Source organism: Pelobates fuscus, chromosome 11, assembly GCF_036172605.1.
Source record: "Pelobates fuscus isolate aPelFus1 chromosome 11, aPelFus1.pri, whole genome shotgun sequence".
NCBI classification, from domain to species: Eukaryota; Metazoa; Chordata; class Amphibia; order Anura; family Pelobatidae; genus Pelobates; species Pelobates fuscus.
In genome coordinates this window covers 84,420,002-84,492,090 of record NC_086327.1, presented here as the reverse complement: position 1 = coordinate 84,492,090, position 72,089 = coordinate 84,420,002, and the positions used below count along the sequence as shown (strand labels likewise).

Below are 72,089 nucleotides of genomic sequence, written 5' to 3'. Positions count from 1 at the left end.
AGTCTAAGAAATCCACACTGGTAGCACTATATTTAGAAGTGAAAACTAAGTTGGATCCATTTTTGTTCATGTGGTCCAAAAACGCGGAGAGTTCAAGTTCCTCCCCTTCCCAAATAAAAAAGCAGTCGTCGATATACCTCCTATAGAGGACCAGGTTCGTCACCCATGAATGGCCGCCCCATACGTTCATGTCCTCCCAGTCTGCCATGAACATATTGGACAGTTTCAAAGAATAAAGAAAAATTGCACGGATCCTGTAACATGTGAACAACAGTTAGAACAAGTTAAACAACAATTTATAGAGAAAGCCTATGAACCCGAACTTCTAGAGCTAGCACTTAATAGAGTGAAGGATCTGGAGAGAACCACTCTTATAAACCCATCTAAGAAAGACAAGGAGAATCTACAGAATTTTAAGTGTCCCATTATTTTTAACTACAGCAGTCACGCACACCTTCTAAGGAGAACAATCAACAAGCACTGGCACTTTTTACATAAAGACCCTATTCTAGCCCCACTTCTACCTCAGAAACCAACAATTATTTTTAGGGGGGCACCCACGATTAGAAATCAGCTGGTGCATAGTTATAGACAGACAAAACCCACAACACATTTTTTGAATACGGAGAAAGGTTTTTTTAAGTGTGGGATCTGCAATGTATGCAAAACCACAGGTCCCCCATATAGAGGAATTTCTGCTTTTGAGTCTTCAGTTACCAAGAAAGCGTATAGCATTAAAGAGTGTATTACGTGTCATTCCAAACAAGTGATATACCTTTTAAGTTGCCCGTGCGGACTACAATACGTAGGACAAACTAAAAGAATGTTAAAGACGAGAATCAATGAGCATATATACAATATAAAAAGGAAATTCGATAAACATTCTGTATCTAGACACTTCATGGAACACCATGGGGGTGACCCAGGCGGTCTTACTTTCTGTGGAATACAAAAGGTTAATGTTCCATGGAGAGGGGGAGAACTGGCCAAGAGATTGATATATCAAGAAATGCTGTGGATTTTTAATCTAAAATCTCTGGCCCCTCTAGGCTTAAATGTGGACCTAGAACTTGTAAATATTTTGTAACCAACTTCTATATAAGGCACATAGACTTGGAATCTTTTAACTTAAGGCGAGTCATATTTGAATAATTGTCCATAAGGGGGATCCACTGTATTCTGAGAAATTATTTTTGGTTTCCTTTTTCTCATTTTCAAGACCCCTTCATTTTTTGGATAGAATTAGTAGCGATTTATCACTATACGGAATGTTGTGTTCCCTTCATTTGCATATAGGGAATATTATTATAATAGATATATTTTTTCCTGATCATTATTGTTTTTTAGGGTACAGATATACTGTTTCATTAGATGTACACCTCCAGAATAGTAATATAGACATTAGATGTCACTATTTTATTTTATTAGATTCAATACACCTTTACTAACAGTATTTCCGGAATTGATACTTTATTAGGTTGTTGTTTTCTTCCCTTTATTTTATTTGTGTATGCGCCCCTTTGCTTTCCATTAATGGATATGTAAGAAGGAAGCCCAATAATTACTATAAGTGTATAAATGTCTAAAAGACTTATATCATCTACCTCATGTTTTATAATATACTTTTTTGTTTTTGACATTAGTACAATTCTTTGCACTATAATGTTTCCTCCACAGTGATTTTAGATGTGGTTTAATATTTTTAATTAATATGAAGTACGTGTATGTTACATACATTTCTAAATTGTTAAGTAATGACAGGATCCTGTTTATCCTCCACCTTGAATATGTTTTAGACTATTAGTTGATCAGCAGTTGATTATTAGCTGATCAAAAGAAAATGTATTTAAAGATGCTGTTCTTATCCGATACACTATCTTGAAAAAGCCCGGTGTAGAGGGCGAAACGCGTTGATGTGATATCGGATGCAGAGGTCTGATGCTCATAGCCGGCTTACAATCGTCCACACACTGATGCTCCCATGCTGCAGGAGAGAACCCACCGTATCAGCGCTGAGATCGGGCGGGAATTTTGAAACTACTGAGAGCAGCGGACGGTAAACGGCTACACAGCCTCTGATTTTACAAATGTGTATTTCGTGATATATTGGAAACAAATATCACAACTTGCTCAAGTAAGGGTTCCTATTTGGGGGGAAGGGTATCTTGTGATTTAATAAAACGGTTTTACACTATGAAAGTTTTCTTTTGTATCTTTTAAAGGTAAAAGCTACAGTGTATCTCCCATCTCAACACAGGATTAACCCCTTCAAGACTCCCTTATAAGACTATATGGACTCTTAAGCAAGTTTTTACATATTTTTTGTGCATAAATCTAAACTACTGTGGGATTTAAGTGCTTCTATCCATTTACTACTAAACTCACAGAGTTATTGTTTGATGATTTTTTTGCACATTTTTATAGGTTGCCTCACTGTATAGGCTACCATATATAGCGCTGACATTTTTTATTTTTCATAAACATTTATGTAATAAACTCATATCCAAAAAATATAAAAGAAGTGTATTAGACAAGGAAATTAAGGAGACAGGAAGACTAGACAGAAAGGATCTAATTAAAAAGAAGAAAAGAGTAAAAAACAAGGGAGAAAATTTCAAATATGCATTTATCACCCAGTATAATACCCAACATCGAAAAATTAAAAATATTCTAAATAAGCACTGGGGAATCTTGCTTAAAGATCCAATTTTAGGAGAGACATTACCCAAACAGCCACCTATGATTTTTAGGAAAGCTAAAAATTTGAAAAGCTTATTGGCTCCTAGCTATGCGTTAAAAAATAAACATGAAAATAAGAAAGGTGAAATAAAGGGTTTTAGCTCATGCAATCATTGTAAAGCCTGTTTGACACAGAGGCTTCTGAAAGCAACAAATTTTAGAAGTTCGGTTACAGGTAGGGAATTTAACATCAAAACCAACAAACTGTGACAGTAAAAATGTAATATATTTGCTATACTGCCCCTGTGGAAAGCAATACGTGGGACACACGTGTAGAAAACTTAAAGAACGAATCCTGGAACAGAAAAATTAGAAAAAAAATATGATAAACACTCCGTTCCCATGCATTGTAACTCATGTCCTAATTTTAGTTGGAAACATTTCCACTATATAGGTTTAGAAAGAATTAATAATCATTGGAGGGGTGGCAATCTCATTAAAAGATTGGCACAGCGAGAAACGTATTTGATCAATATATTAAAAACCCTTCAACCAGGAGGACTAAATGCAGATATAGATCTGTGGTGCGTCTTAGAGTAATTCTTTTTTCCTCCGCTCTTTTTTTTTCTCTCTATAGGTGGTGTATATTGTCATATATCCCTTTATATGTTTTTTGGTATTGAACAAGCCAAGAATCTATTCTATTTTTCATACCATCGAATATAGAGGAAAGTTTCCTCTCAAAATTATAAATACTTGGTCTTCTAGTGGCATTAGATATGCCTTATTTTTAAAATTACAGATTTTCTGTTGAAGGTAGACAAACTACCATGTTTAATTATTATATTTTTTTAATATATTTATTTTTTGCAGAATTTTTTTTAATGCATTTATGGCATTTGGAATATCTTGGCTTGTGCATATTACATTATGCAGTGTGCATGCTGCCTTATGCAGTATGGAGTTAGGCATTCATGCACACTGACAAATATATCAATGTAAGAAACACAGGTTACTGGTGTGTTTGTTTTGTCTTTTATAAATAAAGATTATTCAAAAAAAATCTTTAAATTAGTAATATCTTTTTAACCTCTTTGCCATTCTTTTTTGTACACTCCCCCCATTTGTATTTCTATTCAGAAAGTCTTTTTTGGAATTTTTTTTTCAACATCTCAACCTGTCATGAGTGACAGCCGAAACGAAGGTGGAACGCATGACTTCATCACGCAACCGCACAGGACACACGAAACCCGTAAGTAACCCAAATTTGAATTGAAAACAGCTGAAGAGAAATGTAATCATCTGCAGAACCATTATTGGGACTGATTGGGGGTGGTATAGTTACATAGTTACATAGTTAGATAGCTGAAAAGAGACTTGCGTCCATCAAGTTCAGCCTTCCTCACACCTGTTTTTTGCTGTTGATCCAAAAGAGAAAAAAAAAAAACAAAAAAAAACCCCAGTTTGAAGCACAATTTTGCAACAAGCTAGGACAAAAAATTCCTTATTGACCCCAGAATGGCAGTCAGATTTATCCTTGAATCAAGCAGTTATTACCCTACATTGAAAGATTATATCCTTGAATATTCTGTCTTTGCAAGTATGCATCTAGTAGCTGTTTGAACATCTGTATGGACTCTGATAAAACCACTTCTTCAGGCAGAGAATTCCACATCCTGATTGTTCTTACAGTAAAAAAACCTTTCCTTTGCCTTAGACGAAATCTTCTTTCTTCCAGTCTAAACGCATGGCCTCGTGTCCTATGTAAAGTCCGGTTTGTGAATAGATTTCCACACAATGGTTTGTATTGGCCCCGAATATATTTGTATAATGTTATCATATCCCCTCTCAGGCGACGTTTTTCTAAACTAAATAGGTTTAAATTTGTTAACCTTTCTTCATAGCTGATATGTTCCATTCCTTTTATTAATTTTGTAGCCCGCCTCTGCACTTTTTCTAGTGCCATGATATCCTTCTTTAGAACAGGTGCCCAAAATTGCACAGCATATTCAATATGTGGTCTTACCAGTGATTTATAGAGAGGCAAAATGATATTCTCGTCCCGAGAATGAATGCCCTTTTTCATGCATGACAATACCTTACTGGCCTTGGCCACTGCTGATTGACATTGCACATTGTTGCATAGTTTGTTGTCTATAACAATTCCCAAGTCCTTTTCGTGTGTTGTTATCCCTAATTCGCTTCCATTAAGGGTATACGTTGCTTGTGTATTCTTTACGCCGAAGTGCATAACTTTGCATTTTTCAACATTAAATTTCATCTGCCATTTGAGTGCCCAGTCCTCCAGTCTATCTAAATCCTTCTGCAGCAAAGTAATATCTTGCTCACATTGTATTATTTTACAAAGTTTTGTGTCATCTGCAAACACTGAAACATGACTTTCAATGCTGTCTTCAAGATCATTTATAAAAATGTAAATAGAAGGGGTCCCAGAACAGACCCCTGAGGACACACTTGCCACCTCTGTCCAGCTTGAAAATTTACCATTAACGACAACTCTTTGTATTCTGTTTTTAAGCCAATGTTCTACCCAAGAACAAGCATTTTCATCGAGACCGATTTCCTTGAGTTTGAACACTAATCTTTTGTGTGGAACTGTATCAAATGCCTTGGCAAAATCCAAATAGATCACATCCACTGCAACACCCTGATCTATACTTCTACTTACTTCTTCGTAGAACGCAATCAAGTTAGTTTGTTTATATTAAGAGATGTTTGTAACTAGGTTTGTATGTATTTTTATTCATCATCTTTGTTAAAGATTGTCCCTGAGGAAGTCCCTAACAGGGAAACAACGCGTTGGACTGATTTACCTGCCTTTATTTACTTTGATGTAAGTAATAAATGCTTTTATTACTCTTTACTCATACAGTCATCCAATCTATTTTTTTGCACTTTGTCTTTTTATGTGAGATTCACATTTACGAAGTATTTGAAGCAAAGAAGACACACCAAGTATATTTCTGAAGGCACTGCTTGGGATGTTAAAGTGTGAGTGAGCATTTGTCACTTGCCTATATATCCAATTCTACTATATACAGTATTGCACTATGCCATATATTTCTTATTTCCCTAGCTTGGAATAGCCCTATACCATACACATTTATAGAGAAGTTGGCTTAGGCTATTTCACTATACTGATCGGTATAAACAGATCTTAATATATTGTGTAATTTGAGCCTCAAGTAAAACCTAGTGAGAAAGGATGATTTATTATGTGTAAATTGAATACATACAGACCCCTCAAAATCATTCTTTTTTTTTTCAACTCTTTATTTAAATGTCGACTGGCACATTGCATCATATTTCTTTTGGCCTACGCAGAGGCCCAATCAATAGGATCATCTTAAAAGTTGCAATACAGAAAGGAAGGGTGTGTTAGTGCATAGAAAATACTTCTCAATTGGCTTGCGCAGAAGCCTTTCAGCCATATCTTTGTGTTGTGCCGAGTCCACATGTATTTAAATTTAAATTTCGTCTCAATTCGTAGGTGTATACATTCATTGAAGACTATTGTGCAGTGAGACCAGGGCCGGTGCAAGGATTTTTGGCTACACAGGCGAAGAGGAATTTTGCCGCCCCCCCCCCCCCCCCCCCCCCACGAATAAGATGTATCTTTAGCAATGTCTCATATCCAGCCTTTTGAAATCCCCATGTAGTGTATTGTACCCCCCTTTAGTGTGTCTTACACCCCCTTGTATGTCTCTTACAACCCCCATGTGTATATCCTTTCCCCCCCAGCCCCTTTGTGTGTCTTTCTTTCCCACAGCCCTTTTCTGTGGGTCTCTCCCCTCAGCCTGTTTTTTGTGTGTCCCTCTTCCCCTCAGGCTCCTTTGTGTAACTTTTCCCTCCCAAGCCATATAGACATAGATATATAGCTACACACACATACAGGCACATAGTCACAGAAATATGCAGGCACACAATCAAACAAACACAGCCATACAGGCACACAGTCATACAATCAACACATACAGGTACACAGACATACAGTCATACAGACACACACACAGAGACATGCAGACACTGGCATATAGATAAATAAAGACACAGTTATACAAACACAGACATACAGAGACATGAAGATGCAGGCATACAGAGACATACAGAACAAGGCATACAGGCATGCAGAGACATACTTACACAGGCATGCAGGGACATATATACACAGACAGTCACACAAAGATATACAGAACAAGGCATACAGAGACATATGGATACAGTCATACAGAGACATACAGAGACAGGCATACAGTGACATTCAGAAACACACGGACACAGTCATATAGAGACATACAGACACAGACATACATACACTTTCATACACACAGTCATACAGAGCAGGGGCAGATCCAGAACCTAATCTTGGGTGGGGGATGGGGGTGGTAGTGAGTTTTAGTGGGGTAATAGGGGCTCTAATTAAGGAGTTAAGGGCTGTAGTAGGGGGACAGGGGCTGTAGTTGAGAGTTAGGGGCTGTAATTGGGGGCTTAGGAAATGTAGTGGGGAATTGGGGCTGTAGTAGGGGGTTAGGGACTGAAGTAGGTTGATGGCTGCAAGTGGGAACAGGGGCTGTAGTTTGGGGGATATGGGCAGCAATTGGGGGAGAGGGGCTGTCGTGGGGGTAAGGGCTGTAGTAAGGGAATAGGGGCTGTACTGGAGTTATGGGGTAAAAGGGAGTGGAAGGGATGTGAAGTAAGGGAGTTAGAGGCTGTAGAAGGGAGTATAGGGGCTGTGGTGGGAGCAAAGGGGCAATATGGTTGGAAACGGGCAGTATGGTGGGAAACAGGGGCAGTAGAGGGGGACACAGGGGCAGTATGGTGTGGGCACAGGCTGTAAGAGGGACACTGAGGCAATAAAGTGGTGTCACAGGGACAGTATGGTAGGGGATAAATGGGAAGTAGAGGGGGGACAGGGGCTGTTGAGGCGGGTAGAGGAAGTAGAGGGGGGAGACAGGGGCAGTAGAGGCGTGTGAAAGGGGGGCAGAGGCAGGGGGCAGGGGCTGTAGAGGGAAATAGAGGAGGCACAGGGGATAAAGAGGGGGGCACAAAAGCAATAGGGGGGGCATGGGCAGTATAGTGGGGACAGGGGCTGTAGAGGGGGGCATGGGCTGTATAGGGGGCACATAGGCAGTATGGTGGGGCAGAGGCTTTAGAGGGAAAGAGGGGCTGTAGACAGGGCAGGGGCTGTAGAGGGAAATAGAGGAGCTGTAGAGGGGCAGTATGGTGGGGCAGGGGTTATGGAGGGAAATAGAGGTGCTGTAGAGTGGCACAGGGGGCAGTAGAGTAGACAGTATGGTAGGGGATAAATGGGAAGTAGAGGGGGGACAGGGGCTGTTGAGGCGGGTAGAGGAAGTAGAGGGGGGAGACAGGGGCAGTAGAGGCGTGTGAAAGGGGGGCAGAGGCAGGGGGCAGGGGCTGTAGAGGGAAATAGAGGAGGCACAGGGGATAAAGAGGGGGGCACAAAAGCAATAGGGGGGGCATGGGCAGTATAGTGGGGACAGGGCTGTAGAGGGGGGCATGGGCTGTATAGGGGCACATAGGCAGTATGGTGGGGGCAGAGGCTTTAGAGGGAAAGAGGGGCTGTAGACAGGGCAGGGGCTGTAGAGGGAAATAGAGGAGCTGTAGAGGGTCAGTATGGTGGGGGCAGGGGCTATAGAGGTGCTGTAGAGGGGCACATGGGGCAGTATGGTGGGGCAGGGGCTATAGAGGGACGTAGAGGGGACATGGGCAGTATGGTGGGGGCAGGGTCTACAGAGGGAAATAGAAGTGCTGGAGAGGGGCACATGGGGCACTAGAGTGGTGACAGGGGCTATATAGGGGCTGTTAAGGGGCAGGGGCTATGGAGGGGTTGTTAAGGGGCAGGGGTAGTATGGTGGGGCAGTTTGGTGGGGAAGGGGCTGTAGAGGGGGCAGGAGCATAGAGGTGCTGTAGAGGGGGTAGGGGCAGTATGGTGGGGCAGGGGCTATAGAGGGACATAGAGGGGCGGGGGCTATAGAGGGGGCAGTATGGTGGGGGCAGGGGCTATAGAGGGAAATAGAAGTGCTGTAGAGGGGCACATGGGGCAGTAGAGGGGGCATGGGCACTATGGTGGGGCAGGGGCTATTGAGGGGCTGTAAAGGGGGCAGGGGTAGTATGGTGGGGCAGTTTGGAGGGGCAGGGGCTATAGAGGTGGCAGGGGCTATAGAGGTGGCAGGGGGAGTATGGTGGGGGCAGGGGCCGTATGGTGGGGGCAGGGGCCGTATGGTGGGGGCAGGGGGAGTATGGTGGGGGCAGGGGGAGTATGGTGGGGGCAGGGGGAGTATGGTGGGGGCAGGAGGAGTATGGTGGGGGCAGGGGGAGTATGGTGGGGGCAGGGGGAGTATGGTGGGGGCAGGGGGAGTATGGTGGGGGCAGGAGGAGTATGGTGGGGCAGGGGGAGTATGGTGGGGGCAGGGGGAGTATGGTGGGGGCAGTGGCTGTAGAAAGGGGCTGAAAAAAAAAAACCGTTTTGATTTAAAAAGAAAAAAAAAAGCTAAAAGTTATTCCCCCACCCCCTTCCCCTCCCAGAGACTTACCTTGGGCCGGGGAGGGAGAGCCTTACCCCTGCTGGTCGGCTGGGACAGCTACACTGGAGGCTGGAGCTGCAGTCAGGACCGCTGGGGAGTCTGGGAGCAGTAGAAGTCCCGCCCCCTTCTGACATCATCAGGGGAGGACGGCTGACTTCACTGCCCTGCTCCTGCTGTGTGCTGGCTGCAAGGAGAGAGGTGAGATTAAAAATCCGAGTCTCCAGCCAGAGGCAGGGGATTCGGATTTTTGCGCCCCCCTCCTCTGGCGCCCTAAGGCGGCCGCCTGTGCCGCCTTATGGACGCGCCGGCCCTGAGTGAGACACATACAAGTAAAAAATATCTATCAAAATAACATATAATAAAATAGGGTAATTTATGTACAGTATATGACAGGAATTGTAAAACCAGTAACGTTGGGTATGTCATGCTATAAGTTGTATCTTCACGACTGTCGGTTATGGGGTTATGCTGGTTTGTTATATGTCATATTGTTCCCAGAGCGCCCAAGTTTTTTGGAAGGAGACATTGGAATCGCGAACCTGTGCAGTTAGCTTGTCCATCAGGTAATTATCCCTGATTTTGGAGAGGACTAGGGAGATCGGGGGTACTTCTTGTTTTATCCAATATTGTGCTAATGCTCTACGAGCTGCCAGGTTAAGCATATTTAACAGCTTTTGGTCGTGTTTATTTAGCCCCTCCGTTGGCCGTGATAGTAGGCAAGCCCACGGGTCAAGTGTTATCCTGCGTTGCATAATGCTCGAGGTTAGGTCTGTAACTTTTCCCCAGTACTCTTTAACCTTGACACAGTGCCACCACATGTGGATGTATGTGCCCTTCTCTCCACAGAGCCTCCAGCAGGTGTCTGTGGGACTTAGTTGCATATGGCATTGTTTAACAGGGGTCGTATACCACCGGAGTAGTATTTTGTAAGATTGCTCCTGGAGGGCCGTGCATACGGAAACTTTTGCATTGGCCTCCCAGATATCCTTCCAGTCCGTCCCGTCTAATGTCTCCCCTAAGTCTGTCTCCCATTTGTCTGTGTATGTCTGGTTGCCCCAGGTCCCTGATTCTAGGCATATATGATTGTATAATAGCGAGATTAGTTTGGTTGGCATACGCTCTTGTAAGCAAAATTTCTCATAGAAGGTGAGCGGCTTGGCTATTGCCGTTCTGACTTCTCTGGTCTGTGCGAAGTCCCGTACCTGGAGATATCTGAAGAAGTCACTTGTTTTTAGTGGGGCCAGGGATTGCAGATGTTGGTAAGTAACTAATTGGTTGTTTGAATACAGGTGTGTGTAGCGTTGTAGACCTGTGGCCTCTATGCCCTGAAACTCTCGTGCCCTCAGTCCGGGTGGGAACGCTCTGTTGCGCAAGACCGGAGTCATTGGTGACGGTAAGTCTGTGAGTTTAAGTTTCTTTGCGACTCTGTCCCATAAGCTTAGGGAGTTAAGTCCGTAGGATTACTCTATGTTCTCTGGGCACCCATATTAGGAATTGCGGTAGGTCAGCTCCTGTCATGAGGGATTCTATGTCCACCCACCTACGTTGATTAGTCGGGCAGTGCCAGTGAGCTATTTGAGCCAATTGTGCGGCCTTGTAGTAATGGTGCAGGTGTGGCATACCTAAACCTCCCCTCCATTTAGGGTTATACAGAGTTGCCTTGGCTATCCTGGGTCTTTTTCTTTGCCATATGAAGGCGTCTATTGCCTTTTGTGTGTCTGCTAGGTCATTTTTGGTGACCCGGATTGGGAGTGCTTGGAAGAGGAATAGTAGTCTTGGCAGTATATTCATTTTTACTGAGTGTAACCGGCCAAGCCATGTAATCGGTTTGTCTGTCCAGTTGTCTAGGTCTGTCTTAAGTCTGTTGAGCAGCGGTGTATAGTTGTGTTGGTAAAGTGCTTTGTGGTCTGCGGTTAGCCTGACGCCTAGGTATGTGAGTGTGGTCGTAGACGTTTTGATGTGGTGCGTACGTCTAATGTATTGTAACTCTTGTTCGGGAATGTGAAATGGTAGTGCTATTGATTTGGTGAGATTGACTTTGTACCCGGATAACTCCCCGTAAATTTGAAGTAGTTTTTCCAGATTCGCCATTGAGGGAATCGGATCTGTCAGTGTGAGGAGGATATCGTCCGCATATGCTGCTGTTTTAAATTGCTCCCCCCCAATTTGCACCCCTTTAATATTTGGATCTGTTCTGATGAGATGCAGGAGTGGCTCAAGTACTATCGCGAATAACAGTGGCGACAAGGGACAACCCTGTCTCGTACCATTGCTCACTCGAAATGGTGTCCTCGGGGCGCCCGTTATTATGGTTTGTGCCTGTAGGTCTGTGTATAGGGCTTGTATGGCAGTGATGTATGTGTCCGGGAAGCCTTGTAATTGCAATAATTGGAACAGGAAAGACCATTGGACCCTGTCAAAGGCCTTCTCTGCGTCAAGGGACAATGCCAGGGCTGGTGACTTAGAGTTAGACATGAGCCACATCAGATCAGCTCCTCTGCGTGTGTTCTCGTATAATTGGCGCCCTGGCATGAAGCCTACTTGGTCTGGGTGTATTAATTTTGGGAGCAGTGGGGTTAGTCTCCTCGCCAGTATCTTTGCGAATATTTTTAAGTCCGCGTTTATAAGTGATATAGGTCTGTAATTAGTGGCTAGTGTTCCGTCTTTGTCCGGTTTGGGGATTAAAATTATGTTGGCCGTGGCCATGTCGCGGTCTGGGGTGCCGCCTTGGAGGAAGTGGTTGTATAATTTGGTGAGGTAGGGGGCTAGTTCCGGTTTATACCTTTTGTAATAGCTCATGTCGTACCCGTCCGGGCCCGGTGCCTTGCGACCTTGAAGGGTTGCTATCACCGATTCTACCTCCTCCTGTGTGATGGGGCTCTCTAGGATGTTGGCCTCCACTGTGGACACCTGGGGGAGGTTTAATTGGGTCAGGAATTCTGTTATGCGTGTGGTATATTGTGTCTGCGCTTCCCCTTCTCTTGGTGTGTGGTTGTATAGGTTCTGGAAATATTCGGTGAACGTGCTATTGATATCTTTCGGGGTGTGTACCAGGTCATTGGCAGCTGTTCGCAGCGTGGTTATGGGTTTACGCCCTGGTCTGGGTCGGAGGGTCCTTGCAAGTAGTGTGTCCATTTTGTTGGCTTTTTCATAGAAAAAGCGCTTGGACCAGACTAAGGAGCGTGCTATGTCTGCTATGGTGAGTTCTTTTATAGCGTGACGTGTGGTTTGTAGTTTTGTGTATATGGTGGTTGTGGGCGCCTGTTTATGTCGTTGCTCTAGTTTCCTCATTGTGGTTTGTAGTTCTAGGAGGCGTTTCGTTTTGGTTCGCTTTTTATGTGTGGCTGCCTGTATGAGGTGTCCCCGTAACACCGCTTTGTGGGCTGCCCACAATGCGGTCGGGTTGTTGTCTTCCGTGTCGTTAGTGGTGAAGTAGTCTAATATTTTCAGTCGGGTAGTGGCAGATATGTCGTTGTCAGAGAGTAGGTCCGTGTTGAGTCTCCATGTCCATGTGTTGCGATGTTGACCTATGCCTAAGGTTATAGTCACATCTGCATGGTCCGACCATGTGATATTGTTAATTTCTGAGTGTATTAGTTTTGCCATGCCCGCTCCGTTGAGGAGAAGGTTGTCTATTCTGGAGTATGTAGTGTGGGGTGCGGAGTAGTATGTATAGTCTAAGGTGTCTGGGTGTTGAAGTCTCCACGCATCCATTAGTCCAGTGCGTTGTAGAAAGGTATGGAGGAGTTTGTCTTGACCCCCTCTCCCCTGTGAACGCTGAGTCCCTGTTTTAGAGCTACGGTCGGTCGCCGGGCTGGGTACGGCATTTAGGTCTCCTCCCACCACCATTATGCCTCCCTGTAGGGAGGTGAGTAGGGATAGGGATGTTATTGCATTCCAGTATTCACTGTCTGGCTTGTTGGGTGCGTACAGATTCACTATGTGCAGTTTGGTATTGTAGTAGTTGCCGGTGATAGCCAGGTATCTGCCTTCAGAGTCATTCTGTGTGTGTGTGACCGTATAAGGGCATCTCTTGTGTATGAGTACGGCCACGCCTGCGTGTTTACGTAGCGCCCTGGCTTCGTGGACAGTGTTGTATGTTATCCCCTATTTTGGTTGGCGAGGCCTTCGGTATGTGGGTCTCCTGTACCAACGCTATGTCTGCTTTTTTTGCCTTGAGGTCTCGTAGGAGTAATCTGCGTTTGGTAGGTATGTTTAGGCCTTTGGCGTTAATGGATAAAATTTTTAGCGTCATGTGCCCGTTACTCTCATGTGGCGTGTGATTGCTGAGTGTGCGTCTTCCCTACCTGTCCGTTGGTCTCCCTCTCTTTGACATACTGTATGTCTTGGCTCTGTAACCATGTCTGTTTCCTACTTCCAGTCGTGTTAGTCATACCCAAAACCATAAATAAAAACATGAACAAAAACATAAAATAACAGTAAACATTTGGTACATAGTAATGTAACAATTTGCGCACACTGGTCTTACAACTCGCCAGTGTCGGGTGGGGGAGCCCCTCTCCTTCGCAGGTCCGAATTTTCTCCTGCGAGGGGGGGGGAGTCTCCATTCCACTGTGCCTCTGTATGAGGCCCCTCAAACTGTAACAGGGTCGTGGAGCCTAGCTCCATATCTTGAAGCCCTCTGAGCTTAATGGGGTAAAGGCGGGGGGGGGGGGGGGGGGAGCATACAGGGGCATGTGGCTTATCAGGTCTACCCATTAAATATGAACCTGTTACCCCTTGCTACTAACGGCGCTCTGGGTCTCTAATTGATCCAGGGACCTGTTTGATCTGCCGTATTTATGTCGGGGATGTTATAAGGGTGGTACAACACACGTTATTGTAATAACCCCATTCGTAACATTTATACACGTAACAAGACCTTATTTTTTTTTTTTCCCTCAAAATAACAGTTTTTTCAACATTTTGGTGTTGCCCTTTACCTAACACATGTCACTATGTTTATCAGGTTGCTGATATGGATAGGGTGTCGCTATCTTGGGGGGAGGGGGAGGGAGGGGGTGCCCCAATGAGCTGGCAGTGTGCCGCATGTTGGGGTACTCCGTGTGGGGGTCATCATATCCCAACATACAGCACACAAGCACATCCCACCTCCACGGATCACTCCTTCAGAGCTGGGTGCAAAAAATTAAGTCCCATATAGAAGACATTAACTAGGCAAAGGCAGCATACGATACCAATCAGCTGAGAGCGGTGAGGTGTACGGCAGTTCAGGTGAGTCTTTCTCTCCTTAGGGACCGGGTCCCATCAGGTTGGGAGAGTGAACCTTAGGTGGTTGTAATGTGACCGCTGAGAGTCTCATGTGTGGCAGTCCGTCGAGGCTTTAGCTGCTTTGATGATTGTCCAGTTTGCGGGTGGGTCTTGGGGGGAGGGGTGCCCCAATGAACTGGTAGTGCCCTCAAAATCATTCTAAACACCTTCATAGGGTCCGTATTTGAGACCTCTGCTTTAACCCCTTAAGGACCAAACTTCTGGAATAAAAGGGAATCATGACATGTCACATACGTCGTGTCCTTAAGGGGTTAAAAGATAAGATGCTGTAGTAATATGGTCTTTAAAATTTTCAGATTTTCATTTATATATGCATTGTTTATGGTTCTGTTAAACGAAGCTGCTATATGACCCATGGCAGCATATTCAGGGTTGCAAATTAGCTGTAAAGTCAGGATGCAGTTTAGTGGTAGGTGTGCAGATTTCTAGGTAGCTAGAGAGATTTTAGGTTTTTCTGGAAGCAGAGTTGCAAATGGTGAGAAAGTCAGATTGGTTGGGGAACAAGTAAAATATAATTAAAGCAAAGATGCCAATTTATATACCCCTATGGGGATGGGGGTAACAACCACTGCCCTTTTCCCACAGGAAGAATGCCTTGTCTGTGTGGTTTTATTTATTGCACAGTTTTAAAGGTTTGCCTGCCATGCATGTGAGCTAGAATTGTATCCAGTTGCAATTGTACTAGTACTTATGCAAAACATTTAATTTTACAGTTGGCAAATTTAAACATTTATTTTGAATATCAGGAACAAATAAAACAAAACACAAGATTGATTTCCAGTGGGCTTTTATTCAGTTAAAACAAAAAGTAAAAAAAAAAAAAAACTCATTCCAGATTGTACCATTTATCTTTAATGTTTTACTCATCTGACAACCTTAAACTGGGAGGAAAAGTAAAATAAACCTGCCCACTGGGCCATTTTCTATCAATACAGTGCCAATTTGTATTTCTTAGCAGCTTAGCTGCACACTTTGTTTAGACCTCTTCACTTTAAGCATTTATGGTTTAACTTTTAATTCTTAGAATTGTGTCTAATGCAGCTAAACTGCCAAGTCAGTTATAGAAAATGGCAGGGTATAAACCCTTTCACTGGGTGGTACCATCTAGAAGCAGAGCACCACAATATTCCAGGAAAATTGCTCATTTTTTGTTTTAACTTTATTATTCCTATTGCTGACTAAGATCATTGGTCTTCAATGTAGTCATTTTCTGGTAGCAAGAAAGTTTATAGCCAAGACCCACCCATCCCAACCCCTGAATAGGGTACATCTCTGTAACCCTTGACCAAAAGATCTGAAACTAAAAACATTTTAGGAAAAATGTGTCAGCACTCCTTTTAATAAAAAAAAAAAAGGGAAATTTTAATGTACTTCTTGAATATAAGGATAATATGAAAGTTTGCCCAAATTAAATCCTGAGCCCAAACTTCAGTGGCACTAAACATATTCCAGCCGATTGCAGAATATGGACAATGTATGGGCAGAAGAAAAAAAATATATCTATGTTCAGCTAGGAGAAGGATAAATTTGTCCTAACATGTTTGAGGTTTACAGATCCTAACCAAACCCATAAAACAAAAACAGAATGAGATGATTATCCTGTGCCATGTCAGAAGGTGTGAAAAGGTCTTGCACCAATGACACTGAACAGGAATACCAAAATAGGTTTGCTTTGTAGAGCAGAGAGATTTAACATATCTGCTCTACATAGCACAAATTTGATAAATCTGAAGTTATTGCAAAGGAAAGATGCTCCCATCTCACTCTGAAAAGAAACACATTGATACCTTCCCTCCCATACCCAAATGTGGATTCCCATTCCAAATTCAAAATTAACCATTACAGCCGAATTGCTAGGTGGAATATTTTGGTGAGGTTACTCTGATGCCAGAGAAACTGCAGTGTTGACTGCATTAATTTCGACTATAAGTCTTCAAAATGGTGAAGGGGGAAAACTGCAGACACAGCAATGGCAGGGAGTGCTGCAAAAACTTGGAAGACTGCAAAAGACTTTTTAAACCTTTTTCTTCTAATTAGGGGTTAAAAAAAAAATTATAGTCCAGTATTTTAGAGCATCTTTCCATTTGCCTTTAGTAACTATTCCCCCCACCCCTTCCCCCCTGCATTGAAACTCACAGCACCAAACGCAATACAGCAATACAGCTTCGTTAGACAGATGCCATTATATTCCTATAGTGCTCAGCCTGTGTTAAACCCATTTGTCTGCTTTGAAGCTTATAAGGTACAGCATGTACTCCTGCAGAAATGGTTATTTTAAAGGGGGAGGGGGAAAAAAAAAAATCTCACTTTTACAAGGATCATGGCTTTAGCACCAGCATATCACTACCCTTCAAGAGTTGCAAATTCTGTAAAGGAGCAGAGGTGCAATACAGCACGATTGCATGTGCTTATGTAAATCGGAAAACAAAGGGAAATGTTTATTGCACCATGATCCCAAAAAAAAACCTTCAGTAGTAGAGCAAAATGTATATCTCCATATATAGAAATCTTAAATACAACCCATAAAAAAAACAAAAAAAACAAGCCAATTGTGCTCTAGCAACTCTGAAGCTTCAGTATTTTAAGATTTTGTGAACATTGCACCGCAGCTGCCACTGGCCAGCTACGCTTATGGTGCACCTGGATGTGTAATCATAAAATTTACCATGTCAGATGGGCCAGGCTCCTTTATAGTAAAATTTATTTTTTGAAAGGGGGAGGAGACTGAGGCACTGTGCATAGTATGTAAACTGTTTAATTCTTCACAATCCAGGTGCAGCCAATATGTTGGGAGGGGAAAAATAAAAATAGATGGCTCCTCACTCATTGCCTGTATATAAGGCCAAGCATCAAGCATAGTGGGAGAGGCACAATTCAAAGTATCACTTTGCAGAAATATGAAGTGGCATTTCTGTAATACTGGACAAAAAAAAAAAAATCCTGACCAAAAACTTGGGTTAATAATTTAGTGATTAAAAATAAGTTTGTTCTTAAATTGAGAACTGCACTGCAGCACACAAGTTACATGTTAACTCTTACAAGAAAATCTCCATGTTGATTTGAAGATAAAAGCCAAAACAAGTAATCCACTTCATGTGGTGAAAGATTTGAGATAGAAAGGTGGCATATCTTCAAGTTACCATTTCCCAAATACATTTTCCAAAGTGATGCTAGAAAATGAGCCTCTCTCATTTTTAGTTGCTGTCCTAACCCACTCACATTCCCTCAAACCATCAGTTAAGAAAACCAAGAAAAAAAATAAACCCCTGAACGATTTATAACCTTCCCACCCACCCCAGAAAAATAAAACTATTTACATTATTGTACAATTATTCACATCAAATTCTCTAGTATCATCTCCTCCCCCCTACACCCCTCATGCAAGGGACCCTTTGCAAGGGAGGGGGACATGGCTTTGGAATAAGTTTTGAAAGGAAGTTGCTGCAAGGTGGCACAAAAATTAAAAACCAGCCTTTCGTGTTCACATGGGAACAAAAGGATTCACATCAGCAACCATAAAATATAAAGGAAAAGGAGGGAAAGGTTTCTGGAACACACTTAAAAGCCTCCCAAAATGTTTTGACATTGGTGCAGATTTTTTTTTGCATGTTTAAGTACATATATACATATATTATGGGGACCTGAAGTTATGTTTTTTTCCTAGTGAAAAAATTATTAAAAAAAAAAATCAGGGGAACAAAAAAAAAAGTTCATGAAGATTTACAACTTTTTAGCTAGCCCAATAGCACCAGCTTACAAAATTGTACGTTTTATATGGGTGATAAAATGTAGATTGGGTTACTTATGTTTTCTGTATGAGTTTGCATTGGAAAGATGATTTTGAATGGTCTCGTAGCGTAAGGCACTTTGCACAAGTAAAGATAGTTTGGTTACAGTAAAAGAAAAAGATGCCACAAGAGGATGCAAAGGGAGAATGAACTAAGTTGGAATCTAAACAACTTTACATCCAAGGACTGCAATAAATTAGAGTAAATTGCTTTGTTGGCCTCCTGGAGAGTAGAGAAGCCTGTAACAAGTTACAGCCTTTTCTAGCTTACAACAGCATAGAGGGTTTCCAGTATCCATCATGCCACAAGGGGTGGGGGGGCAGGGAGGAACAAAATAAAGCCATTAAGTGCAACTTATGAGAGCACGCAGTGCCAACATCAGGGACATTCATAAAATCAGGGAGGGGAGTGCACAAAAGGAAAAAAAAAAAATTCTAAACTATGCTGGTCAGTGTTCCAGATGAAGACAAACGTCTAGAGAGGCAGTTGAGAGTAGGGGAGAAACCCTTAAGAAAGTGATGTATGAATGTCAGGATATTCTCTTCTTCAGGAGGACTGTCACCTGCAGAAACAAAAAGTAGACATAAGATACCCACCCAACTCCTGTAATTCTTTTTTGCCATTTGATTTACTGTAACAAAAAGTATTTTGTCCAAATTTAGTTTTTCCTTAAATCAATGCATCTCTATGGGTAATGTTCAGTGTCTCCACACAAAGTCACATTGGAGACTGAACGCTAGTGCGGCACCACTGACCCAGAAAGCATCTCTAGTGGCCGACTGAGTGACTACACGAATTCCTAGCAATACCTCCAGTGACAAACACTATGCCTACAGGGACATACTATAGTAACCAGAATATCTACAATAAGTTGTAGTCCCTATAATGTCCTTTTTAGGACCATATTAAGTTCTAGGCAGCGCTGGGCTTTATTGCTCAGTGACTGCAGATCATAATGCAGTAAAAAAAATATAAAATAAGTCAGCAGGGGTTAAATTATTGCCGGTACCAAGGAACCGCCAATATCTTTATACCCAAGGATCCCCTCTATCAGCTGGGACCAAAATTAGTGGCATTAGCAAGCAGTGTGCACAATGATTCTGTTCACTGCCTATTCCAACAGAAACATATTAAGCGATTAAATTTAAATAGAAATTTTGTTGTACATACAGGGAAAATCTCTAATCTATGCATTTTACAAAAACATTATTAAGTTTATGGTGAACTTGATAACTTTCACATACTGAAGATTCACCTATAAGGTACAAAAACCCTCCAAGGACCATAACCACTAAAATGCAGTGTATTGGTTAGTGGCAGGAGTGACCTCAGGCAGCTCCTTCCCTAAGCAAACTGTTTTAGAATGGTTTGGCTTACCTGGAGTAAGCTGGGCACAGATCCAAACCTCCACTCTCAGGAGACCTGGAAGCTCATGCTCCAGTGGATTATCACATTTACATTTTATTTCTCACCTCAAATATTTGATAAAATAAGGGATAAGTAAATACCCTTGGAGTGACAGTGCCCCTTTAAGACATTAACATAAAAGTCAAAACACAATTTAACCTACATCAGGCATCATAACTTTGATAAAAGAGCAGTTTTGAAAAAAAAATGTGAAAATTTGTATTCCATCTCTTACCTGAAGGCTAATGCTTCTCTCCAGATTCGCTGTGATATTCAGCCACATACAGACTCTTATCGATACTGCTGGGTATGGGCTTAATTTCTGTTCCCAGCTGCTCTTCAATACTTTTAAGGTTGAATCTGTCATCGTAGGTAATCAAATTTATGGCAAGACCAAGGTGTCCAAAGCGACCTAGTGTATAATACAGACAAGGCAGTTTCGTGAATATACTCCCATATGTTTGCATATTTACTTTTTAAATAAAAAGTGTATACTTTATTAATTTTACTTTACAGAAAGAGGGTTAAATGAAGAAATGGCTAGTGTGTTAAGATTTCTATGATATGCTCCATTTTCTAAAAAAAAAAAAAAACCCACTTAAATATTTGGCACACAATCCATTTCAGACAATGGAATGGAGGAGAAAATGTTTAGTGTCTTCTATTTTCTGTAGGCTCTCTTTATGCTGACTGACCAACCATGAGACATACAGTTTGCCAGATATAAAAAAAAAGTGTGGATTTCTGAGAAATACATAGTTAATATAAAGAGAAGTAAACATTAAAAAGCAAGCTACTCAAAGTTATAGTAGAGTGGTAAAAAAAAATATTCCAAGTCTTCAGGAATAGCCTCATTTATAGGCATAACTTGTGTCTCTCCCATTTCATATCAGCACTTTATTGAACACATTTAGAAACACCCTCCTGGTCAAATTGCCGATTGGAAAGAGTTCCTGCTTCTGCCCACGTGATCATTTAAGGGGAGCGAGAAATATTCACCTAATGCTTCCCAATGAGAAGTATTACATTGGTGAACTAGTGCACATGCACCATGTTTTGCACTGAGAGATGCCACTAGAGAGGTGTCCTATCTCAGTGCAGCACCTACGCTCAGCGTCTCCACACGGTCCCCCATAAAGACACAGAGATTAAATGAATCCCTGTGGAAAGGTCAGATGTCGCAGCGTGGCATTTTGCCGCACATCCGCAATAGCTTACCAATACTTTCCTTTAGGAAATTATTGGATAGCCTGAGATCAAGATTGATAATCTCGGGGGCGGGGCTTGGAGGCCATGCTGAACGGTCGCAGGCTGCAGGAGCTCCTGCTTCAAACCGACTGAAAGGCAATATGTACCACTCGAAAGACGACTTACAGCTACAAAAATGCCACCACAAGCAAGGGGACAACGGGGGGCACAAATCGGTACCCGTCCAGCGACGTTTCCACCGGTATGCACCCGACACCCCAGCAAGGCCCACTAGCATGGCGGGCACAGGGGAGACGGCCGCTCTCCTGCCGCCAATGACGGCGAGACCGTGGACCCAGAGCCCTCGTTCCCCCCCATGGTCCAGCGGGGGTTATCGCGGACCACCTTTTTACAGTCTCCCTAACGAACGGTACCCAAGCGACAAGATCTCCGAAACGAGAAAACGATACTGAGGCCTACAAAATGGCGTCTAGCCAGCACGCCGCAGCCATGTACAGTGCCAAGGAAGAAACCGAGCTCCGGCTCAATGGCTTATTCAGCGCTTTATGGGAGAAGCTTGAGGCACTCTTCTGGCCAGCAGCGCAAGGTATGCCACCAGACAGCACTACACAGGGCTTAACAGGGGCAGCCGGAGGGACAGCAGTAACTCCCCACCCGGACCTCACTCCCAAGTCGAGCAGGCATCCTCACCGGGCAGCTCCAAAGGCGGCAAAAGAGAAACCTACAGAGAGCAGGCAAGGCCTGGAAAAGACCATCATGGGGCAACCAGCAAGCAGACACCATCGGCTACACCGCATACTTACCAACTCCATGCGCAAGAACCGTAGAGGCACAGCCTTTCGAGACAGATCCAAAATGGCGGACACAGCGAACCGACGACGCAGGAAACCAAGCAGCCCGCGACCGAACCAAGCAAGGAGATCTGCAACCGGGACTAACCAATACTCAGACAGTCAGTCAAGTAAAGCATGGCGCAGGTTTACAGTGATACACCCCAGCGAACTCCTTGCCTACACCTGGCACGCTGCCATGTCGGGACTGCAGGCTCTCTGGACACTGACTGCACCATGGGGTGATGACATACCCCGAACAGGCAAGGGTTGACCAGACACCATCATCGGGACTGCTGTTATTATCTTTTTATTGTTACTTTTTTTTTTTTTATTAATGCCAGAAGTCTCATTTATTTTAAATAAGAGCATAAAGTTCAACATACATTACATAATTGTTTAGCTTTAACTTTTAATTGCGTGCCATTTTGCACTGCTGTTTAGGCGCTAGCATAAATAACAACTAAAATACTGTTACCCTCATATGATGTTTTAATGCTCCGGCACCGCTGGCCTCCCTGCTCGGCCTGTACTTAAATGTTTAGTTAATACCCATGCCTAGAACGGCTATTTTGACTAACAAGCTGGACATAGTAAAGTTTTTCAGGGCAGGCACCTAGGGAGAATAGCGATGTTTAGGCATGCTTTATATTGTAGGCGAGCTATAGATTGTATTTATATTTTGATTCTACTGAGAACTTCTGCCAGGCTATGCGCTACCTTGCTTTAAGCATTTCACGTCATGGCCTACATATGTATAATGTGACCGTACTTTGTTACTAGCTAGCCCTATCTAAACCTAAGCCCAGCTAGCAATGTTCTATACGCGTAAGGCCTGGCATGATAGATGATATACTCTAAAAATCGATGTCAAGCATACCCTAACGCACACAATAAGCTCTGTTCAGCTTGTTAATATTGACAGTGTTGATGTCAAAATTGTGCATATATCCTTTTTAACATACCTGTTCCTGCACCTCAAGCAATGCACACCCAGCAGGTTTAATTAGCACCATTAACCCACACTTGTAACTCGCTTAAAAAGTCAAGCTATCAGTATATTTTTCTGCCTCATAGGTGAGACAGCGTACGTTCACATGTTTGGAAGGGGCATATGTGTCTACCGAAGCAAGCCTGTAACCCTATCGTGTCTTACTGCCTTAGACATAATAATTCAGAGTGTTGCATAATTTAAATCGCATGTTTACCACGTTTTGTATTTTTATTCAACTGCCTACATCTTGTTATTTTCATGTTCTAAAATATAAAAATCGTGCTGTATAACAAGCCACATGTTGAAATGATGACAAACCGCTTGCAGCAGCTGTTGTGGCGCTGTACGCTTCACTGTTACTCCATGCACGAATAAAAATAAAGAATTAAAAAAAAAAAAGATTGATAATCTCAGCCATAAACGCTGGGCCAGTCACATCAAGACAGGTGTGGGAGAAAAGATAAGCTCCGTTGGAACCTACAGACTGAGTCCTAGGGCAAAGGGATCGGCCGCCTCCCTCTCACCCACGTGAAGTAGGATGCAACAGAGGCCAAGAGATGCTGTGGCTCACAGAAGTGGTTCAGGTGATATGGAATCTGTATTAGTCAGTATAAACATTTTTAAGAGTGCTCCTGATCCCATCCAAGGTATACTTAGAAACCTTTTGTTCCCCAATCCAAGGTACGTCTGTAGTGTTCCTTTAAGACACTTCAAACAAACATTAAAATTAACACTGCTACAAACCATATTTTCAGGGCTGCCATCAGAAATTTTGAGGCCCCTGACAAAGCACACGCCCTACCTAGTCCGCTGACAATGATGCAGGACTGAATGTGTATAGTGGAAGTGAATTAGAATGTGTGTAATGGATGTAGTGTTTGTGTGTATTAGATACTGTTTGTGCAGTGAATGCAGTGTGTTTGTGTAGCGGATGCAGTGTGTATAGTGAACGCAGAGTGTTTGAGTAGTGGATGTAGTGTGTTTAGTGGATGCAGTGTCTGTAGTGGATGTAGTGTGTGTATTAGACGTAGTGTCTGTGTATAGTGAATGCAGAGTGTTTCAATTTGTTGTCGGATGTTGTGTGTGTACTGTGAATACAGGATGTTTGAGTAGTGGATTTTCACTTAATTACATTTAAAAAAAAATAAAAAAAAATTAAGTGTTTCTCCCCCCTCCCTGCTTACCTGTGTCCAGGGAGGGGGAGATTCCATTCTGGTGGTCCGGTGGGGGGGCCCCTGTCTCCCTGTTGCCGCAGAGGGGGCCCAGGCAGCACAGCGCTTCTCTTCTCTCCTCCAATAATTCTCGCGAGACCCGCAGAGCGTTGCCATGGCAACCGGGTCTCGCAAGAGTTATTAGAAGAGAGACGAAGCTGTGTGCTGCCTGGGCCCCCTCTGCGGTAACAGGGAGCCGGGGGGCCCGTGGCTGCACACAGAGCGCGATATTCGCTATGTGTGCAGAGAAAGAAAGTGGGGCCCAGGACTGCCAGAGCAGTCCGGGCCCCCCAGGGCTGCTGGGCCCGTGACAACCGTCATGGTTGTCACCCCCTGATGGCAGCCCTGCATATTTTAGCTTTAAGACCGTGGCAAAACATCACCAGTCCTTTAGAAAATATGTACTACATCCCCACTGATGCTTTGCCAGAGTTATGGCTAGAAGATAATTTAGTCCACAACATCTGGAGTACTGAAGGTTGTCCACCACTACGAGGCACAAGCAGTTGCAAATGACGTCCTCCAACACTCAAGCAGTAGAATGAACCTGGAATACTGAAGCAGACTATGAACCAAAGTGCTGTCATTTTAACTAAAGAAACCCATAACAAATACCAACTGCAATGCTCTAGCTGTTTATCTTAAAACATTTTGAGGTCTGTCACTAGCAGAACATTTTTGGAGCTAATTGCAATCTACTAAAGGGATATAGCTTTACAAAGACTGAATAGAAATGTGTAGATGGAAACATTTAAGTAGATGTAACAGCCAACATGTGGAAATCACAAAACACATTTCTAATAATTATTCATTACAAAAAGATTGTTCCAGTTAAGACTTTAAAAAAGAGAAGGGATATAGTTAGTATATCCTAACCATATATGGAACAAACAAACATTTATTCCTCACCTGATCTTCCTATACGATGCAAATACGTCTCTGCCAGTTTTGGGAAGTCAAAGTTTATCACCACATTCACAGCTTGAATATCAATACCACGGGTAAACAGATCTGAGGAAGAGAAACTGGTTTTAGTAAGAAATATCCAGGAACATACTGGCTGCACGACACGTTAACCAGCAGCAATTAAAAAGTAAAAAAAAAATTTCACACAGGTGATGTCCACAAAAATAAATAAAATAAACTCATGGGTGCACAAGTGCACAGAAGACCGTTTCTGAATGTAGAATAGGTCATCCATCACAAATTGAAACTACAATTGCTCTTTAGCATAAGGTGTACTGACACTGGAAAGTTGATCCGGTACTCAAAAAGTTAGCAATATGCAGAGCAAAGCTATTAAGATTATAAACCAAATGAAACTACAAAATATGAAGGCCATCTACAGTTAAAATGCATTAAGAAGGTGAAATATCTTACCAGTGCAAACAAGATTACGGCATAAGCCATTTCTGAAGTCGTGGAAAACTCTATTCCTATGCTCCTGCGAACGAGACCGAAGGAATTTGAAATTATACTACATTACTAAAGTAAAATAATTAAAACCACCACCAACTGATTCAGCTCATTTAAGTGACTAATTATCTGGTGTTTTAATGCCATTCTGCATTAAACTGTTAATATCAACAACCCATTCCCTCTGCTGCTTGGGCTAATGGGGAAGCATTTGCCTGAGGAGCAATGGGCAGCTGTGAATGATTGAGTGTCAGCCGACCACATTCAGCCTATCACAGTGCCATGTCAGGTATGAAACTTAACTAACATCTCCATTTTAACCACAGGTTTTGTGAAAGAGGGGCAATTTGAAGCCAAGGACAAAAAGTTTAACAGATGGACAGTGCCAATGCATACCAGACACCATAACCAATTCAATGAGATATGGTAGAGTGTGCCTTCAACAATTAAAGGCTGCAGTAAGCCACATCTCGGCCCCACCTGTTTATCACTGGAAACACAAAACAAAAAATAATTAAGTGTTAAATCTACTTTAAATCATGTGACGTGTAAGCCCCCATTGGAAGATATTGTTTCAAACCTTTCCTATGGGAAAGCTTTCAAGCAAGCATAGCACTGGTCTAGGGATCGACAGATTTTTTTTTTAGAGCAGATACCGATAATCTGAACTTTTAGGCCGATAGCCGATAACCTGTACATTTACCATTTTGAAAAAAACAATTTTACGGTAAAATTTACGGTAAATGCACAAAATATACATGCCACATGTAGGGGATGCAGTGTGTTTAGACAGGGGAGCTGTATGTTTGTATAGTGAATGCAGTGTGTGTTTGTGTAGTGTGTGTATATGATGAATGCAGAGTGTGTTTCTGAAGGGATGTAATTTGTGTAAAATGTAATTTAATTTTTAATATTTAGAGGCTTTATTTTTTGTCCCCCCTCCCTGCTTGATACTTTGCCAGGGAGGGGGGGGATATAGCATTCCCTGGTGGTCCAGTGGCATGTACTGAGCAGTGGGGGGAGGGGGGGGGGATCCAGCAGCAAGCTGTTACTTGCCTCCCAGCAGCTCCCTGTGTAAATTTCACGGTCTGTGTGCCGCGTGGAATGTTGCCATGGTAACCCGTGGCAACGCTCTGCGGCTGCAGGAGTCGTGAGATTTACACAGGGAGCTGAAGGGAAGGTAACAGCTTGCTGACGCCCCCCCCCACCCCAGGACTGCCGGACTTTTAATGAGCCCAGCAGTCCTAGGAGGTATTATCGGCAATATCGGTATCTATATTGGCAGATACCGACAGGTGGTGGAGGGCCCGTTTAGCAATACAAATTGGATGATTTACTTTTTTCCAGCACAGAGGCTCCCTTGGTGCTTCTTGCTTTGCCTCCCCCACCACCATAGAGTAGGCATTGCCTTGTGACTGTTGGTCACAAAGTTCTACAGAAGTTTGGAACAAAATATCACTGTTAATGCAATACCAGTAGAAGTCAATGAGGATCACAAAAGATTACTGAAAGCAAGCACCAAAACCACTTCATCTTACGGACACGGTTTGGGTGCAAATTGCCCTTTTAACAAATGTCAATGTTAACATTTTTCCTAAACTGCACCTCTAGTGGTGTTCTGATAGCACTTCATAGTTGAAGTCCTTAATTTTTTTGAAGTGGCTGGGGGTTTAATTACTTCAACCTCTCCCCCTCCCCCCTCCCAAAAAAAACAAACAAACAAAAAAAAAACACACAAACCTGTCTCATCTTTGCATGGATATAGAAGCAGGAGTAGCCCAACTGAGAAATTTTCTTGGCCAGTAGCTCTACCCTTTGAGAGGAGTTGCAGAAGATTATAGACTGGTTTATCTGGAGCTAAAAAGCAAACACTTCACAATGGGTCACTAAATACAGAAGACCTACATCAGAAACGTTCAATAAACCTTAAATTTGCAGTAGCAATACAAAGACTTGGTGCTACAATAAACTATTTTTTATTTTTTAAGATTACTTTGGTAACAGCATGAATAATCTCTACCAAATGTAAGTAAAAATCCACACTTTATTCAGCAACCGTCATCTCCATTTTAGCTCCCTGTCAATCATTGTTTTAACACCTGGCTGTCAGCAGAGAGAAAACACGAGAAATGAAACTGTTTAAATTTCTCCTCTTGATTTCATAATGTCTGATCTGGATTATATTAGTTGCTAAATCTTTACTATAAAATATTAAACAAAATGGAGAATGTTTTACGAAAGCAAACAAGTTTTAACAATGCTTTAATAACTGGTATACATTTCAGAGAGTAAAAGGGAGGATGAGAGGGAAGGAGAAAGAAAATAAAAAAAATTAAAAAAACAAACAAACACCTTTAAAACTGAAAACATAGTTTTCATTTAAAACTGAAAAAAGACCAAACAAACTTGAGAAATTTGCATATTTACTAAAATACCAATGCTGCTTGATGACATGGCTGGTAGCCAGTAAATAGCACAGCATACAGCCATCTCAAGTTACAGATTTGTAGAAGCTGTATGGCCTAATTTGCATAAACAACTTTCACTTACAGGTTGAATATCCAAAATATGTAACTACAATTCAGATATCAGTAAACAGCAAGTAAATATGAAACTGACAGTTTGTCAGATAGATGCATAACGCATGTGATGTTATCAGCAGATCCATACTTACCCTTGAGAAGAGAGTGTTGAGGCAGTGAACTTTTTGCCGCTCTGTAACATAGGCATAGTATTGTGTTACTCCTTTCAAAGTCAATTCCTCCATCAAGTTAATCTCATATGGTTTCTGTAAATGAGAAGACTAAAAAAAAAAAAAAATAAATAAAAACCCAAACATCAGCAATATAAAAAAGCAATACTATAAATGACCGCTAGAAATAAAGAGGGCAAACTGATTGCAAATATGTGCCATCAAAACACGGACTACATAGCACCTGTAACGTTCGGTGATGGAAACATGGATGAATAAGACATCTTGGTGCTATACTACAGTTTAATACATTTTGGAGAGTGGTTTAACTTTACCATTGCAGCAAAAACTGGACGAAGGCCTATCCATAATGGAAAGATGGTGTGAACAGCAAGAAATTGACTGGATCGCAAATAGAAATACATTGCTGCCCAAGGCATCCACTAGTGGCTGTCATTGATAGTCAGGGCTTCCACAGATTGGTACTGCAAAGACTGCAGGACAGAGGTAGAGTCTCCACACTGCATCGAGTTGAACGCTTCCCATTAAGATTAATTTACTCAATGGATCTTAAAGGACCACTCTAGGCACCCAGACCACTTCAGCTTAATGAAGTGGTCTGGGTGCCAGGTCCAGCTAGGGTTAACTAATTGTTTTATAAACATAGCAGTTTCAGAGAAACTGCTATGTTTATCAATTAGTTAAGCCTTCCCCCTAATTCTCTAGTGGCTGTCTCACTGACAGCCGCTAGAGGCGCTTGCGTGATTCTCACTGAAAATCACAGTGAGAGCACGCAAGCCTCCATAGGAAAGCATTATGAATGCTTTCCTATGTGACCGGCTGAATGCGCGCGCAGCTCTTGCCGCGCGTGCGCATTCAGCCGACGGGGAGGAACGGAGGCGGAGAGGAGGAGGAGAGCTCCCCGCCCAGCGCTGGAAAAAGGTAAGTTTTTACCCCTTTCCCCTTTCCAGAGCCGGGCGGGAGGGGGTCCCTGAGGGCACTCTAGTGCCAGGAAAACGAGTATGCTTTCCTGGCACTAGAGTGGTCCTTTAAAGAAGAGATGCCAATTGACAATGCGGCAGTTTGCTGCTCATGCACACTAGCATCTCGATGCTTCCCAATGCGAAAGTTATGGATTGGCCAAGGTCATTAAAACATATCAGATAGAAAGGCACAGGGCTCACAGCGGGGAAAGAAAGAAGAGTGAACTTCTTTAGTTAATTGGCTGGTGTGAGATTCCTGGTGCTCTTTTCCCTTTAAAGCACAATTCATCTATTGAGTTAGCTGACATTTTACCTACAGTAGAAGAATAGTCAAGCCCGCAACCTTTTTTTATGCGCAGATGGGTTTTGTTATAATGCAGCACTAGGAAGCACTTTTAAACGAAATTTAAATAACGTGTATTTACTACTTTAAGTAGCATAAATTTATACTTGCCATAAACTTCTGGACGCTTAAAGGAAATGTGGCAGAGTAGAGGAGAATTTGTCTGTTTTTAGGTAGCGTCATAATTATATCTTCCATTATCTGCACAAAATCTTGAGAGAGCAGTTTGTCCGCCTACATAATGTAAAAAAATAAAAAGGCAAATTGATGAAAAGACAGTATAAACCCAGCTGGATTTATGAGATTTTTACTTGCAAGGTGGCAGTTTCACTTTGAACATTTGTTCTTAAATTTGTATAGTACAGATATGACTTGTGCAATTAGATATTTATGCTACAGTGGCATGAATTATTCATACTCAAGATGATACAAAAGGTAGTAGCAATTGTAATTCGGAAAATTTTGTATTTGCAACAAATCAGAAGATCACATTCCTAGGAGTTACCTTTAAGAGCATCAAGACTAGGCAGATATAAAGACTATTTACACACAAAACAAATTAACGAAAAAGGATCTGCTTTACAACATGCCTCAAGCACTGGAACCAGATTTCACTAAACAAGTTCCTTATGTGTCTTCAAAATATTTATATGGAACAAAAAATAAAATTTACTGTGATAATGAACTTTAAAGCATTACCTCATCTAACACGATCATCTGAATGTGATCTACTTTAGCTACTCCTTTTTTGATAAGGTCCAGAATCCTGCCGGGAGTTGCAATCACTACATGCACTGGAAAAGGGAGGAGAAAAATAAAGCTGCATTTCGTAAATGTAGAAAATTTTAATACACAAGTGCTGCTTTCCATTCGAAAACCATGGTCCCTTCTAACTATATAGCATGCACCTCCAGCTGTTTGGAACCATAGTCAATAATTCCCTTCACATGTTATCAGCTGCTGCAGTTAATACTTTTAATTATCCCTGCCATCACATACACATTCCTCTACCACCTCTGGTCTCATCTCCCCATTTTACCCTTTCGATTGTAAACTCATAGGCAGGGTCCTCTACCTATTGTATCAGTCTTTTTCCCAATTGAACAGCGCTGCAGAATATGTTGGCGCTTTATAAATGCCAGTAATAAATAAAATGAGCCATAAATGCCTATGCATGCTGGGAGCCTGCAACACTTCTATAAACTGAATAGCAGCTCTTAAACCACCTTTAGAAAATCAGTTGTGCTCAATATTTAATATAATCTAATATGCTGAAGATGTGACATTCCCTTTTCTGCTGAAGAGTATCCACATCATTATCCCTGCCAAACGTGCATGCTGTACTGCGTTTGGTACATATTAAAGTGGGCTTAAAAAATTAAACAAAAACAAAGCCAAATATGGTATTTCTCACTGATTCAAAGGCAGCTTTGTGCCAATCCTTCAAAAATTTTAAACCAGCTTTAGAAGAAAAAAATCTTAACTTTCTTTGAACACACCACAGAACTGCAGGCCTTTTAATTTCCTAGACTGAAATGCAAACAGTGGAAGCTAAATAGAGATGTGGATTCTACATTTGATTTTATTTCAGATCTTAACACTTTCTATTAAAATCCATTTTATGTTTAAGTGTTCTATGCTATTTTGATTCAAAACACATCTGAGACCAGGAATGTTGCTGTACACTGCAACCGTTCCCAGAGGTGCCTCAGGGACACAAAGCATGCATGACAACTGCTACTCTAAAAAAAAAACACATTGGTCTCAAACGGAATCATGCCATGCTGAATGTAAAGTCCGTTGGAAGACAGACAACATAAAAGCCTTTCCTCTGAAAGATATGTAAAACTAAGTGTGTTCTCAGTGAATTTTAAATGTTTAAGTTCTTTTTTATTAAAGGTTTTAATCTAAAGAGTTTGGCCTATGCACCATAACCACTACATTACCATGTATTGATTTCAGTGATTAGCATGTCTATTTAATTTTGCACTGATACGGTTACAAATTACCATGAAAGTATTACCTGTGTCATCTAGTCTCATAATGTCATCTCGTAAATTTGTGCCTCCCGTTGTTGCCATGACTTTCACCCCTCCCATATGCTTGCTGACTTGAATGCAGATCTGACTGACTTGTAAAGCCAATTCACGTGTAGGTACAATCACCATCGCTGTTGAATATAAAAAACAAAAAACTCATTAGGCAAGAAGGTATGCAGTCTTGAAAAACACCCATGTACACCAGCTTGCAATAGCTGTATCCTGGGTTACATAAGTACCCTGGGCATTGTTTTCTTATAGAATTTAAGATTAGATTGTATTCCCTACAGGGCTGCCATCAGAAATTTGGGGCCCCTGACACAGCTCAAGGTCTTGGCCCCCGATGCATGCACCCGAGTCCGCCCAAAGTGTTGCCCCTCCCTGAGTCCGCCCACAAGGATGCAGTGTGTACTGATTCTGGTGTGTGTCTACTGGATGTAGCATGTGTGTAGTGGATGCAGAGTTTGTGTGTGCAGTGTGTATAGTGGATGCAGATTGTACATTTGTGTAATGTATGACGTGTATATTAGATGCAGTGTGCATAGTGAATACAGTGTGCGGATGTAGTGTGTGTATAGTGACTGCAGAGTGTCTTTGTGTAAGGATGTAGTGTGTGTAGTGACTGCAGAGTGTATAGTGTGTAAATATATGGGGCTGCAAAATGTGGGGGAAAGCCTATAGTAATTTCTTACATTAATAGTAATGTTTTATTCCCCCCTCCCTGCATCTCACCTGTGGCCAGGGAGGGGGGGAGAACACATTGACTGGAGGTCCTGTGGCATGGTGCAGCCCTCCCTCTACCTGTATTCTGCAGGGGGCCCAGCACACTTGAAATGTAATTCCCAGCTACTCTGTCGAAGTCTCGCGAGCCATGCGGAACGTTGCCATGGTAATCCGTGGCAACGCTCTGCCAATCGCGGCGCTCGCGAGACTTAGATAGAGCAGAGTAGCTGGGATTTACATTTCAAGTGTGCTGGGCCCCCTGCAGAATACAGGTAGCGGGGGGCCCGCAGTGCACCCATATATAGTGTTAATCGCTATATATGTGCACATAGCCAATGTGGGGCCCGGAACGCCCTGAGCACTCCAGGCCCCCCAGGCCCATGACAACACTCATGGTTGTCATGCCCCAAGTACATATATTGCTTGCAAGTGTATATAAAAGGGTATTATTTTTAAACAAATGTAAAAAAAAAAAAAGAAATACACATTTTATGAAGACTATATTAGTGATTCTAGCTCTCCTTTAAAAAGGGAAGTCTAAGTGCCGTAGGCACAACATGCCTATGTAGAGCTAGTGGTAATTTCGGCCGCAGGCACGGTCCCTGGTCGAATAGAGTGATTTGAGAAAAACTGGGGGTTCTGTGGCCTTTCCAGTTAGCCTATTGTTACTATGGAACCGATATGCTACCCTAATGGTTCAGCATTTCAAAAATATACATAAAATTGAAAAAAAAAAAAGTTGGTGTGCACAATGTCTCAATGTTTTAACTTTCAAACAAAAGGCATTTAAAGGAAGTTAGATAACCACAGGAATATTTTGTAACACACCCTTTGAACATATCAGCTCAAATATTCTTCCTAAAAAAAACAAAACACAATCTGACCTTGTATGCAGTCCCTCTTTAAGTCTATTCGTTCAAGTAAGGGAATGAGGTAGGCTCCACTCTTGCCAGTTCCATTCTTAGCCCTTGCCAAGATATCTCTACCGGACAATGCAATGGGAATGCTCTCCTCCTAGAAAGGGATAAACAGTTAGCCATTCAAAAAAAAATAAAAAATCTTAAATGGCCATGACCACAAGTGAAACAGCTACTACATATTTGCATTAACACGATTTGATTTTAACCAACCTGAATTGGTGATGGCTTTTCCCACCCCATTTCAAAAATTCCCATGAGCAGCTCTCGTTTTAAACAGTAATCTTCAAATTCATTGCCTTTTGTTGAGGTGACATCCTGTAAGAGGTAACAAGAGAATCTTGTAAACTGTTCACACACAAAAAAAAAAATTCTCAAACAGTTTAAACCCAAAGCTGCCTCCCGCACTAATCTCAACAACCCCCAGGCAGTATCCATCTTCAGAAATCTTAATTGCACACACAAAGCGCAGCTGCTGACGCTCTCAGCCAATGTCTCACCACTCACAAAACTGGCCTGAAAAAAAAAAAAAAGTACAAATGGGGAGCAAGTGATCGAGATCCTTTAAGGCCAGAGCAGCTGGACAGCTTAGCATAAGGAATACAAATTCAGTGACTGTACCAGCTCTACCAGTGTTTAAAATAAATCAAAAAATGTAAAGGGACACTGTAGGCATCCAGATCACTTCAGCTTATTGAAGTGGTCTGGGTGACATGTTCCATCACCCTTAGCCCGGAGCATGTAATTATTGCCGTTTTTACAAACTGCAATAATTACCTGCTAGGGTTAACTCCTTTAGTGGCTGTCTGGACAGAGGGGGAATCTATAGTGCCAGGAAATAAAAAAAAGTTTATTTTTAACTTTTCTTCCTCACAGTGTCAGTCTCCTTGGAGAAGCTCTGCCTCTTTGGCTGAGATAAAGATCAATGATCTCAGCTAATCAAATGCTCTCATCAGAAAGCACTGAAAGGCCAAATCAGATTATCTCAGACTGATTAAAATGGTTTTACACTGCCATTTCAAGGAAGCACCTATAGTGGTGCTCATATTGACCGCAACAAGAGGCAGGTTAACCCGGCAAAGAAAACATTGCCATTAAAGCCCAACGGCAATGTTTTCAGCTGCATGGTTAGAGACACTGAACACACATGGCACCCAGGACACTTCTGTGAGATTAAATTATCTTGATGCCTATGGTGTTCCCTTAAAGTGAGAATTCAAAGTGAATTTCAAGTTTAACCCCTTAAGGACCAAACTTCTGGAATAAAAGAGAATCATGACATGTCACACGTCATTTGTCCTTAAGGTGATGCAAAGTTGGACCAGGTGAGTAACAAGGGCTTAAAGGGACACTCCAGGCACCCAGACCACTTCTGCTCATTGGAGTGGTCTGGGTGCCAACTCCCACTACCCTTAACCCTGCAACTGTAATTATTGCAGTTTTTCATAAACTGCAATAATTACATTGCAGGGTTAACTCCACCTCTAGTGGCTGTCTACTAGACAGCCACTAGAGGTCACTTCCTAGTTTCTAGCACAGGTTTCCTGTGCTAGAGCGTCGCTGGACGTCCTCACGCTGTGTGAGCACCTCCAGCGTCGCTCAAAACCCCATAGGAAAGCATTGAAATGATTTTTCAATGCTTTCCTATGGGGAGACGTAATGCGCATGCGTGGCATTTCCGCGCATGCGCATTAGGTCTCCTCGGCCGGGGGGCGAGATTAGTCTCGCCCACCGGCCGACGTAATCACAAGGAGGAGCGTCGGAGGCGGAGACAGCGGCGAGGGACATCGCCGCTGTCCCAGGTAAGTCACTGAAGGGGTTTTCACCCCTTCAGTAACCGGGGATTGGTGGGTGGGAGGGAGAGGGACCCTCCAGTGTCAGAAAAACGGATCGTTTCCCTTTAACCCAAGCAAATTAAAACAAAGGAGAAGTTTAAGAGAATCCGAGAGAGAGAGAGAGAGAGAGAGAGAGAGAGAGAGAGAGAGAGAGAGAGAGAGAGAGAGAGAGAGAGAGAGAGAGAGAGAGAGAGAGAGAGAGAGAGAGAGAGAGAGAGAGAGAGAGAGAGAGAGAACAAAAGGAGGGGTTAATCTCAAACTTACCACCAATAATTTCATTCTTACTGGAAGTACTAGAATAATAGTATAGTCCATTAGTATAAACAAAACTACATAAACACAAAGTGAATACAAAAATTTGACGCGAGGTGATAAAACAGGGAAATCAAATAGACCGAAAAAAAAAAGATAATAAAATCAGCTTAGATATCCTTTAAAGAGGGTCCCTGTCCCCTTAACCCTGCAATGTAAAACACTGCTGTTTTAGAGAACATGCTATTTTTACATTACAGGGTTAAAGGGACACTATATTCACTAGAACTACAGCTTATTGCATTTGTTCTGGTGAGTAGAATCATTACCTTCAGGCTTTTTGCTGTAAACACGGTCTTTTCAGAGAAAATGCAGTGTTTACATTAGCCTAGTGATTGCTCCACTGGCCACTCCTCAAATGGCTGCTAGAGCCGCTTCCTATCTCAGTCTTTCCTACTGTGCATCACACCATATCAGTATCTCCTCAATCTGCATGCAGACACTGAACTTTCCTTAGAGATTGATTTATTCAATTAATCTGAGGAGATGCTGATTGGCCAGGGCTGTGTGACTTGTGCTGGCTCTGCCCCTGATCTGCCTCCTTTACAGTCTCAGCCAATCCTATGGGGAAGCATTGTGATTGGATCAGAACACGTCTGATGTCAGCAGACCACTTGCTATTCTGAGACAGACAGGGGCAGAGCCAGCAGCTTCAGACTTTAATACAAGTAAGATTTTACTATATTAAGGGAGGCAAGAGAGGGCTAGATGACCTATAGGGTCAGAAATATAGGTTTGTGTTCCTGACCCTATAGTGCTCCTTTAAGCCTGCCTCTAGTAGCTGTGTAATAAATAATTTTAGTCACTTTTGTATTCCCAACGCTATAGTGTTCCTTTATAAGCCCCTTGCAACGAAGTCACTACATAACAATAAGTTGAAGTGGTTGCGATGCTTAGAGTATTTAAAGCAGGCTTACCCAAACTTTGGCCTTCTAGATGTTGCCGAACTACAACTCCCATGATCCTTTGAATTAAATAGAATCATGGGAGTTGTAGTTCAGAAACATCTGGAGGGCCAGCGTTTGGGGAAGCCTGATTTAAAGTCTCAAACATTCTATGAACAAAGTAAAGCAAGGAAAATCCCCCAAATGTTGTATCTTACCGAAGTCTTGATTCGGAGATCTTTTGGAGGAAGCTTCAAAGTCTTCTTCCAGTCATCACCAGGTCTGCAAGCAATTCATTTTAGAAGTATTATAAAGTTGCTTTACAAGACATGCAACAAAGCATGTCACTTTACAATGTTCAATGATTAAAACAAAAACCTCTTGTTGACAATGAAAATTGTTATTAAACACTGAGCACCAAGACAACTTTAGTAAGGCTTGTGTATAAGTCATGTCCCTGCTTTAAACCACTTGTTTATGCAGCCCTTGCCATGATTTCCTTCTTAAGACTGACATCTAAAAATAAAATAAAATATAAAAATAGAGAAAGGGGAGACAAAAAAAAAGGTTCCAGTTTCAATCAGATCTTACAGCGCATCCTGCTTACTTTAGAAGTTGGCACCCCCGGTACTATTAAATTTTAATGCCACATGGGAGGCTATTGCAGGTTCTAGCATTAGGCAAATTCAAAATGTAATAACAGAGCTGTAAGGAAAGCTACTGCACGCTGTTCAGTAGGGACATTTAGTGTCTCCACCCTCTGCGTAGAGACACTGAACTTTCCTCAGAGATGCATTGATGCAGATTGGCCAGGGCAGTTTTTGGCTTGTGCTAGCTCTGCCCTGATCTGCCTCCCTGACAGGCTCAGCCAATCCTATGGGGAAGCATTGTGATTGGCTTTGATCAACACTTCAGATGAGGTCAGCCAAGATGGCAGATCAGGGGCAGAGCCAGCAGCAGACTGAAAAAGAAAAAAGTTTTTTTTTAAAAAAAGTAAGATTTTACTATATTTATGATATTTGGGGCAGATTGAGTTTTTAACACTAGGGTCAGGAACAACAGGTTAGTGTTCCTTAAATGGCGGAGTTGAGCAGTGAGCATCATCTATATAGCAAAGCCACTTCATTATGCCCTATTTGTTTTTGGCTCATAGAGTGTCCCACTGATGATCGAAGACATACAATAAAAGGTTGGAATTCTATTTTAAAAGGGACCCCAAGTAATTTCACCATTACAATGGTCTATTTTATTATTAACATTACCTAGGGAGGCATTTTCCAGGCAGCCATATTATGCCACCTCAATCCCATGGATAAATACAGAACCAACAGTTCCACATGTTAGTCTAACATGGACGGCATTACCCGAGCATGCTGGGGGACAATACAAAGACACTATGCACCACAACCATTACACAGACCCACAAAAAGATTATTTTGCTTAGAGAGACTCTTAAGCCACAAACACCAGGTGAGAGAAAGCACTACCAACTGTTTGCAAACTTTCCATTCAAACATTACAACATCATGTGCAAACAATTGCTCTTAAAACATTCAAATATCTGGTATAGTGTAAATACACATATGTAATGGTTGCAAATCCTTACTTTATACCGCTGCTCATACTCTGTGCTTGCTGTTGACTTCCGTTATTGATTGTGCTGGCATTTTTCAGCTGGTTTATTTGTTGCGTCTGTGTTCCCCCACCTCCAGTCCCTGCGCTGGGTTTTAATGGACCCCTCAGCTGCCCGTTCTGGCTGGACAGACCCATTAAAACAGGGTTCTCTGTTCTGGCGGTGCTCATTTTTTTATTTAAAGTGTCCTTTTGAAAGTTTCAACTTCAGAAGGTTTGAAAGTCAGTACAGAGACTGTAATAACAGTTTATTGAACTCTTCTAAATGAAGAGATAAAGTCTTGCTCAATATCTGAGTCCTTGTTATTGCAACACAAACAAGTGCTTGTTCTTGTTTAAGTCTTTCAGTTATGAAGTCACTTGCTTTGATGCACCAAATCAAACTTTCTTTATAAAAAAAGCCCTCGAACGAAGACTACACTTGTCTTCTCAATGATATCTAGAAGGGAAAGAAAATAATTACACACATTGCAAGTTATGCACAAGAAAAAATGTTGCACTTTTTGATTTTGGATATACAAGACAGCGGAGGCTGTTTTGGACCCCCAACAAATTTCATGAGGACAGTTCACAGAAAATGTCCATGTACAAAATATAACATATTACACACCTATCAACACTCTAAAATAGGTGGGATATTTGGATTATATAAGAAATTCACTGAAACTCAGTCAGAACCAGTAATTTATGGAGAATATCTTTATGAAATACTGAAGAGTGACAGACACTGCCAGACTGCAGACATTAACAGGTATATCTTTACCATGTATCAGCCTGGGTGTTTAGATTTCTAATGCAGGCTAACTGGCTTTCAGTGCATTGCCGTCAGTGGCTGCACTGCATACACATTGTTCTGGAACGAAAAGGGAGCATTCTGTAAATCTTGTTTTTTGCAAATAAAAGCGCAAGACTTTCACAAGAGAGAACTTTAAAAAAAAAAAGCACAAGGCCAAATCCCAAAAAGGAAAGCCACAGGGTTATAAATAGATTTACATTGCAGTGTCCTAAGCTTTGACTTGGCTATAGAGCCAACACACAAGTCTAGAATAGTTTATTTCATTAACCTAAAGTGTTCCTGTAGGATGCATCAGAACTTTAAAAGTAAAAACCTTTTAAGTGGACTTCGCATTGGCAAGCCACAATGCATATTTGCAGGTAAAAATACCCCACCATATTGCTTACAAAGTAGTAATTCCTTTAACCAGTGTTCCCAGACTAGAAAACACCCAAAACTGCCTCAGAAACGACAAGATCCCAAATTATATAGCAAGATACAAAACTGAAGTGAACCAATACAGACGCTAATCCTATAGCAAAACAGGTTTGCAGTAAATTTTTGTTTTTATCCCATATGGATAGTGGCAGTGAGGATATATTTATAAAGCCCCAACAAATTCTACAGAACTGTAGAATAGGGCAAACAGACTAGTATTTGCAAAGACATATTGGATGCACAGGAACAGTGGGCATTGAGGGCCGTGCTTGAAATGAGCTTACATTTTAGAGGTAGTAGGGTAAAGTGACAAGGTAAGGATAGGCTGTGTTTCATGTAAGTGAAGAACAGGTTGCTAGAATACCTTACAATGGATGCTTAGATTTTTAAGTGACAGTTGCAGGAGCAGTGTGGTGTAGGGAGGGAAAGCCAACAGTTTAATTCAGGCTTCGTCAAACGCCAGCCCTCCAGATGTTGCTGAACTACAACTCCCATGATTCTCAGCCTATTTATTTCATAGAATCATGGGAGTTGTAGTTCAGCAATATCTGGAGGGCCGTAGTTTGGGGAAGCCTGGTTTAATTGATATGCCATTCTAAATAAAAATTAAATTATTTTTGAAGAAATGAAGACTGATGGCAAGATACTACTGAATGGTGGGTATTAGACAACTATTTGAAAAACTTTGTGCCCAAATGCTGCTTCCTTGGAGGCTTAGATGTCTAATATTCAGTATTAAAGGATCTTTATAGTGTCAGGAAAACAAACTCCTTTTCCTGACACTATAGCATCCTTAGGAACCCCCACCCTCAGGGTCTCCCTTCAGCTACTTACCTTAATCCAGCGCCGGTGACCTCTCCCCCCCACGTCGACGTCAGCTCCCGAGTGGAGCGGAATGCGCAAGAGCTGCGCACATTCAGTCCGTAGGAAAGCATTTCTCAATGCTTTCCTATGGATGTTCTGCACGCTGGATGCGAATTTCACATTCAGTGTCGGGGGAAGCGCCTCTAGCAGCTGTCAAGACAGCCACTAGAGGTTGGATTAACCCTGCATACATCTGAAGGGTTAAAATCTGGGGGACCTGGCACCCAGACCACTTCATTGAGCTGAAGTGGTCTGGGTGACTATAGTGTCCAGTAACAAAAGATGTTGAGAGATGCCCATGCTGCTGCTTTGCACAGTTGATGCATTGAAGTGCTAGAAGCCCAAGATGTTGAGATGTCTAGTAGAGGTACCTTTCCAAAGCCTATGGTATAACCTGTGCATGTGTCTCTTGTTCCAGAATATCATCTGACAGAAAGAATCCCTTAGGAAAGTTCAAGGAAATCTGCAAAAATTCTTGGCCAGAATGGGAGGACTGCCAGTACAGATACAGGATCCATGCTTCTCCTCCGTAATGTTAGGACTTAACAAAACTGGCGGAAACAAATGTCAGATATTAATCCAAACAGGAGAAGTGCATCAAATGCTTCAGAATGTTATATCCTGGAGAGATTACAATCTGCTCAGCTTTGCAGTCTTTGAACGAAATTAGGCATAGTTCCAGAGGGCTGAATCGGTCAATTATCTGGTGGAAAATTTGATTAGAGACCAATGGATCTGCTTAGCTGGTCTGAACCTTTTATATGAACTGAATGTATCCCTATAAACTGAAACTGACAAATTCATTATCTTCACTGACCACATAGTCAGACAAATCGATCTTTTTGCCTTCGCGATTTAGGTAAGAAACTGTAGAGTTGAAGCCACAATTTTTCTAGTAGCTTCTGAAAGTGTTCTGGATTTTATAGTTCCCTGAAGTTTGATTGGAGATGGACACACATAAAAGGAACAAACATGTATTCCTCACCCTATATAGAGATAAAAGCCATCTAGTCCCCAAATATAGTAACATTTTACTTTTATTCAAGTCTGCTGCTGTTTGTTCTGGCCCTGATCTGCCTGCTTGGCTGACACTATCTGAATTGATGAACTGAGCCAATCACAATGCTTTCCTATAGGAAAGCATTGGATTGGCCAAAACTGTCAAAGAGGCAGCACCAGCACAAGTCATTCAGTATTTCCTCATAGAAATGCATTGATTCAATGCATCACTATGAGGAGACGTCAGTATTTCCATGTAGAGGGTGGAGACACTGAATGTCAGTGCTGCACGGTGTGGTGCACTGACCCTGGAAGTACCATCTGAGCGGCAGCCATTAGAGGTATCCCTAGGATGTAATGTAAACACTGCCTTTTCTCTGAAAAGAGTGTTTACTTCATTAAGTCTGAAGGAAATTATACTCACCAGAACAAATACAATAAGCTGTAGCTCTGGTGACTAGTGTCCCTTTAATAACATAAAAAAGTGATGTGAACCCGAGATGTGGTTAAGTGGGTTCCCCATCCTGATGGGTCCATATTAAATATTTCAGTGCAATAGACTGAAGGATATTACTTATGGAAGAAAAGAATTGTGATCAAGCACTGGAGTTTTGTAGTAGGATATTTTTCTTAAGTGGACGCATACAAGCCCTTGCCCAGTACATTGCAGTTATGCCATGTCAGGACTTATGGTTTCATGGCTCTTGAAATTCTGTATGCTCATTTTTGCAATGAAAGACTTCTATAATTTTGTACACTTTGTCTTCTAGTAGAAAGACCTTCAATACTACTGAAAATAAATTCAGACATAGGAATGAAGATAAAGAGTTTGAACAGGTTACATTGCCAGTTCGGAACAAAGGTCTAATGTCACATGTGCTGGGGCAAAACTAGCTGCCAACTCATAATTAAAACCTCTGTAAGTGCAGTGTTTCAAGCTGAAAGACTGCACATACCAATTCCTACCACAATGACCACTTCAAATCACTGAAGTGGTCATGGTGGTTGGAGTAACCATTTAGTGGACACATTTTACAAGGCAGAAGAGAACTTTGAGCATAGATTAAACTGTAGGTAGAGCTTTTAATATTTTTTAAAAATATATTTAGGACTGCCTGTGCCAGAAGGGCTACCATCCTTCTGCCACATTATTTGTTTCAGTACTACACCTAGCTCATCTAATAATTTGTGAACAACACATCCAGGAGGAGAAGCTTTTTATCTTATGTTATTTTAACCATACAGAAAAACAAAAAAACTGGGTGATTGTGTAAAAGCTTTATACGAAGGCTGAGCTACCATAAAGTCAAACTGAAGGCTAGGAATACAAAATTATATTACTTATCCTATAGTGCCCACATTGCTTCCCCCCCATGGAAGCGTTAAAAATAAAAAACTTAAGCGAATCCAGTGGCGCTGGGTCAGACCACCTTTGCTCCTCCCCCAACATCAGGTACCTAATGCACATATTCAGCAATTGCATCAGGACAAACCCATAAAGCATTGAATCAATGCTTTCATATCAGGTTTTAGCTGTTGCTAGAAGTACTCATGCAAAGCGTAAGGATGTCCAGCTTAGTTAGGTAACCAAAAGTCACCCGACCTGGTAGATAGGTGGAGTTAACCCTGCATGGTAATTACTGCAGTTTTCAATAACTGCAATAATTATTATTAAAGGACCACTATAGTGCCAGGAAAAAACTTGTTTTCCAGGCACTATTGTGCCCTGAGGGTGCCTCCACTCCCACAGGGCTCCATGGAGAGGAAGGGGTTAAACATTTACCTTTCTCCGGCTCCCTCGGTGCTGGAGACTCCTTTCCCCGCCATCACCTGAATGCGCGGCAAGAGCCGCGAACGCAGTCAGCCTCATAGGAAAGCATTCTCAATGCTTTCCTATGGACGCTGGCATCTTCTCACTGATTTTCACAGTGAGAAGCGCGGAAGAGTCTCTAGCGGCTGTTAATGAAATGGCCACTAGAGGCTGGATTAACCCTAAAGTAAACATAGCAAATTCTCTGGAACTGCTATGTTTACAGCAGAAAGTGTTAATTTTAGGTCGACCTGGCACCCAGACCACTTCATTAAGTGGAAGTGGTCTGGGTGCCTATAGTAGTCCTTTAAACTTTTCTTCTTGCCCCAACTGGTAAACACAGAGCACTCCATGTTATTAGGGGTCTAGAATAATATTATTGCCATTTATATAGCGCCAACAGATTCCGTAGCGCTTTACAATATTATGAGAGGGGGGGATGTAACTAAAAATATGTCAATTACAAGAGAACTTACAGGAATAATAGGTTGAAGAGGACCCTGCTCAAACAAGCTTACAATCTATGCCAATATGCTTTAGTACATTACCTTAGAGGGAATGACTATGATGGTGATAGCTCCCCTTGTCTTAAAGGGACACTCCAGGCACCCAGACCACGTCTGCCCATAGGAGTGGTCTGGGTGCCAACTTCCACTACCCTTAACCCTGCAACTAATTATTACAGTTTTCATAAACTGCAATATTACCTTGCAGGGTTAAAGGACCACTCTAGTGCCAGGAAAACATACTCGCCGGGCTCTGGGGGGAGGAAGGGGTTAAACTTACCTCTTTCTCCAGCGCCGGGCGGGGAGCTCTACTCCTCCTCCTCTTCCTCGAGACGTCATCGGCTGAAAGCGCATGCGCGGCAGGAGCCGCGCTCGCATTCAGCCGGTCGCATAGGAAAGCATTCATAATGCTTTCCTATGGACGCTTGCGTGCTCTCACTGTGATTTTCACAGTGAGAAGCACGCAAGCGCCTCTAGCGGCTGTCAGTGAGACAGCCACTAGAGGCTCTGGAGGCTGGCTTAACCCTCAGAATAAACATAGCAGTTTCTCTGAAACTGCTATGTTTATAAAAAAAAAGGGTAAAAGCTAGCTGGACCTGGCACCCAGACCACTTCATTAAGCTGAAGTGGTCTGGGTGCCTAGAGTGGTCCTTTAAGTCCTCCCCTAGTGGCTGTCTACTAGATTTATTTTCCTTCCCTCATAGATCAGTTCTTGGATTTTCACCTTTGTGACTAGCATATTCCATATTTGAACAATGAATCCACTTTCATTAAAGTGACACTCTTTGAGGGTAATTAATCACAGGTTAGGCAACTTCTGACACTCCAGTGGACTGCATCTTCCATCAGGGGAGACATGGTGCACATATTCTGGTGTGCAGAAGGTTGACTACCTCTGCACTAGATTGGTGTTTTGGTTAAAGAAAATTCTGAATTGGACAAAGTAAAAATATATGAGCTCTCATAGTAAATGCTCTTTGACAGTATGTAAATATCAGGCATGAGAAAATGGAAATTCTTCTTCAGCTTATTTAACTTTGTTTCCTTCACTGCTTCACAATATCAGTTTTGATTAAAGGGACTCCAGTGCCAGGAAAACCCCTGAGATACAAAAAGTGAGCGGTAGGTACTAAAAGGTTGACTACCCATGGTTTACACAATAGATTCAGCAGGAAATGCCATGAAATCATAAAGAAGTGATTAAACATGCAAGATAAAAACAAAAAACCCACCACACATTTCTAGAAGTACATAATACAGTTTGTCCTCAAGAAGCCACCATACATTTGAAGAAAAAAAATTACAACTAAAATACATTACTCTACCTCAGTCAACAGAAACTGCCATTTTAGGGGGAAAAAAAACAACACGATTCACTCCAAGGATATGCAAAGGCTCCCTATAACATCACCCAAAATTAAAAAGCCTCTGGCCACCAAATCTTGGCACAGTAAGGCATTACAAATGACAACACTAGCAGGATGCCATGACTACCCATATTTCAATGTAAAGCGCCCAGAGACAGCCTGCTCCCAGCCCTCCATAACATTAGCAGGATGTGGCTCCTGGTCGCCACAAGATACAGGCCTCATATCCTGGCATCTGTTTATTCAGGAGACGGCTAAGACAGGGTCCCCCAGTACACCTCCCATCAATGCTTTACGTTTCGGGATACCCGGAGACCTACGTTTCGACCACTACGACTAGTGTCGCCGGAAGTAGAGCATTGCTAAAATAATAGAGAAATTACCCGTCAGAATCAGTTAACCACAGGCGGAGTATTAGCCAGGAATGTGAGCATTAACAAGGCCTCCCAGTAACCAGCCTCCCCTGAGCGCCCCCCACAGAGCGCCCGCTAATCCAGAACTGCGTAACGGCAAAACAAGGCCCGAGGCCTGCAGCCAGCGCAGAGCCTGAGCTCGAGTAATCCTCCCCTCACGGCCTCAGACAGCGCTATCTACCGTGACTCTGAGCCCAGCCCGGGGTAACGAGCCGGGTCACGGCGGCCCCCCCAGCCTCCACCCCCCGGAGCCCCCAAACAGCACCCACCGCGCGGCCTTGCTCAATCCTCTTCGCCGCGATGTCCGTGCGTTTTCGGTCCTTTTTTTCCCCCAACTGTTGTATATATATTTTTTTGTCACTACAAATGTGTCGTTGTTTATGTTATAATTTTGTTTTGTTGTTGTTGTGTTTTTTTTTCCTTCGTCTTCTGCTTCGTCTATATCTTCTCCGTGCGTTTTTCAGACTCGAAGCTCCAAGATGGCTTCCTTTCCTCCTTTAAACCCTCCCCGCGCCGCGCGTCCGTATATCCTTCCGCCGCCACAACGGCTCTCATACGGGGCGCGCATCGATATCACATGTCACTGCGCGCACTACTTTGTTTTTTTTTTTTTTTTTTTAAACCTCCAAATCCTTTCTTATCACTGCAGCTAAGGGAGCCTGGAGGGTACAGTCTGTGTGGAACTGTGCGTGTTTGTAAAGTTTCTGATTTCTGAATAGCTTCTCACTATATATATGTATAGGAGGCGACATACGTAGTAGCAGAGTCCCCCCCCCCCCTTCTGTAATGGCGGCTGCCTCACCATGGCGCATTGGTCAATGAGTGTAGTTCAGGTGAAGTAGGAGCAGAGCTTGCTGGTGATTTATCACAGAGCTCCAAGAGGTGTATAACACAATATTTCACCAGGATTAACCTGCAGACCTCAGGGCTTTATCCACTAAACATTGATTAATGCATTGGTAAACCAAATGGCAAAATGTGGGCTAAAACACACAAATATCAGGGATTTTCACTAATGTGGGGAATAGCAGAATTGTGGAGACATACTGAAAAGGAATGGCAGTATGGAATGCCCATAGACTTTAACAGGGCAGTGGAACGCCTATAGAGAATAATGAAAACAAACCAATTTGGAGACAGAACTATTAGACAGAGCAAATAAATCTTTCAGTGGCATACTACTCTCCAGGTTCAGTGGCAGTTTTTAAAATTGCGATTAGGTGGGATTATCATTGTTTTCTATGGAATGACAAGGGTGAATGACTAACGAGAATGCCCATAGAGTATAATGGGAAGCAACGCATAAACTCATTGGCAGGCAAATCTGTGTTATGTAGCAAATTAACCTTAACCACTGGTGTTCCCCAAGTACAGCAGCAGATTGCAAAATAGAAATTACCTGGGATTATTGCTCTTTTCTATGGAATGACAGGTGAATTATACATTGAAATCTATAGACTGTAAGCTCGTTTGAGCAGGGTCCTCTTCAACCTATTGTTCCTGTAAGTTTTCTTGTAATTGTCTTATTTATAGTTAAATCCCCCCCTCTCATAATATTGTAAAGCGCTACGGAACCTGTTGGCGCTATATAAATGGCAATAATAATAATAATGGAATGCCCATAGAGTATAATGGGCAGCAATATGTGACTTGGAATCTGAACCGTTAAACATGTTAAGTAAATCTTTTGCTGGCATACTCTCCGAGTTCAGTGGCAATTTTTAAAATCGAGATTAAGTGGGATTATCATTGTTTTCTATGGAATGACAAGGGTGAATAACACAATTGAATGCCCATAGAGTATAGTGTATATCAACTGTTTTGTAGAAAAAAACTGAAAGACATAGCAAGTTAAACAGAACATACATCCCTCCTTAGACAACTGTCACATTCAAAGGCTTTCCCTTTAAATTAGACACTTGCCTCATGCTAGATTAAGAAAAAAATAAGTAAATATGATTTTTTTTCATATTTACCAGTCTTGTCTCGCTGCATTTGCAGGGCCGATCCTGAACAGGTGCACAGCTATCTGTGGATAGAGGCGCATCGCAGTGCTAGGCCCTGCCCCTCCTAATAGGCCCAGCTTCTTCACGCTCGGTTCCGCCTCTTAAATTAGACGCCCTTATCACACAAGGCACCTGTGACCACCAGGGATCTGGATTCCCCCGTCCCAAGGTAAGTCTCAGGGATGGGGAACAAACTAGTGTTTATTTTGTTCTTTCTTCATCTCCTAACCCCCTACATGAGTCACTAACCCACCACTACAGCCCCTAATCACCAATTGCAACCCCATACTACAGCCCCTAACCACCAATTGCAGCTCCTACACCCTACTACAGCCTCTAACCCCCCAATTGCAGTTCCTATACCCTATTACAGACCATACTACAGTCCTTAAGTCCTCACTACAGCCCCCATACCCTACTACAACCACACATACTCTACTACAACCCCTAACTCCCTACTACAATGCCTTACTGTGAAATTGCAGCCTCCATACCCTACTACAGCCCAAAGCCCTTTTAATCCAACAGCAGCCCCTATCCCCTAACCATAGCCCCTTATTCCCACTGCAACCTCTATCCCCAAATGTAGCTCCTATCCCCCACTACAGTCTCTACACTCCAAACACAGCTCCTACTCCCCCACTACAGCCCTAACCACCCTACTGCCGTCCCATAACCCCAACCCCACTGCAGCACCAATCCCCCACTACAGTGACTACCCCCAAATGGAGCCCAGATCCCCCTCTACAGTCCCTATCCCCCACTACAGCCCCTAACTTCCATACTACAGTCTGTAACCCTCCCACTACAGCCCCTATTCTTTTACCACAGTCCCTACCCCCCACTACAGTCCCTCTTACCCAATTGCAGCTCATATCCCCCACACTACAGCCATTTTCTCTAATTGCAGCCATTCCTCAATTCAGCCCCTAACCCTGTACCACAGCCCATACCCCCCACTTGATATCCTAACCCCCCCCCCCCCCCATAACAGCCCATACCCTCCACAACAGCCCAAACCCTTCTACTATAGTCCCTACTTTCCCAATATAGCCCCTGTCCCCTACTACAGCCCCTATCACCCTACTACAGCCCACTGAGTGCTTCTTCTAAGATTAGGTTCTGGAACTGGCACTTATACGTTATTGGGCACACAGGTGGCATTAATACGCTGTTTGGACATATATATGGCACTGATTAGCTATTTTGGGATTTACTTGATATGTTTCATGGTTCAGATTCCAAGTCACATATTGCTTCCCATTATACTCCATGGGCATTCCATTTTATCATTCACCTGTCATTCCATAGAAAAGAGCTATAATCCCAGTTACTTTTAATTTTACAATCTGCTGCTGTACTGGGGGAACACCTGTGGTAAAGATGAATTTTCTACATAATAATGATAATTATACCAAAGTATTTAACCAGGAAAGGTACATTCAGATTGCTCTGGTTTCCAAGTACGCCCTGATAAAAGTTAATTTTCTACATAACACAGTTTTACCTGCCAAGGCAGAATGTCATACAATACACATCAGTACTTCAACAGAACAAAACATGATGATTAAACTCACACCGGCAACCAACGCCAAATGACAGAAATTGTTTATTAATCCAACATGTCACTAAACATTACAAAAAATACAACAATACCCCCAATTTAACACAAAACCAAACCCAGGGATGGAAACGTCAAATAACATGGCGGGCAGGGGGGATATTCACCTTCTGTCTTTAATAGAATTTTGATTATTTCCTCACCAAGGCTAGAATAATCCCTAATTTTATGGCAAGACAGGAGGCTTCATATTTGCTATTTTAATGCCCAGACATAAAAGCAGAAGAAACATGGGAACGTGGAAATAAAAAGTACGGAAAGTCGACTTCCTAAAACAATCAGTGGCGTTGAGAATATCTGTAAGGGCTTCTAGAGCCCCTGAAGCTGCAGATGGAAAAGAGCCATCGAACCCAACGAGCGATCGTAGGTGCAAAAATAGCACTAAACAGTCGTATGTAGGAAATCGCTGCCCACCGCGGTCAGAGGGGCAAAAGGACGAAGTCACGGAGATATACGTCCGTAGATAATGAGCCACACAGAGACGTTGTCTATCTGGAATATAGGGATACGACACAGAAGACGAATTAGATTTAGTTCTGCGTGAAATAGAAAAAGACACACCGTCATGTGAAAAAGAGAGATTTTACATCAAAAGCACGAACCTCTGAAACGTGACGAAATGAGACAAGACATAAGAGTAGAGCAAGCTTAGCGGAAAGCTGATGCAGAGACAAGTCCCAATTGTCAGGCCATTCCTCAAGGAAATGCAGGAGGATCGAGACATCCCAGAATGAGGAATAGCAAGAAGCAGGGGGTCTTGAAAGGTGCACACCATGGAGCAGTTTGCAGACCATGGAGCAGATTTTGGTAAGGGGTCCTTACCAAAATCTTGAGGAGGTACATGGGCCGCCAAGATAGCCGTTCGGAAGACGTTAATAGTTCGATAAGAGTTACCCTGAGAATACAATTCAGCCAAGAAGTTCAGGACGGCCATGATAGGGTCCATAAAGGGATCCAAATGTCTCTCCAGACACCAGCCATGCCAGGACCGCCAGTCGTACAGATAAGACAGTCTGGTGCTAGGTGCCCAAGAGTCCCAGAGTAATTAGCCGTTGTCGATAACTCCAACACATCCCAGGAACCCCAGAAACAGTCCAGGCCACCAGAGAGGGATGACAGCATCTGAAACACCGGAGGGTGGAGTTGCCAATCGCTGGCATCTCTCCAGTGTTGAGAGTACCAGTCCGCCACTAGATTGTCCCGGCCTGGAAGGTATTCCGCCACAAGTTCTTGTCCAGACAATACTGGTAGAGATCCTTTGTTAGATCCGACAGAAGTTTGGAACGGGAACCTCCCAATCGGTTTATGTAGCGGACAGCAGAGACGGTGTCCATGTGGAGAAGTAGCGAGCGATGACTGATCCCTTTAGTTAAGCTTCGAATGGCGAATGACCCTGCAATCAGTTCCAAACAGTTTATGTGAAGGGCATTCTCCTCCAGAGTCTTCCTGTCGCCATTCCATCGCAAGCAACGTCCCAGCCCAGACAACTGGCGTTCGATTCCAGTCGAAGCCACCAATGGAGTTTCAGATGGGCCTTGATCGAAAGACACACTATTTAGTCGTATGAGACCCATTATCTGAGAGAGTGCACCTTCAGATGTTGGAGAGCCCGATAGTGCAGGGGTCCTGGGAAGATGGCTTGAATGGAGGATGACAGCAGCCCTATCGTCCGGGACAGATACCTCAACGTGGCCTGTGGGTTGTGGAGCAAGCGTCTGATAGTCTTCCTGATAGTGGATACCTTGGACATCGGAAGGCAAAGCACCGCCTGAACGGAATTGACAAACCCCAGGTCCTGGAGCAGACTGTTTGTGATTGACGACTGCCGATGCAGGATGGCGGGATCCCATGCCATTAACAGAATATCGTCCAGATAGACAATACACCTTATATCTCTGGCCCAGAGTCGCCAAGACCAGTTTCAACAACTTGGTGAAACACCAAGGGGCCGAGCTGAGGCTGAACGGAAGGCACATGAACTGCTAGATGCAGGAGACCTGAAGGAAGCACCTGTCCTCGTGGTGGATCAGTACCGTGAGATACCTGTCCTTCAAATATTATTGGGAAAACCAGTTGCCCTTGCAGAGCTGGTCTCTGAGGAAATGGATGCCCTCCGTTTTAAAATGTCATTAGATGACATACGCGCTGAGGGCACACAGATTGATCACAGGATTGAAGTCTCCTGTTTTCTTCCATACTAGGAAGATATTGCTCAGGAAACACGGGGCTCCTGTCGCCCTCTCCACTGCGCCCTTGTCCAGAAGGGATAGAATTTCCAAGTGACAGCCGGAAGCCTCCTTGTCCATACGTGATCAGAAGCCTCCTTGTCCATAGGTATCGCCTGTGGGGCGGAGGCCTGTATCGGAGGTTCGACAAAATTGATTCCGGAATCTGGACACTGTCTGCAAAACCCACAAATCTACACTGATGGCCTTCCACTGAGAAAACAAGTGAGACAGTCTGGCCGCAATGGGTAAGTTTGGCAAATAAGGAGTGACTCTTACCTAAGGCGTATCTTGCCCGTGTGGACAAAGCACCTCGGCCTCTGGAGGACCCTCGGGGAAACAGCGGGCGGTACTGGTATCGAGATGAGGATGAGGAGAAACCTCAGAGATGCAGGGCCTGTTGCCTGTGAAGGCACCTCTGCTGGTGGCGTGGTCCATCTGCCGACCAACCCTGGAGGAAAAACGGTCCCCTGTACGAAAGACCTTTTTGAGAGACAGTTGAGCTTTGTTTAGGGATGTATAAATGGAAACGTGATGGTTCAATTCCTTCATAAAGGCGTCCCCGAAGAGTGGGCCTTTGGCGCCAGGACCCAATTCCTTAGAGGCCAAGTCAGCCAGCTTGCCATCCAGCTTGTAAAGGCTGCCTTGCAGTGTTCAGAGTTGAGGACCACATTGGCATTGCCCAGTAGACAAATAGCCCTTTGGGCCCACTCCCAGAGGAAATGAGCATCAACTGGAGCTCCCACGTGTAGGGCACCATCCACCATAACGAAGATCTGTGTCAACGGACCACTGATAGGACCACTGATAAGGATTTCCCCAAGTGAGTAGCTCATTTAGTAGACAGTTGGCAGTGAGAGTAGGACCTGCCAAAGATGGGGTACATTGACGTTTGTGGCAGGCTTATGCAATGTATGATGATATATTGTAACTAAACCCCCATTATTTTTTGCCTAGATTAGGTGTTTTTAATAAAACTAGTCTAATCTGTCAGCATCAAAGTAGCTGTTTAGTTGATAAGTGAGTGCGCTGGATTTCTATTTTTACTGTCCTTCCCAGATCTTGTCATGAAGGTGGCGAACACTGAGTCAAAATCAGGGGTAAGGGCCACACATTTCGCCCGGAATTTTGCCCAGACCTCCTTGTCCAAAGGTTGGCAGAGCCAATAACATACAAATTTCACAATGTGATCTGAGGGAGCCCATTCTGCAGAACGAGGATGTTTGAGGAGATGAGGGTCGAAGAGTAGGCAACCAGAAGGGTCCAAGATCTCTCCTGGGCGAGTCAGTCGGAGGGGAGCCCAAAACTATCTCCCTCACGTAGTGTGAGGATAGGTCATGGAAACACTTACCGGATGATGCATTACCCGACCTGCCAGCTCAGTACTCGTCCAGGATGTCATAGCCATGTACCCCTCAGTATGTGTCTTCATCCGGACGACAGCCGTAACCGGAGCCTAGCTTGGCTGGTATCTTTCCCTTGCCGATGTCCGCAGAGCGGAGGGAGCCGCCTGAGTCAGAGTCCCGAGCCCCAGAGATGCCGAGCACGGATCCCGTAGGGGTATGTGGAGCGTCCCCGTGGAGGGCAGCAACAGCTTTGGGTAGGGAGTCCGTCAGTCAGCTTGGAGGCCTTCGGGAGCCTGGAAGTCAGATCCGTCAGCCATGACTGATGGTACTGAAACAGAGGTAAGGTATGGTACCTGGGCAAGGCCAGCTGGGGGTCACCCAGCGTGCAAGAGGGGGTCATCCAGCAAGCACAAGCATATCATGCAAAATAGGCCAGTAAAGGAGGGGGTCATCCTCAGAGTAAGTATAATAGGACCCAGAGCCCAACTGTACAGCCAGAGAGAGGGAGTCACCCAACCCAGAAAGGTGCCACAGGTACTGTAGTGTGCAGTATAGCAGACCCAGTGTACCAGTAGCATATTATATAGGGGGGTCACCACATGCATGAATAGGCCAGAGGCCTAGCTCCACTGTGGAGTATATAGCTCCTTACTTAACACTTACCTAGTGGAGAAAAAAGACAAAACGCCAAGTTGTAGGAGAGGCTGGCAACATAGCCAGCAGCAGTAGGGGCAGTGGGGTGGGGAGGACCAGACCGCCCAAAGCGCACAGAGCCCACACAGACCCAAAAAGATGGCCCCAAAAATCAAGCGCGGCCTACCGAGCAGAAGTCGCGGAGGTCCGCGGCTGTGCCACAAGTGGTACAGATGCCGCTTGCGAACCGCAGGATATAGCTGATGGGTGTGGGAGCGGAAAGGGAAATGGCGGTAGCTTGCCATTAAATTCCTGTAGACAGTGGAACATATTATTCTCAAATTCGTGTCCTTGATAGTGATGTGGGATTATTTAAAAATCCTTATTGTACTCATATTGAATTATTGCACTAACTCCATTTTAACCTTATACTGTGAATCCTCCATTTTGTCCTCCTAACCTGACTTCTTCATCCCTCCATTTTGTCCTCATAACCTAACTTGTTCATTTTAAAACTACCTTACATGACAGAATTTCCCAGCACATCTAATACAATAGACAAAGACTGTATTTTCTATAAAGACATGATTAACTCAGGAACTGCTGACTTTCCCTTAACTTGCAACATAGTATAATTTGAAGGCCATGAGAACACAGTAGTAATGAAATGTTCTATTCATAAGAGACCTTGCACCTGGCCACGAGGCCTGAGATCACCGACCGTGTAAAATGACGCTCAAGACCCCCTTGTCCCCACCCGTGTCCAGAACAATCCCACCTCTCGGTGGGTGGGCACGGGACTAACCACTTAGTTTTTGAGCCAATTAATAATATTGATAGGTGGACACTAATCCCGACACTTAACAATTAATCCAATTAATGATGTTTATTTGCTGATATTCTAATAATCAATGATGACGCAAAATGCCTCTTAAAAGGGCCTGCGCACCCGCTTTTTAATCACTTGCCAATACATTTTCTCGAAGTTATTTTGACCTGAACCTTGTGTGTCAGACTTAATTACTTCAGCGTATATACGCAATTCAATTTTATTAATTTGGACAGGAACAGATAGACATTTAAACATTTTGGTTTACTGCTCAAAAGTACCATAACAACTTGGCGCCCAACGTGGGGCATCGGGCTATGTCCGGCCGGTGAGCCGTCCTAAGGAAGACAAGGGTGGACGGAGGAATCCAGGGGGAAGGAAAGGAGATTGATCACCTCCAGGTACACGGTAGAGACTTCTGCAGAGCCACCGGTATGTTCCGGCCCCTTTGATTGACCCGTCCACGTGTCTGTGACTGCTTCCCGGGAGGACATCAAAGACAGGTAATATCTTGCCCGGTGTCTCGTTACTCACTTGTTTACCTGCATTTTAGTCTATCTGTTGCCTGGGTGTGTTTGAATTGTTTGCCTGTTTCCCCATTTTGAGATAAAGGGGGGTGGACCTGCAGGGGATTTGCCTGGGGTTCTCTGTTTTGCTTGTTTTCCCCTTTTTGGGATAAAGGGGGGTGGACCTGAGGGGACTTGCCTGGGTCTTCAGTTTGTCTGTCTATCTCTTTGTATTTTACCCCTTTTGGGATAAAGGGGGGTGGACCTGAGGGGATTTGCCTGGGTCTTCTGTTGCCTGTTTCACCCCTTTTAGGAACCACGGTGCTGTGGTTGTAAGGAAAAAGGGGGGTTGACCTGTGGATGTGTTCCTGGGGGTCATCTTTTCCTGTTTAACTCTTTTAGGAGCCTCGTGGCTGGGGCTGTAGGGAAAAAGAGGTGTGTTGGATCTGTGGAGATTGTGTAGACTCATAGTTTCCTGGGGATCCTTCTTGTGTCACTTTGATAGCCTAGCTAGCTTCTCTGTGCACGTTACTCTGCTTGCAGAGTGGTGGTACCCTCCAGCTTTGAGCGCTGAGCTGGAGCCATTCCAATTTTTATTTTGTGGTGTGTGAATTCGGGCAGGCATTGCTGTCTTCATCACCACGGAGTAGTGAGACTTATAAAGTGGGTTTTTATAGGGGCACTACAAGAGTGAGGGTAGCGCAGACACTATTAGTGGGCTGCTGTGACGAGGGAGGCATATGGATTTCGGACCGGTGTTAGCTGTTATCCTTGGCCGCTGGTAGTAAGATACTACGGGATTGAGGGAGGTGACTTTGGAGTAAGCACACGAGTAAAGGAAAGGGATCACTGTTGATTTCATTTGAACTGTGATGCATGCACTGTATTTCAACTGTATTGTTGTCTTGTTTGTTTAATAGGAGTCTCATGAACTCCGGTGTCTGTCTCTAAGGATTTTTTTCCTTACCTTTCATCTTTTCTACACTTTCTATTATTATACTATCCACTCCCATTTCTCTTAAAAGGGAAGTGATTGGTCACACACTTCTCACCTCGCTCCAATCTGTGTCTACCACCCCGGGTAGGCGGATTCAGTGACTAGTCTACGTTTTGGGAAGACGCACCTGAGAAAGTCCCACGGTTCTCAGGTGGCAGTCGAGCATTGTAGACGTTCCTGTTCAGTTTTCCTTCTCTCTCCCTATATCTAGGACGCTGGTATAGGGGAAAAGGGATTATGGGGCAGGATTTAAGCAGGCCCAGTAAGGGCTGGTTAGCATGTGATTTAGTTGAAGACAGAGAGGGTGAGGAAATGGTTAAAGGTGTTGAAAAGATTGCAAAAGTATGTAAAATTGCTGTACCGACATGTGGAAGATTGCAACCAGAAAGTTGGCGTAGGTTACTGACAGAAAAGAAAGGCAAGCTTACAGATAATGGTTTATTAAAGACTGCTGAAGCATGGTACAGAGTAGCGAAGGCTATTCAGCTAGAAGGTTGGGTTGAGGAAGAAATAAATCAAAAAGGTGTGAAATTGTTTGTGTATCATAATAATTGTGTTGCTGGGGTTTACCCTCAGCCAGCGCCCCAAAATGGCGCCCAGGGAATGTCTATCCCCAAGGTTCAGTCAGCAATAGGTGACAGCCAGCTGACTATGTTCCCCACTCCCAATCCTCCCGAAACCCATCCCATCACCTCCCCTGTCTGCCCGGTCCTGAATTCTGATGGATCTTTCTTTTCCCCTTCCCCGTCTCTAACATTCCCATCATCCTCATCCATCCCTACGCTACCTGCTGTACCTACTCCTAACATTTCATCTGCCATTCCTTCCCTGCATTCTCTCTCCGTTAATGATCCCCTCCTTTCTTCATCCGCCCAGCTAACCACCTCCTCCACCCTTGCTCCGGCTCCTCCCTCTGCACCCACCTCTACCAATCCCTCTCCGTCCCCTCCCGTCTCCACCCCAGTCCAATACCCCACCTCCTTAAATGTAAATACCCACCCTACTCTCCTCCCCTCCCCAGCCTGGCCCTACCCCTTCCCATATCCCATGGCCCTGCCCTATCCCGGCTACCCACAACCCCTTCCCCAAGCCACTCCCCAGGTTCCGGTCATGCCCAGTCCGGCACAGTCTGCCCCGGATGTGCCCACATCCAACATGGCCGCCACTTCTTCCCTTAATCCTAATGCAGTTCCCTTTCCGGCCACCAATATGGCGGCCCCCAGTACAACCCTGATCCCGGTGACTACCTATCTGTTATGACCCGCTAACCACCCCTGCATCTGGGACCCCCTCTCATCCCCCGATCCTGTCACCTCACCCGGGCCCTGCACGTAAGAGAGCCCAGATCATAGAAATAGATGAGGAAGAGGAGGATAGGGTATCCCAGGACTCATCGGAGGCTGGAGGAGCCGCTGCAGGAGCCCCAGCTCATCGTTCTATCGATGATCCCTTTGGACACAAGGGTCGGGGAGAACGGGCCCCTCCTAAGTATGTTGCTTTTAACCCTACTCAAGCTAGTGCATTAATGAAATCGCTCCCTGACCCAGAAAAGCAACCGATGCCTTTTTACCGAGGGATAGTTCAAATTCAAAAGACTTATTCCGCCGCATGGCGTGATCTACTGAGCATTTGTGCTATTAAAGCAGGGGATGCATATTGGCCAAGCATGGCCCGTCACCTCAGTACAGATCTGCTTTCCAGTGATGTTGATTATCCCTCCGGGGTAAACTTTTGCAACCAATTAAGAGAATGGGCTAAGGACAAACTTGCAGATCAGGCTGCTGGCCTTACTGATGTTATTCAAGATAAAGGAGAATCAGTGGAAAGGTTTCATGCAAGACTGTATCAAATGTTTACAGATTTGGGGTTTGATCTTACTGACAAGATTCATTCACAAATGCTGTCCGGTGCGTTTGTCCAAGGTGTTAAAGACTCTATACGCAAGGGAATTATTGCTGCCCGCCCTGAATATAAGGTTGTCCCCCTGGATACTTTACTCCTGGTTGCTAGGGGCCTAGAATCTGCCCAGACCCCCAGAAGGCCAAGCTCTGCTCCTCTTATGGTGTCACGCACTACCCCTGTTCCCAAGGGCACCAGACCAGAGGATGGTTTCTGCTTTAATTGCAAGGCTAAAGGGCATTTTAAAAGTGATTGCCCGGAACCCAGGAGAGAGCCAAGAAAGCCATCCAGGCCTGCCCCGGCCTCTAAGGCCGAGAAAGAGGTTCCAATAGTTGAGGAACCCGATGAATAGGAAATTGGCAAGCCTGTGTCTGTAACCCCTGTCATGGCAGTGTCTACAGGGGATAAGGGGGGGCCACTTGCCACAGTGACTTTGCCCATTGAAGGCCACCCTACCACATTTCTTGTTGACACAGGTGCAGCCCGTAGTGTTCTGCGAGAACAAGACCTGCCAGACCCATCTTTCCTGTCAAATATTGATGTCTCTTGTGTTGGAGTGGATGGCCAGCCAAGACATAGCCCTTTAACAACTCCACTACGAGTTGGTTCTAGCCTGCTTGCTCGCTTTGTGGTATCCTCCACATGCCCAATTAACCTGTTAGGTGCTGATGTTCTCTCACGCCTGCAAGCATCCATCACCTTCACCCCAGACGGGCAGGTAGAAATGTCTACACCTCTATCTGAATCAGACACCTCAGCCTTGTGCTCCTTGCCTCTGATGCTGCACCTAGAAAAGCCCTGTGAGGATGCAGCAGAATTAAGGTCCAATTTCCCAGAAATATTAAAAACACAGGTGCCCGCCAAATTATGGTCCTCAGGCCCAGAGGACATAGGTCACCTAAATGTTCCCCCTGTGGTGGTAAAGCTTATTCCAGGAGCTAAGTTACCAAGAAAGCCACAATATCCATTAAAACCAGCACAGGCTGCAGCCATTTCTACCCAAATCAAGGCACTCTTGGAGAAGGGTGCCCTGGTAAAATGTAAATCTGAGTGCAACACCCCATTATTTCCTGTGAAAAAGAAAACTCCAAAAGGTGAGCCAGAGAAGTACAGGATGGTTCAGGATCTCCGTGCTGTCAATGAAGCTACTGTCCTGGACACCCCTCTTGTACCAAATCCCCATACTCTGCTCTCTGGAGTCCCGCCATCTGCAAAATTTTTCACGGTCATTGACCTGGCCAATGCCTTTTTCAGTGTCCCACTGGACCCATCCTGTCAATACCTGTTTGCTTTCACCCATGAGATGCAACAGTATACCTGGACTGTCATGCCCCAAGGGGCACAAAATTCTCCGAGTCAATTTGCAAAGGCCATGGGTACCATCCTTGACCCATGGCAAGCTGAGCACCCAGAAGTTGTTTTGCTCCAGTATGTGGATGATTTACTGCTCTGTGGAGATGATATACCCACTACTGAAAAGTGTTCAATTAGTCTTCTCTCCTATTTGGCAGAACAGGGATGCAAAGCTTCACTCATCAAGCTGCAATTCTGCCAATCTTCAGTAATTTTCCTTGGACATTGCCTATCTCAAGGTACCAGACATCTTACTCGGGACCGGGTAAGAGCTGTGCTGGATATTCCACCTCCAAGGACTTCAAAATCTCTTCATGCCTTCCTAGGCCTAATTTCCTACTGCAGAGCATGGATCCCAGAAGCCTCTCTGCTTATGCAACCTCTCTATGATGCACTTAAGTCTGACCCATTCTGTCTGACCAATGAAGCTCTGGACAATTTCAATGCTCTCAAACGAGCCATTGCTTCTGCTCCTGCCTTGGGCCTACCTGACTACACCAAACCTTTCAAATTATTTGTCTCTGAAAGACAAGGCCATGCAACAGGAGTTCTCACCCAAACTAATGACTTAAGAGGCCGCCAGAGGCCTATTGGATATTTCTCATGTCAACTGGACATTGTGGCCAGAGGGACCCCTTCCTGTCTCAGGGCTGTTTTTGCTGCAAGAGAACTCATAGAAAGAACTTCAGACCTGGTCCTTGGCCACCCCCTGGTTGTTTTGGCCCCTCATGACATTTCTGCCATTATCAACCAAGTCCAGCTCAAGCACGTGTCTCCAGCCAGACACCTGCGCCTACAGTGTCATCTTCTTTTGCCTGACAACATTTCCATTCAGAGATGTCAAGTGCTTAATCCATCCACTCTTCTTCCACTCCCTGAGGGGGGTATCTACTATGGATTCATCACGGATGAGACCTACATTTACCTGCTCTGTGGGTGTATCAAGAAGATCATGCACCCACATTTGACATTTCAAGAAAATGAGAATCCTCTCTGTGAAGGCCCAGATTACGCCTTCTGTACCATGTGGTACAAACCAAACATTACTCCCGAACCTTGCTATGAAGATGAGCTTTACCACTGGACTGATGTGAAGCTCACTGCTCAAGATTTCTATTGTGACTCTGAAGGCAATAGCATGGTCTTGGTCCAACTACCTCAACAACTTAACTACCTCTACCGCCATTGGGATACTGCTATCCCACATATTCCTGTTACCAAGTTGAAGACAAGGTCATGGAATGATCTTGGGCCCATGGCAAAGCTATGGGCCACCATGGATGAAGAACAGCTACAGGAAAATGGTATTGCCAAATACCCAACAACTGACCTCCTGGAAGCATGGCCACGCCATTTCCTGGAAAAGGAATTTCAAGATCTGGTCATAAAGAATGATTATGACCCAGAAACACCTCATGACTGTTTCGAACAGATGAAAATGGAAACAGTGCACTTACCAACTGTACATGAGAATCCATTACCAGATCCAGATTTTACCCTGTTTGTGGACGGTTCAAGATATGCTGATGAAGAAGGAAGATACCATACAGGATATGCTGTAACCACAACAGATGAAGTTATCAAATCATCATCTTTACCACCAGCAATGTCTGCGCAAGAAGCTGAATTACAGGCTCTGACTTCAGCATGCAAAATTTCCGAAGGAAAACGTGCCAACATCTATACAGATTCAAGATATGCTCTGGGTGTGGCACATGACTTCGGCCTAATTTGGAAGACAAGAGGGTTTCTTACCACCGCCGGTACACCAGTCAAACACAGCACTGCAATCAAGGAGCTAATGGATGCCCTCCTACTCCCTAAAGAAGTGGCCGTTTTGAAAGTCAAGGCCCATGGGAAATTGGATACAGATGAAGCAAAGGGCAACCATTTAGCTGATCAGGCTGCTAAGCTAGCGGCCAGGGATCTGCAGGAAGTGGATGAAGAAGTGTCCGGACAAGAAGAAGAAGAAGTCCCTATTTTTGCTCTGCAAACTCTTCCTACTGATTTGCGAATTTTGCGAGAACAGCAAGCTGCAGTCACTCCTGAAGAAATCCAGAAATGGAAAAGGAAAGGAGCTGTCCAAAAGGACGGAATATATTACAACAACTTCAAGTTTTGTCTTCCCAGAAATTTATATCCAGCAGTTGTCCAATGGGCACATGGGCCTGCACACCTGTCAAAAGAATTGATGGCCGCCCTCATACAGAAGTATTATGAAGCACCTGGAATTACAACCTTGATCAACCTTGTTTCTGCAAGGCCTGTGTCATTTGTGCAAAATGCAATCCAGGAAAACCAATCAAGGTGCCTGCAAAACACCTGGCAAAGCCCATGTACCCCTTCCAAAGAATTCAAATTGACCACATCCAAATGCCCAAGAGTGGGCCCCATGAATATGCACTAGTCATAGTGGACATGTTCTCAGGATGGCCAGAGGCCTACCCAGTGACCAATATCACTGCAAAAACAACCGCAAGACGCCTACTTACAGAGATAGTATGTAGTTTCGGACTCCCAGAAGTCATTGAAAGTGATCAAGGCCCAGCTTTTACAGCAACAGTGACTAAAGAAATTTGGACTGCTCTAGGGGTGACTCTAGCCTTCCACACCCCTTACCACCCACAAAGTAGTGGTAAAGTAGAGCGCATGAATGGTACTCTAAAAGCCAGAATGTTAAAAATGTCACAAGAAACAAAAATGCCCTGGCCAGAAAGCCTGTCAATAGCTTTATTTAGTGTTAGGCACACACCTAGAGGGAAGCATTCACTGTCCCCATCTGAGATTCTATTTGGGACAGCACCCAGACTAGGCTGTTATTATCCGCAGCAGTTACAGCTCCAATCAGATGTTTTAGTAGACTATGTAACTGAACTTGCAAGTGCCTTAAACAAAATACATGCCCAAGTTTTCTCTTCAATTCCAGATCCCGATTTGGATACAGGTACCCATAACCTGCTTCCCGGAGATTGGGTTCTGGTCAAGAAGTTTGTGCGGAAAAATACCCTGGAACCAAGATTTGACGGTCCATTCCAAGTTCTCCTGATTACCGCAACCTCCGTCAAACTGGCCGGTCGGCCAAATTGGATCCACGCTTCCCACTGCAAGAAGTCCCCTGCCCCAGAGGAAGCAGATACCGCACAAGCATGTACCTCTGGTACACCTTCTCCGTAATTAGCCTCATAAAGGCCCAGCAAGTAGCCATCACCAAATATGTTAGTGGGTACACCTTCTGGTACAATTCATCGTGCACCCATGTGGCTACTTATACCTTTGATTACTGTGATATTGTAGAATGCCCATTTCCCACATCACAAATCCAGAGTATCTATAGAGATATCCCTCACTCAAAAGACCCATATGTTTGTGTAGTTGACAAGCAATGGGGGCACAATTGTGACCATTGGGGGGCGGCGGGATGGAATGCCGGGCCTGCCTGGGGTTACAAACCAAAAAGTGCCTTATCTAAAGTAGATGATCATGGTAGATCCCTTCTCCAGAGAATGACTTTGAGAAAGCCTGGGGGGGGTACACCAATGAAATTAATCCTTAACATTGAGCATCCAAGCCCCACGGATGCAGACCAGTATGTGATGGGAATGTATTGGAAAAAGGGTTCCTACCGTAAATTAGGGCATTTCCACCTCAAAGATATGTGCAACTCTTCTGAGTGGCAAGGGGCCACCCATATGGTCCCTAACCCATTAAAACCTCATATCCAGACCTTTCAAGACATGATGGCCATTGCTAACCCCACCTTTGAAGATACCATGGCCGCTGAAACAGGTTTTAATGATGTTAACCTATGGTTAGAATGGATGAAATACAATGCTAATAAGCATAACAAGACCGCATGCTATGTGTGTGGCGGTGCCCGGCCTCACCTGGGTACTGTGCCTTTAATCCTGCCAGTAGATATAGAAGAATGTGTTTTAAGCCTTTTTGCCTATCACTATGATTTTAACAGGTCCATATGTATAGCATGGACAAAGGAGTATCCTCTCCTAACCAAGGATGTCAAACCCCCAGATGGTATTACCGTGTATAAAGGTAATTACACTTGTTATGCTAATTATGATGGAATTGGTAGATTCTTGGGTAACTTCTCTAAGGGGTATTGTGCTACCTACAGAAATGTCTCTATGAACTTGTTGCAATTTCACACCAGGTCATTAGGGGATATTTACTGGTTGTGTGGGGATTTACAGCTAAGATCCAGAATGGACAAAGAGTGGTGGGGGGAGTGTACTCTGGCTAAAGCCATTATGCCTATACATATCATCTCTGACACACACCTCGTCACCCATGAGTCCAGGCACACTAAGGTTAAGCGTGACGCCCCAGTGAAAGGAAGTTTTGATCCTCATGTTTATATTGATGCCATTGGAGTGCCTAGGGGGGTGCCCAATGAGTTTAAAGCAAGAGATGAAGTTGCTGCAGGATTTGAATCACTTTTTGCCATAGTTACCACAAACAAGAATTTAAATTGGATAAATTACATTTATTATAATCAACAACGTTTTGTTAATTATACCAGAGACGCCCTCCAGGGGTTGGCCGAACAGTTGCAGGCCACATCCCAAATGGCTTTCCAGAATAGAATGGCCTTAGATATGATCTTAGCCGAAAAAGGAGGGGTTTGTAAAATTTTGCCCGACACCATGACATGTTGTACCTATATCCCAGAAAACACAGGCCCTAATGGTAAAGTTACATTAGCCATAGAAAAATTAAATGACCTGTCTGAAGAGTTAAAAAGTAATTCTGGGATAAAAGATCCCTGGGAAAGATGGTTTGGTTGGATGACAGGATGGCAAAAGGCTTTAATGCATATTGGTATGGCAATACTAATTTTTCTTTTTCTCTTTGCTCTTCTCTTTTGTTGTATCCTCCCATGTCTGAGAAAATCCCTCATGAAGACTGTTGACCAAGCGGCACCCACTTTCACTCATCTCGAAGTTGATGACCAAGATTTACAAGACATCAACTCACCCTGTATACCGCTGCAAACAATCCCTTTTGTTGATAAAGTGCAGGAATTCTAGGAAGGGACCAGCTTAGGGACAGCATCTGTCAGTGAATGGTAAAGGCCCCGTGTGGAGAAGTGGTGGGTTAGCTGCCATGGGACACCCATGGGTGTGAAGTGTTCGAGAGCCATGCTGACGGATGAGTTAGCCTATCAGGGTCAGATCTAGGGACAGTCTTGCACTTTGCATTAACACCTAGCTAGCGGCCACGGGGTTTCTGTGCCTTTGGGTTAACACGTCTTCCTGGTACTAACTTAATAAAGTTTTATCTCTTAGAATCTAACATTTCATAGGGGGGACTGATGTGGGATTATTTAAAAATCCTTATTGTACTCATATTGAATTATTGCACTAACTCCATTTTAACCTTATACTGTGAATCCTCCATTTTGTCCTCCTAACCTGACTTCTTCATCCCTCCATTTTGTCCTCATAACCTAACTTGTTCATTTTAAAACTACCTTACATGACAGAATTTCCCAGCACATCTAATACAATAGACAAAGACTGTATTTTCTATAAAGACATGATTAACTCAGGAACTGCTGACTTTCCCTTAACTTGCAACATAGTATAATTTGAAGGCCATGAGAACACAGTAGTAATGAAATGTTCTATTCATAAGAGACCTTGCACCTGGCCACGAGGCCTGAGATCACCGACCGTGTAAAATGACGCTCAAGACCCCCTTGTCCCCACCCGTGTCCAGAACAATCCCACCTCTCGGTGGGTGGGCACGGGACTAACCACTTAGTTTTTGAGCCAATTAATAATATTGATAGGTGGACACTAATCCCGACACTTAACAATGAATCCAATTAATGATGTTTATTTGCTGATATTCTAATAATCAATGATGACGCAAAATGCCTCTTAAAAGGGCCTGCGCGCCCGCTTTTTAATCACTTGCCAATACATTTTCTCGAAGTTATTTTGACCTGAACCTTGTGTGTCAGACTTAATTACTTCAGCGTATATACGCAATTCAATTTTATTAATTTGGACAGGAACAGATAGACATTTAAACATTTTGGTTTACTGCTCAAAAGTACCATAACAATAGTGACAAGGTGTTTTTAGAGTATCCAAAATGTGGAATACAATCTTGGAATATCTTTTCAGCCACTATCTGACTAGACTTATTCCCTATTAGGAATTAAAAGATAAGGTCCAGGGGGGCGTGGCCTAAACACCGAAGCGAACGGACGCAGGGCCTCAGAGCTCCGGCTAAAAACGGGAGAAAAAACCCTAAAACAGAGGTGATCCACAAATAACAAAGCGCCCTAAAGGCTCCCAACACTAACCTGATGGGCAAGAAAACTAAAAAGCTGAAGCCCGACCGACCCCAGCAGGGGAGAAGCATTGGGGACCTGTGGCGGCAGGCACATGGCACCCAGGAGTCTGCGATGGCGGCCCTCCATGGCGGCTGCTCCGATTTCTCTGATGGGATGTCGGAGGAAGACGGCGAAGGCCACGCGTTAGCAATGGTGCGGCAATCAGCAGCACGAGCAGCGCCTCCACAGGGCGACTCAGACGCCGCTCCAGTCACCCTAACGGCCATAAAGGAGATCATGGCAGATTTCCACAATAAAATCGCGGCGGACGTGGCCTTGATCAGGGAGGACCTGCGGGGCCTGACAGGCCGCCTGGGAGAGATAGAACACACAACTCAAACCCACACACAGCAAATTAAAGAGCTATCACATCAGGTGGCAGAGCTCCAGAAACAGAACACGAAGCATGAGAGCAGATCTGACACCCTGGAAGATAAGTGGAGACAGCAGAACATAAAACTCAGAGGGGTCGGGGAGACGGTGCCGCCAGAAGAACTCCCACACTTCGTGAGGCGCCTCCTGACAGCCATACTCCCGCAGAAGCAGGCAAAAACAATTTCACTGGAGAGCATATTCCGTCTCCCAAAGCCAATCAAGGCACCTACAGCAGCCTCCAGGGACATAATAATGCGGTTCCAGACCCTCAGAGACAAGACAGCAGTAATGGCAGCCATCAGGGGACAAACTCCCTATGATTTTGAAGGCATGTCTTTAACCTTCTTCGCTGACCTGTCCGGAGGAACCCTTGCATGGCGGAGGACACTCCAACCGCTCACCTCCCTCCTACGCAAGAAAACCATCAGCTATCGATGGAGCCAGTCTCGCTCACTGCTGATACCACGAGGCGACACCATCGTCACCATACGGGACCTGCCGGAAGCATCACGCCAATTACAGGCACTGGGCCTACCAACGGACTCGTTGGGCCCGACATATCCTCATGGCTGGGACCCCAGGGCTACCCGTGACTTCGTACCCAGGGACCAAGCGCTGACCGCTGGAGCTGGACCCACGACCTGACTACCCAAACGGTACAAACCCGAGGGTAAGGCAACTGGACTTCCATGCTTTCCCACCACCCTACCTCTTGTGGACTACCGCCTGCAAGAGAACCCGTAAGCAAAAAATCACAGAGGCCCACACCTAATATCCATGACACGAAGAACAGTACTTAAAACCACACTGCGGAACCCCGATCCGAGCACCCAGTTTCAGTGGATCGATGACATAAGCCCCTTCATAGCCATCGGATGGAGGACACTGCTAACATGCCCCATAGACCTGATAGCCTCACGGGTCGTTCCACATGCCGGACATGACTCTATCATCGTAACCACCGTATTGCTTGAACATTATTTTATTATTATTTTGCCTTTTAGCTTAACTTTGACGTATTTCTGCCTGGCCCTATGGCTTAATATGACATCTGTGTAACCCAACAATCTGTCAGGAGGGGGACTAGGTAGAAAGCAATATGTCCATGTAGCTGGTAGCAATTCCACACAAATAGCCAGGGTACTTTCCTTTTATCGCCTAGAGTATTACACCCGCGCCTCAAGGCGAACCTCTAACCTTTACCCCTCAATCTCTAGGCGACAGGCCTTTACCACGCAACTGTGTTACTAATGCAGAGGCAAGGCAACCAGTACCTGGGCACCTGACCCGGAAGAGTGAGTCCACCCAACACCGCATAGCATACACATTTTGACCGGTACGCCCAGATAACTAACCAGGCTCATGCACTCACTGTAAAGAAACCCCCTTATTGCCACCGACGTTTAAAATGTTGTTATAAGTTAAGTTAATTTTAAATTACGTTATTATAATGATGGAAATGCATTACCACCACGTGACAGCGTGCTCCGTAACATAGACGTAGGGTAACGTGTATAACCCTGTCACAATAGCTATACCAATCTAAATGTCTCATAACTTACCTGCCTATCATCTGTGTTTTTTACCGACATATCTGTCACACCAGTCTCATATGGGCCTCACCGCCCATACTCACACGTGAATGAATAGCGGGCTCTACCCACATCTGTTGCCTCGCTCTATACCTTAGATATATGTGAAAACCGCGTCTATTTCAGCTACCCTCATTTAACTTTCCACGGACTAATTAACTGTTTAATTATCTACTTAATATAAAAATGTGCAGTATACCATGCCACTGTCTAATCTGTGTAATACTTGGAATACGCTGTTGTGGCGTCTGTTGCCATGTTATGACCATCTGCACAACAAAAATAAAGAATATAAAAAAAAAAAAAAAAAAAAAAAAAAAAATTAAAAAAAAAAAGATAAGGTCCAAAATGGACAGCTAAAGGTTAACTCTCAACTGAAAAAGGGACTCCACTAAAGTATCCCTATAAGTGCAATAGAAAAGAAAATATTAGATAATATGAATAATCCAATATAATTTCAGGAGTAGTATATACCTTTAAATTTTAAACTTATTTGATGAAATGCTAAAAAGACATGATATTACTTGTATTAAATTGTTAAGACATAAGTATGCATTTGGTTGAATGAGTCCAATAATAAAAATGTCTCTGTATGGATACAATTGTATCACTCAAATAGAAATTCACAACAGTCCGTGAATTTTGTTAGCTATTTCAGCTATTTCCAGTTATAATCAAACTGGGATTTGTATGCTGGATTAGCTGAATTGATATTGTACAGTATTATATCTATCTGCATGTGCAGCAATTCATATCTTAATAACAATGTACTATTAAAGAATAATTATAATAACTAACAGATCATGGTGAATGACCTGTAGTATGATGGAAGTAAAAAGGATTCGCACTCACAATTATGTAAAAAACTTTTCGTGCTGTACTGGAGTCAGAAAAGTGCGGTGCTAGCAGCTGCTAAGTTCTCGTCCGGCCGGCAGATGAAGCTGAGAGCCGCGTGCGTGTCACCGATCTTCCTGCGTTCCAAATGGAGCCCGGTCGTCTTTACGGTAAGTGCCAGAAAGTGAAGAATAATGTCCTTACGCGTTTCGTGAGTCTATTGCTCACTTCATCAGAGGATGTTGAGCAGGAAAAACCCACGGGTTTAAATAGCCGATAATTGCTTTGGCTTATATTAACCCTTTGAGGCTTGAGTCCATACTTGCTCTAATTTTTAATACTTTTTCACAGTTTTAATTCATATAAGCACTAATAATAATATACACATATAATTTTAATACTAAGATAGTAAAAAAAATGTATACTTGAAACTCTTTGATTGCATAAAAAACTATTGTTGTATAAAAAGAACTTTTGGTGCATAAAAAACTTCTGTTGTATAAAAGACTCTATTAAAATACTTATAAATAATTAAATAACAACATACTTGCAGAATAATATAGTTCCAATATAATACATAGTATAGTAATATAGCTATTAGAGAAATTATAGAAAATGGATGCCAATTAGTATCAAATATACCATTAGAGAGAGAAATTCTTGAATGATTATATAACTTATCAATATGATAAAAAATATGCATATACATAAAAATATGAATATACATAAGAGAACAATTAAATTACATAGAAAGGCTCATGACTCAAAAAAGAAGAATATATTAGGGACTGAAAAAATAGCTCATCAATTTGATAGAAATATAAATAAACATAAGAGAACAATTGATTCTATAAAAATGCTCGCAACTCAAAATCCACATTGAGTCCCTTTGGTTCCAATGTTTCTAATTTAAATATCCAACTTGCCTCTGCTTTATCTAATTCTTTTTCTAAATCGCCTCCTCTCCATGGGATATTAACTTTTTGTATTGCCATGAAGTTAAGGCCTCCAGGGTTTCTTGCATGTTTGACATCAAAGTTATTCCCTATTAGGTATGCATGTGTAAAATTTATGCAATGGTCTACTAAGACCAGAACGCATTCATATTCACCTCTGCTTGGTTCCAGATGAAGATTGTCCAAAATGACATGTAAAAAGGAAAGGGTCTAGGGCGGCGCTCTCTATAATATATGGTGAATGGCAGCAGTAATCATCAATGATTCCCAAAAACCTTGTGTAAAAGAGCAATACCAAAATAAATAAATAAACACTATTTTGAAAATATATATGTGTGTGTAAATATAAAACCAACAAGATCAATATAAAACAAATAAGGGGCAGCAGTATATACGTGTTTCTACCAGCAGGGCTACCTCTTGCTAATGTATTGAATTTCTCTTTTGGCTTTTTTGGGGGGTCAATTCGGACTTCCTATTCCTTTCTTATCTCACTGCTCTTTTGAAGAGCTTATACTTTTTTCTTTTTACAATATTTATTTTGAGATGTTTGTTACACATGGAAAGACATATAAACAATTTCAATCAAAGTTTAGAAGTGACAGACTGAAAATTATATTGTTGGTCTTGATGTTACACAGTATATTTAAGTAAACTTATTCTCTTACCTTCATAAATGCCACAAGCATATTTTAGTTCTCTGCTAAAATTGAGTAAAACAGCAGTGGGGACTGGCAGGAAGTAAGAAATAGAAGGGACAAGGGGAGGGTAGTTATGCTAATACTAATGTACAAGTTAGGTTGATCACAAGTCTACTCTAATATGTGAGTCTATGGAGAGGTCTCACATATTATGCCGCTGAGTTTTCCATTAGATTTCCCGCTAAAGCCTTGTCTCTATTCAGTCTGTTTTGTTCATCTCCGTATGCAATGTCTCAAGATTCCAAGAAATAGGGCTACAGGATAACCTTACAACATTGGGCAAATGCTTAGTAACTAGGAATAAAATGATGAAATAAAATCAAGCGCAATGTCCAAATCTGAGTAACTCTGTCCATGGTACCCCTAAGCATCACAGTCCAGGACTCCACAATTTAAATCTCCTCTACCTTTGCTAGCCATTGCTGGAGGACACCCAGTCTCCACCATATTGCAGGTATCAGGGACTTAGCCGTGTTTAAGATGTGTATGGTAAGTGACTTCTTGTATTGTGACAGTGGGGACCTCGTGTGATGTGGTTAAATAGATCCAGAGTGGAGTAAATCAGTCTCCAAAAATGGGTCCACAGAGCAGGACCACTAGATGTGGAGGCCCATACTGACCTCCTCCACACATCTCCAACACGTATCTGGGACCTCCGCACTCATGCGGTGGAGTACCTTAGTGGTTCTGTACCATGTTTGCTGACTCTGAAACCTCTGAGCTCGAAGACAGCGAGGTCGGGTTGTGTGTGCAAGGGAATGTTGTTCACTGAGATGTGATCCAAGTGGTACCACACTTTTAAAAAAAAGCTCCCATCAACGGATCTCCAGCTCTAAGGTGTCACACCACGGATCTATTTAACCCCAGTAAGTGAGGCATTTTACCTTCGGCTTGTGATAGCTCCAGGCTCACCCACATTTTAGGGGACTTACGTACATTCCAATCTGTAATTCTGAATAAGTGGGTCCCTTGGTAATATGTTAACATGGAGGGAAGCCCCATTTCTAGAGGAGTTTGTGAAAAAAAAAGCTTAATCCTAGCAGCTACATTCTTCCAGACAAATTTAAGGATGGTGGTGTTAAGTTGTTTAAAATAGGCTCTAGGGATTGTCTAGATCAGGTATAATAACTGAGTTAAGAGGTTCATTTTAATGTTAATCCTACCAAACCACAAAACACATTGTCCCGACCATCGAGATATGTTAGAGATTAGTGTTCGTAAGATTGGGAGAAAATTGTTCTGTTATAAGTGTCCCAGATTTGTGGTCAACCAAATCCCCAAGTAGTTAAGGCAATTGTGATTATAAATGTTTGGCTGACGCATCTGATGATACATTAAGTGCCCCTGATTTTTCCATGTTACATTTCAAGTTAGAGATATTCCCATACTCTTTAAAAACAGCCAGAAGGTTTGGGAGGGTCAGTAGGGGTCTTTCCACGAAGAAAAGCATATTGTCTGTGTACCCAGCTATTTTGTGTTTTATGTGACCTTGTGAGAACCGGCAATACCCTTGTTCTGTCTGTTCTGTCTCATGCTGTTTCTTATCTTGAATGGATGTGAGAGTGCTCCATTAATCCGTATGCGTGCGCTGAGAATTGTATAGAGGGAAGCAACCAAAATTTTTATGTGAAGCCCAAAGCTCATATGCTGGAGAGTCGAGGCAAGGAACTGCAAGTTCACCCAGTCAAGGGCTTTCCCTGCATCTTTAGAGAGGAGAATTTCTCTGCCTGTTTTCTAAGCTGAGAAAAACAAGTAGCAACAGAGCTGGGAACGGACAACAGCTCAATTAGTCTGCCCTTCAATGGGTCCCTGCTCAGATCTCAAGCTGGTTTTTGCTCATCTTTTGCCATTACAGAGAGAACATATGTGAAGCATTTTAGACTGGTCCCACCCGTACGGAAAGTCCAGACCTGAAATGCCAGCAAGTTCCCTCTGCACGAGAGATACAGCAACCCCAGATGATCGTTTCAGCCTTGTAAGGTATCATCAGTAAGATATAGACAATACCCCTATAGGCACCTTGAGTAAGGGGTCCACGTCTGGATTGCCCTTTAAACTTAAGGAGAGAAAAACAAGTGGCAAGAGAGGTGAGAACGGACAACAGCTCAATTAGCCTGCCCTTCGGTGGGTCCCCGCTCAGATAATGTTTTATAAGCTGCATGCATGATATTGAGAAACTGAAAAGCTTTCGTCATTTAAGGGAAGATCCAATAAGCGCTGACACTAGTATTGTAGTCATAAGTTGATTCTGATTTACTTATCTAGACTATATAGAAAAGGTATTGCACATGATCTTTGACTTCTTTGAACTAAGTTCTGCAATTTTTGATTTTAGGTTTAAATCTACAAGAAATAGTTGGCCAGATAGTGGTATGTCCAAGAGGACAGACAAGGGGGTAACCCTAATAAAGTAAGTGGAAAAAGGAGAGAAGTCTGTCACTCAAAATAGTAAATATATCTATAAGTAGCGGAGTAGGAAGAGCAGTTAAAAATAGTACTTTATTAATGAGGAAATAAATAAAGAATGAGCACAAACCTATAAACAATCAGATTTGCCAGTATGGAAGTTCTGAATATGTCTCGCCACTGGGGTTGGTGTAATGGTATTGTTAATGGACGCTATGTGTTGTAAGATTCTGCGTCAAAACTGCTGGAAAGTTTTTCCAATGTATTGGATTCCACAGTTGCATGTGATTAAATAAATAATTCTAGTAGTACTACAATTCACCAGAGCATTTGTTGTTATGGTGATATGAGTTTGTGTGGATGTGGTTGACTTTGAAGGTAGTATAAATTGACAGGCCTTACAATGACCGCATTTATAGGTTCCCCTGGTTTCTGTTAGCCAGTTAGTGGCGGGTAAGGGAGATGGTAGATGACTGCGAACCAGTTGATCCTGTAAATTGCGAGGTCTGCGTGCTGTCACAGAGG

General features: G+C 43.3%; 1 protein-coding gene across 1 annotated transcript; it reads right to left on the bottom strand.

Moving 5' to 3' along the window:
• Positions 1-15,307: 15,307 nt before the first annotated feature.
• DDX6 (DEAD-box helicase 6) lies at positions 15,308-45,454 on the bottom strand. The gene is made up of 14 exons (XM_063436601.1): positions 45,194-45,454; positions 37,727-38,191; positions 36,339-36,402; positions 33,303-33,407; positions 33,057-33,186; positions 31,434-31,580; positions 30,110-30,204; positions 29,522-29,644; positions 28,067-28,195; positions 27,133-27,249; positions 25,357-25,420; positions 24,886-24,987; positions 19,968-20,144; positions 15,308-18,887 (listed from the first exon to the last, which is right to left on the bottom strand). Exons 2-13 carry the CDS (start codon positions 37,921-37,923, stop codon positions 19,975-19,977), a joined length of 1,443 nt encoding a protein of 480 aa, XP_063292671.1. The 5' UTR covers positions 37,924-38,191; positions 45,194-45,454; the 3' UTR covers positions 15,308-18,887; positions 19,968-19,974.
• Positions 45,455-72,089: the final 26,635 nt, after the last annotated feature.

Excerpts from the sequence above, each read along its gene's own strand:
- DDX6 (XM_063436601.1), bottom strand. The coding sequence starts at position 37,923 with ATGAGCACCGCCAGAACAGAGAACCCTGTTTTAATGGGTCTGTCCAGC. Across the intron at positions 33,408-36,338 it reads ATCTCCGAATCAAGACTTCG|GATGTCACCTCAACAAAAGG; the intron begins GTAAGATACAAC and ends TACCTCTTACAG. Across the intron at positions 31,581-33,056 it reads AAAGAGGGACTGCATACAAG|CGATGGTGATTGTACCTACA; the intron begins GTCAGATTGTGT and ends TATATTCAACAG.